Here is a 66911-nt window from a genome sequence, read left to right as displayed (position 1 = left end):
GCATTCTTAATCTAGTACTAGCAATCCCATGCTAGCTTTCTAAGACAACATTTGTTCGTCATTTCAACATTTGTTCGTCATTTCAACAAGGGCATCAATTGATTGATTTGGCCTTTATTTGAACCTTTATGGTATGTTGTTATTGTTGAACCATTGCTTGCATAAGTGCTGCTGAACATGTTTTGGGTGCAATAGAAAATGGCCTTTTCCAGATCCACCCCTTCTCATGGGGATGTTGCTGTGACTACGCACTGCAGTCATATATTGTCAAATTCATGTGGCTAGGGAAACATTCTGTGTAACATCAGTGGTAGGAGATCACAAGGAACCATAAAACTTTTGTCAAATATTTCTGGCATGTAAGGTGGGTTGTTGTGATCTTAGTGGAAGTTAACTTCTTATCTTAGAAAGTTTGGTTGATGGACACTACAAAAACGGAACCTTTTGGAAGAGGCAGATTCATGGAATTAAAAAATTCATTCTAGTCTTCGGAATTATGCATACCATATTCTCATCAGATTTGGATCAGCAATATATATATAATTGAAACATTGTTTTTTTACCCGTGATGGAAGATAACAATCACTAACTACATGTGTTATATATCCTCAATAAAATTTGCTGCGTTTTCATAAAATAGGAGCTGCAAAAGGTTATGTAATTCCCAAATATGCAGTGAGAAACAACAATCCCAGCGGGAGTGGATCCTCCTTCCCCAGGAAAAGAAGGTGCACTCTCTCTCTCTCTCTCTCTCTCTCTCTCTCTCTGAACAACTGTGTTTTTTCATTTTTCATAAAAGAACCACTGTATTCATGATGAACTTTGCTCTTGTTCGGATATCGTCAGCTAGAGCCTTACATATGGAGAAATTAAACCAGAGCGGCAGCAGGAATGAATGGATATGGTTCAATTTATGGCTCTTGGGACGAGCCAAACCTGATGAGCTCTAACTAGCTAGCTGTTCCTGCTCCTGCGCCACCTCCATAGGCCATGTTTGGAAGAACTTGGGACAGCTACGGTTTTTTCTAAAATCTCCGGCTCTCCTACTCCCTAAACATTATATTTCCTCTATCCCAAAACAAGTTAACCTGGTATAGGTCCTATAGGATATGACATTTTCTATTACTACGAATTTAGATAGGGTTAACTTATTTTGGGACGGTAGAGTATATTCTTAAATTCTCTAAGAATATGTATAGTTATAGAATGTAGGAAATAAATTATTAGAAGCTAAAAGCTAAAAAAACCTACCTTTCCTAGAATTTTATTAACTCCGTTTCTTAGAATCTTAAGCGCTCTCAACTCTCAAGCAAGATATACCTAACAAGACAATTTCTCTCTCGTTTCTCGATGCCAACAAACTCGTTTTGATCGGCAGATTTCGGTGCAAAGTGAAGGACCAGGTGAGATGTATTTTTCAGTGGAGGAGAGAGGGGTTGCTAGCTTCCAAAAGGGTTCTTGGCATTCAGCTCGATCGTGTATATCCTTCATTGCTAGCTGCCTGCCTCTCGTCAACACCTGATGAGCACCATTGGTTTCAGACTTTCAGTAGCTACCTCGCTCGCACAGAAATTGTCTGCAGATAGCTGTAGTACTTACGCTGGAATCTTCTGGTCCAGTTTCAAGTGGCCGGAGAAAATCCTGCCGAATTTCTCCTTTGGAACGTAAGAATTTTACAGGATTTTTATAGGGAACAGTTCATTTCCTCCAGAACTCCCGTGAAAATCCTCCTGTTCCAAATGAGGCCTAAAAATGGGTGTTGCATAGCATAAAACGGTAGTCTTAATTACTGAATTTCACAAGATCACCACCTCAGTGTTAGTGGTAATAGAAATTAGAAAAGAACAAGCTTTGCAGAAAAACAATAAGAGTGTATTTAGCAGTGTTCTTTTAGCATGACAGAGACATTGATATATATTTCTTCTGGATTGAGTGCAAATTCGACCATCACAAAGACAGCAACCGTAATGCCTAGACTGGAGTAGTAGTTAGCAACCGTGCCATATCACCAAAAAGATGAATTACTTCTTCTGATCGATCAACCAAACTTGTATACCGCTTAGCCTAAAATCATGACATCATTAATTAATCAACTATCTAATTTTAGAGTACTTCCATCTCTGAGGTAGAAAACTGACAATTAATAACGATCAAAAGTTAGTGGCATATGCCTATCTCTTCAGGATCGAAGTGCAAATTTCGTCATCACCAACCATATTCCTGTACTTATTAGCAACCGTGTTTTAACTAATCACCAAAAATCTTGACATGTCCGAAATCATCTTCAGACAGAGAGTGTTAACTATTGCCAATTTGCCAAAACACGCCATGCATTCTGTTTATATAAAAAAGGCTTCAAGAATCGTCATGCTCCAAACCACTCACTGTATTCGTAGCTACTGCACTACTACTACTACCCTACACTGCAAAACCATCATCCACACGACCACACGAATGTTTAACTTTCCTGCATTTCGCCGTAAATGGAATTGATGACGATGTTCGCTTGTACTTATCATAAGAGAAACGTCTTGTTAACGATTTGGAAGTAATTTATAAAAAGAACTTTTATACATGTCTTCTTAACTATTTAGAAACAAATACTGAAAAATAAAATATGATAAATAAAGTCAACTTCTAAAATTAATTTTCACTAAAATTGAAAATTTTCGCTTATACTTGCTAAATGATAGGATTATAAAGCTGTGTTCATTACCCTATTTTCCCAACTCATATCCTTGTTTTCTGCGCGCATACTTTGCAAATTATTAAACTGTGTGTTTTTTAGAAAAAAAATTATATATAAAAGTTGTTTTAAAAATTATATTAATCTATTTATAAAAAAAATCATCAGCTAATACTTAATTATACGTTAATGAATCGCTCCATTTTACGTACAAAAGGTATCAACAATCGAATACAACCTAAAAAGGTGGATAATGGCGAGAGGAGCAGGGTTGAAAATTTTGGATATTTTGAACCCTCTCCGATACGACATTATTTCAGCCAATTTGTTTAATTTTTCGTGAATTTTGGTAATATTTATTTAAATTTAACTAAATTTTGTTAAAAAATTCGGGACCTTCGATCAAATCAGCTAAAGCTTTGTTTAGATTTTAACTTTTTTCTTCGAACTTCCAACTTTTCTGTCACATCGAATTTTCCTACACACACAAACTTTCAATTTTTCCGTCACATCGTTTTAATTTATTTCAAACTTTTAATTTTGGCGTGGAACTGAAAAGGTAAACCATGGAGAGGAGCGTGGCCGGGCGGCCCGGGGCGCTGCAAGTCAAACATGAAACCGATCGAAGGAGGACGAATTGAAGACGATCGAACTTCATCGAAGACGATGATGCAAGCACAGGTAGCTAGCTAGCTACTCCCTCTGTCCAAAAAAAAGGCAAACTATAGGTCTCCGTGTCCAACTTTGACTGTCCGTCTTATATGGAATTTTTTTATAATTCGTATTTTCATTATTGTTAGATGATAAAACATGATTAATATTTTATGCGTGACTTGTCTTTTAAATTTTTTTTATAATTTTTTTAAATAAGACGAACGGTTAAATGTTGGGCACGGAAACCAGGGTTTGTCTTCTTTTTTTTGGACGGAGGGAGTAGAGGCTAGAGCTAACTCTGTACGTATCTTGAACTTGAATTAAAGTTAGCGAGATATACTACTGTAGAAGTAGACGAGTACCTCCTCCCCTCCTCCTCCCCTCCCAAATGAGGTTAGCTTTGCATGACGCAAAAAAAGCAGGCAGCTTAATTAGCTCTCATATCTCTCTCTCTCTCTCTCTCTCCACGAGGATTTAAGGGCGTCAGTGACCTCTTCTCGTGGGCGCGAGGAGATCAAGAGGAGAGGAGGATGGGTGGCGGCGCGCCATGCGACGTCGACGTCGACGTCGGCGAGCAGCGTCGCGGCGGCGGTGGGCACAGGCTGGTGTGGCGCGGGCGCGGGCGGCGCCGGAAGCTCCCGGTCGTCAGGCTAGGCGGCGGTGGTGGCGGTGGCGGTGGTGGTGGGCGACGGCGGCGCGGGTTCCTGCGGCGGCTGCGGCTGAGGTGGCTGGCGGCGAGGTGGCTCCGGCGCGCCGTGCGCAGGCTGGCGGCGATCTACGTGGCGGCGCTCGCGGGCCCGCCGCCGCCGTCGTCGCCGTCGCCGTCGTGCCGGCCGTGGATCGGCGCCGAGCCCCTCTTCGCCGTGCCGTTCATGCCCAACGTCCGGCCCTTCCTGTGATCACCAAGCTCCGGCCGGCGACGCGGCGAGCACATGTCGTCGTCGTCATCGTCGCAACTCCATGAGGCCATCATGTCCATCCAGCAAGTGATCATCTCCTGATTCCATGCAACTTACTATTAATTAATCAGGTGCCACTAAGAACAAAAATATTAATTAAGCATATATATATATATATATATATATATATATATATATATATATATATGTGAGCCTCATCAGGCATAATTTGCATGCGTAAGAAATCTCTTCTTAATTTGTTCAGTCTGTTTTTTTTTGTTCTTCTTTTTGAATCAAGGAAATGGAGAAGTACTTTCATCAGTTTCAATATTCTTCTCCATTTCTTTTTAATTGCCGAATTGGATCCACATGCATCCATCCATCATTGGTTTGATTTCTAATTTCCGTCGTGTACGTACTACTAGCTTCCTAGTACAATTACATCACACCATCGAATTTCTCAAAAAGTGTTCGTGCAAATGGCAGAGAAATTCAACGGAGTACATCTTGCCTTTTGGCGTGCCTGCGCTCCGTGACGTATGCCATATAGTGATAAAGGCGCCCACAAATTTAACGGAGAAGTGGCATATATAGGGCTGTTTGGTGGGGGAGGTTTGTTTTTAAGGGATTAGGAGTTTAAAGGGATGTGACTATTAACGGTTCTGTTTGGTTGAGAAACATAGGAGTTTTGTTGGGGTGGGATAGGGAATTGAGGGAGTAACTCCCTACTTTTCAATACCTAGGTGGTGTGGTGGTAATTAGGATGGAATTTCTCCTTTACTTTACCTAAACAAATCTTAACCATTCATTTTCGTTCAAGTTCGGTCTCTAACTAAACTCTCTATCAATTTATCTCTACCAAACAAGAGATTGGAACTGCACATCGAATTCTCATTCCCCTGTCTAAACTCTTAATCATCTTCCCTCAAGTTGTAAGTTGTCAAACAAGCCGTATATGTCAATTAGTTAAAAAAATAAGGGCGAAAATATAATCCAATTTATTCAACTAGATTGCATACCATGGATTTTTCTTTTATTTTATTTTTCTTTTTTTTTGTGTGTGTTGGGGGGGGGGGGGGGGGGGTTGTGTTGCTGTTGTTGTTTGGTTTCAGCATGGAGCTTGTACTGATTGGTATTCCCCGTTCTACATGTAGGTAGTTCAGTTTTATCATAATAAAGTTAATCTTTATAACTTTGACTAAGTATGTAAGTGTATAATGTGTTAAACTTTTATAATTTTGAGAATATAGAGTATAGTACACTAATATCTACAACACCAAATTAGTTTCATTAAAATCAAACATCAAATATGCCTTAGATATTTGCAGTCTTTGGGTGTGTTTAGTACCGCGCCAAAATTGAAAGTTTGAAGAAAAAAGTTGAAAGTTTATGCGTGTAGGAAAATTTTGATGTGATGAAAAAGTTGAAAGTTTGAAGAAAAAGCTGGGAACTAAACTCGGCCTTTGTGGCTTCACTGGTAAACCCCAAAGTGTACAGATGTTACCGTTATCAATTTGTGGCATGTATTTTTCAATATAATTCTAGTGTGTGGTAATTGTATGGACAATTTCTAAGGTCCATTGTTTAGCTTTTTCCCTAATAAGCCAAGGAATAAAAATAAATTTGTAGGTAAAACTTTTATATATGTATTCTTGGTGATTTAAAAGTCAATATTGAAAAAGAAACTACGTCGAAAATATCTCAAAATTAAGTATAAAAAATTAAAATTTAGCTTTTTCTTTGGCTTATTAGGCCATCCAATGGGAGCCCTAGTTTTTTTCGTTTTTTGTGCATAAATCTGAACGACTTTAGTCAGATGCAGGGCTAGGGATATTATTAAATTTCTTTGCCATATTGAATTGCTAGTGACGATCATATTTGTATGCTAAAATCATCTGGAGGGCGGCAAATGTTGCTTGTTCAAATCTTCAGACATGCAGCAACCAAAGTTGCAAGGCTAGTGTCAAGTGCTTACCTAGTTATTTCAGCAAAGTGAAGCTATTAGCATGAGAAGCGCAGAGCAACGAATATATCTGTCAACTTTCATTTTTCATTCAGGATTCAAGATTCAACAAAGGAGTGTAATTGCAAAGCAGAGAGAAGAAACTCAATTCTGCTGTTAGTTTTGTCCATGATTTACAAGAAACAAAACTCACGTGAAATCTCCCCGGTTCAGAACTTCAGATAGGTCATAGCCTCATAGGGGCTCTCTGGATTCTGAAATTACTGTTCAGAATTTTATTTTAGGGTCAATGATCAGCAAAATTTTAGATCACTATCATTGCTAACGATCAGAAACAGGGGTAGTTCGTGATGGCTAACGATTTCTTTGAAATGAACAGCACAGGCTAGGCTAAATATACGAGGCTTACAGAAGATTGGATGCACAAGTTTGCACCAGTACAAAAACGATTACATTTGGATGAGTGCTTCAGTGGTGTTTCTGGCATGCACCGTCCTGGTCTTTACCATACACAATCTAAAGTTAATTTCCTTGAACTCCATCTCATCTGATGTTCAGATATTTCCATTGGATCCAAATCCCATCGTCCAACCAGGTGTTAGGCACTGTATGGAACAAATAAACTGCAAAATTATCTGCCTTACGACATGTCGCATATACACCTGTCTATCCTCTACAGGACTACAGCTCATCATGTTCCACAGTATCTGCATTATCACAGAACAGGGTTAGAAAATTTGGTGGCTCTTCAAAATTTATGGAACAAGATGAAGAAACCAACCAGATCTAACATCTCCAAAGAAAAATGAAATTTCTCTGGCTGCAGATTGTGGTGAATCTGAACCATGCACACAGTTTTTCTCTGAGTCCACTCCACACATTGCTCTAATGCTGAAATGGAAGGAAGCATAACTCTTGTGACTAGAGTGAAAATACAGTAGCAAAACCAAGAAAACATAATCAGGCCCAAACAGAGTATTGTCACGGAGATTGTCACAAGTATGTGGGTGTTGACAAAGTGCAGTAAGTTTCTTGGGGAACAAGCTCATAGCTGTTTCCCATGTGGTATCGGAGTAACCAATGATCATACAGAAATGATATTGTTCTTTACCTATTAGGATTAGAAATTTTAGCCTTTCTTGCATCAGTTGGCCCAATCAAAACTCGCCAGTGTGAGATGGCATCGGGCCTTTCCAGAATCATAACGAGAACTGGACCACTAAAGAACAACATAAACAAGCATGTCAAAACTGTTCAGTATCATTGAGGCAGATCAGGATAAAGGAGTCCAATCCATATTAAAAAAAAAAGAAGAATGAAGATTGATATATTCAGCAAACAAAAAAAAAAATGTTCAGCCATGTTTGCCAATCCTTTAGAGAACTTGTTAAATTAGCATTCTAAATTGTTCAGTAAAACTAAATTTGTTGGGGCTTTCTGCAGCAAAAAATTGCCACCTGAAAGAAAAAACTGCATTGCATTCGCAAATAGGAAAACCAGCTTACTGTGTTTGTATTCCCAGAAGTTGCTAACATTTTGAAGATTCCCAATGAACTGATTTAGCTCAAGAACATGCATTGGGAGGAGTACATCTTAGTACCATGACCTAAGAGGTACCATAAACTGATTTTAGGATAAATTATACAATATTCAGTGGGGTTCTTGATTACGGAGGAATAAATTTCTACATCTGCACTTGCGTTCTCACTGTCTACAACGTATGTGTCTAGTACTAGCTTTCTACCTGTCAAGCAGCTTAGAATTTCTGAATGTCCGGATATAGATTCATGTATCGAATAGTTGTCTAAACATGATATCTAGCTGCCCTAACAGCCAAATTTCAAAAATGATAAACTCCTAATAATTTGAAAATATGGTACCACACATGCTCCTTCCTCTGCCCACAAATTCAAATCTCATACTTAGCGAGCTAAATAGTTTCTTAAAAAAAAGTATCACATGTCATGCATTCCATACTTTTCATGTTGATATGGCCTCACTGTCGAAACGATTCACTATAGCCTGTGACTGTGAGGACTTAAGCAAGGAACAAAATACACAAGTCTTTCGACAAAGGTACCTTGTCATATACTTCACCAGACTGTCAAAGAAGCTTCTCCCAGAATGCTCCGCATAGAAGAGTGATGCCCTCTCCGCATCCAGCTGAACCACTGCCTCTTTGACGATATCAAATCCAGACTCCAAGATGACCTCCTTGATTCTCTCCGTGTAATTACCAGATAGACCGTCCGGTTTGATCATCGCCAGCGTCCTCTCCCTCTCGATAGCTACGCAGCTCCAGCATCTGCCCAAAATCAAACGCCAAAACAACATTGTACATCAAAATGTCACATGAGAAGACCTTAACATTGTACAGCCACTTCTTCAGCTGAATGCACCACCAAAAAACAAAGCATCCCTGAACAAAGACGTTTCATTTCATCTCAATCACGCTTAGTTAAAATTACCCATGTTTACAAACTACAGTCGCTGTATGTATCCAAGGGATCCTAATTAAGCGAGAGAGCGATCCAGAGTGGGTTGATGATGTGAGCAGGGGGGATTAGGACGAAATCTTGCTCAGATCTGTCGAAGCAGGCGTCAATAACACACCAAATCTAGCATTTCTACGGCCAACGCATGCTAAGACGCTATAAACCCAAGACACCTAGGCACCGAGGTTCAGTACGGTACAGTACAGCACAGCAGCTATAAACCAAGAGCGGTGAGAGCTTGGGGCTTACCCGTGGAGGAAGAGGAAGAGGAGGGGCAGCAAGCAGACGGAGAGACAGGGCGCCGCCGGCGAGGTGGCGCCGCCCATCTCCGGCGAGGCGGAAGCGCCGGAGAGAGGAGGGAGGGAGCTTAGCGGTGGGTCTCCCGTGTTCCTTGTGCTGATGCACGAGTGTTAATTCGCTTTTGGTTTTATCGCGGTTATCACGGAGCAGGTTTCACTTACCGCGGTACCTGGGAAATTTGGACAAAATTGGCATTCTATTTTCATCGAAACTTTGCCAAAAATACCACTTCGTATTTATAACATTAACATTTAGGAGTTAATTTCACTTTGGGCCATGTTTTATGGTTAAAGGTTCACTTTAGACTACTTTTTATCTAATCTTTTCACTTTGGATCGGATTAGGTAACTTTATCTTTATTGTACAATAAACCACCCCAAACCACATTTTCAATTCTTCGATGACTTTGATGAAGTTGTTAACGACGTGCCAGCAAACTTTTGTACCTATATGCATGCCATACATTTGTCAAAAGAAACGCTAGACATCACTAGCGAAAAGAATTAGGGTGGTCCATTATACAACAAAGGTAAAGTTACCTAGTCCAAAGTGAAAGGATTGTGTACAGGGTGGTCCAAAGTGAAACTTTGGTAATAAAATATGGCACAAAGTGCAATTCACTCATTTAGAGTTAATTAGAATGCCACTCTCAACTACGGACTTCGTCCAAATGCCACTATCTTCTATTTTTGAAAAATAAATAGGAATTGTTTTTGTCCCTTTGCTTCTATTTTTGCTTGTATTGGTGCCGTTCATCGTCGACGCGCTCACGGCTGAGGGCTCCAAGGTCCCCTACCGTTGCGTGCTCCTAACGGGAGCCTCCATTGATATTGTTGTCGCAGCAATGTACTGGATGGAGTCGCTACGCGTACCTCACGAAGTGTGTGCTCGCCGTCACCTAGGCCGTCGCGGCATCTGTGGTCATGCGGTCATGCCACACGTGTCTTCCCTTTCCCGTCACTGGCTGCTACCCCCGTCCGTCGCCAGATGCCCTAGAGAGAAGAGAAAATTGGACAACTGACATTGTTGGATATAGCAGTGAAACAATGACAAGCCGCCCAACAACGATGACGATGCCTCTGTCTGGCGGCGAGCGCGCGCGAAGAGGAAGGAGGTGAGGAGGTTGATAGCGAGCACGCGGAGAAAGGGAGATGTGGTGCGGGAGCAAGCCAGGGCTCCGAGTCCAGCTCCATGGTGCCGGGCCTCGCCTCCACCTCCGCGGCTACCGCCACGGCTCCTAGCCCCCACCTCTGCCTCTGCCTCCGAGCCCAACGCTGTGGCGCCCACTTCGCCGGCGGCGGCGACACAGCGCTCGCCCTCACCTTCTGTCGCATCGCAGCCGCTGCCGCTTCATCGCCCGCCGCCTCCTCCTCTCCTGCCTCGCCGACTGGCTTGCCAGAGAAGAGAAGAGAAGAGAGAGAGAGGAGGATGAAGGGAGTGGAGGGGGAAGAGTGAGGGTGCTGATGTGGCATGCTAACATGTGGGTTCTACACTGACTCAGCAGCCACGTAGAATGAAATTAGGGTCAAAACCATTGAAGGATCTAGAGTAAACGGTTTTTATAAGTTGAGGGATGTCATATATCTGGTTTGTGGCTGAGGGACGATTCTGTGACTCGGTGACAAGTAGAGGGACCTTGGGTGTACTTTTTCCCCAAAAAAATATCACCGGTCCATCCCTGCAAAAAAAAACTCGGCGCACCCACGCAAGCGGGCCGGAGATTAACGGGCCTCCCGGACAGGCCCCTCCCCCATTAATTCCGTCCGGCCCAACACAGCCCGCCGTCTCCGTTGCAGTCCCGTCCCCTCGCCGCCGGACGCGACGGCGGCCACCACAGCATTTTTGATTTCCGGATTCCTCCCCTTCTCCGTTCCGTCCATCCATCCATCCCGGAAATATCCCCAAACCCTCGCCTCCCCCTCCCCCCCGCCGCCGCCGGCGCGGCCGCCAGATCTGCGGCCATGGACGACGACGGCGGCGCGTCCCCGTCGTCCTCGCTCTCCCCGTCCCGCTCCCCGTCCCCACTCCCCGTTGCCGACCCCGTCACCGTCGCCGCGGCGCCCCCGGGCCACCTCGCCCTCGCCATCCCCATCCCCAAGCCCGGCTCCTCCTCTGGAGGTGGGGGAGGGGGAGGGGGAAGGGAGGACGCCTGGAGCGACGGCGCCACCTCCACGCTGATCGACGCCTGGGGGGAGCGGTTCGTCGCGCTGGGGCGCGGCAGCCTCCGCCACCCGCAGTGGCAGGAGGTCGCCGAGGTCGTCTCCTCCCGCGACGGCTACTCCAAGCAGCCCAAGTCCGACGTCCAGTGCAAGAACCGCATCGACACGCTCAAGAAGAAGTACAAGGTCGAGAAGGCCAAGCCGGACTCCTCCTGGCCCTACTTCCACCGCCTCGACACCCTCCTCGCCCCCGTGCACAAGCCCGCGGGCGCCTACCCCGCCGCCGCCGCCGCCGGGGCCGCGGGCGCGGGCAATTCCGGCTCCAACTCCGCCGCCGCCGCTACCGCCGCCCGGAGCACCGCGCCCATGGCGCCGCGCGTCAACTTCCCGCAGCGCACGCGCACGCAGTTCCTCCCCTCTTCCGGGGTGAAGCGGAGGATGCCGTCGCCTCCCCAGGTATCAGCGTCGTCGGAGTCGTCCGACGGGTTCCCGCCGGAGCCACCTATGGCGGCCGCGAATGGCAAGAGGCGGCGCGAGGTGGAGGAGGAGGTGAACGGTGCGGACAGCGGCCACCGCACGCAGGGCCTGCGCGAGCTGGCGCAGGCGATCCGCCGGTTCGGCGAGGTGTATGAGCGCGTGGAGTTGGCGAAGCGGGAGCAGGAGCTCCGGATGGAGCGCGACCGCCTAGAGGCCGCCCGCGAGCTGGAGGACCAGCGCGTCCAGTTCTTTCTCAAGATGCAGATGGAGCTCTCCAAGGCCAACAATGCTGGCGCCTCTGCTGCCGCTGCCGCAGTGGGTGCCGTTGCCACCGCCATTGCTGCTGCCGATGGCAATGGCACGAGGAGAACCGCTATGGCCACTGATGTCGGTACCAGCAGCAATCACCATGTTCGGTACCGCTTCCAGGACAGCAGGCACTGCCATGCTGCCCCGCAGCAGCCACAACACCAGTACAACGAGAACAATGCCGCCGAAGCCGCCAGAGGTACCGGGAATGGTAGCGATACCGACAACAAAGAAGACGAGGATGAGGCAGAGGACGAGGAGGACGAGAGCCAGTAATGGCACCCGGTTTACATCTTGAAAGATTCAAGAATTCGATTTGTATGATTGTATCAGTTAATTGGCATTGCCCTGGTGGTTAGAATTACCTCCCATTTAGGCTGTTCTGGGAGCAACAAATGACATCTGAGTACTAGTTAGCGTCGGTATTAGCAACAAGGGGTAGCATAGTTATATGGTTATGTGCCTGTGCCTGTGGGTGTTGTGTAACTTGTAGCTGCTTGTTCATGCTTGTGATGCTGTGGTCTGAGCTATGATGCAACTGCCATGTCCTGGCGAATACTGCATCGATTGTAACCTGATTGTTATGTGACAAAATGTTAGCCTTATTCTGTGTCTGTTCTTGGAAATCAGGAGCATTGTCCTGAACCTTGATAGTGTGGAGACGTGCCCCATCAGTGTTCGATTTTTCGCTTGCTGAGTAATTCAGAGTAGCTTCTGTTATGACTTATGGTTCCTGAATTGTACCTTGCCGTTAACTTGGCATGGTGAATTGGTGGAATTTTGTTACGACTTATATGAATCCCGAATTGTACCTTACTGTTAACTTGTCATGGTGGAATTTGAGCTGGTTATGTTGCCTGTGCTCTCTTCACAGGGTAAGCTTTCTGCAGAAATGTGCAAGATTCCTTCAGACTTCGAGCAGCTGAGCCTGACAGAACAATTGTGGGCACCCAAGTATGCTTTACAGGCGTCATGGAATGGATGTAGTGTAAAGCATGTAACACTTGAGATGCTTATGCTGGGATAAACCAGTAGATCCAGATGCTAATCTAATCCTCGCGCACTTGATGCAGATCGTGCTGGTGACCTGGTTACGACAACAGACGAGATCAGAAGGGCAAGTGATGCTTTTGTTGTCGCCATGGCGAATGGCGAGCCTGTGGTAGGAGCAGCATATGCGATCTAGCAGCAGACTCAGAAAGGTGTATGCAACCGTTTGTGCTATGAACGAAGAGAGAGAGAGAGAGAATGCAGATTTGCAGTCAAATGGTAGTTTAGATTAATGCAAGTAACAGCCAAAGTTGGTATCATTGTATGCAAGTTTGATTGAAAAAGCAAATAACAGAGAATACCACATCACCTTTCTTTGTCCATTCTATTCCGATATATGAAAAAGAGTGACCTAAACATAATAAGGAATATGAGCATCATTTAAGTATAACTAGCATGATGGCCCGCGCAGATTGCGCGGCTAGCATCATTATATTTTCTCTCATATAATAGCATATATATTTTCTCATTATATTATTAAAATATATTACAATGACAACATAATTTTAAATTTTACAATAACTTTACAAAACTACTAATGTGTAATATTCATATTGTATTTTATATACGTGTTAGTTATTAATTATTTTTAATATCAAATTTTAGTTATTTGTAAATTATATATATTTCTATATGGACTCTAGACTTGTCTTTTAATATTTCTTTTTTTAATTCTGATTTTTTATTATTTCTAATTGTATTTCTATGTGGACTCTAAACTCATCTTTCAATATTCTTTAATTTTTAATTTCAAATTTCAGTTACTTCTAAATTGTATTCCTATATTGACTTTAAACTCTTCTTCCCATGTTTTTTTAATTTCAAATTTTAGTTATTTGTAAATTGTATTTTTATACGGACTCTAAACACTACCTTTTATTTTATTATGTTTATTCTGAATTTTACTTAGTTTTAAATTCCTATATGGACTCTATACTCTACTTCTAATATTTCTTATTTTTTAATTACGAATTTTTATTTTCTTTTCTTAATTGTATTTCTATATGGACTCTATACTCTACTTCTAATATTCCTTATTTTTTAATTCCGAATTTCAACTATTTCTAAATTGTATTTATATATGGACTCTAGTCTCCTCTTCTAATATTCCTTATTTTTAAATTCTGAATTTCAGCTATTTCTAAATTGTATTTATATATGGACTCTAGTCTCCTCTTCTAATATTCCTTATTTTTAAATTCTGAATTTCAGCTATTTCTAAATTGTATTTCTATATAGACTCTAGTCTCCTCTTCTAATATTCCTTATTTTTTAATTTCGAATTTCAGCTATTTCTAAATTGTATTTCTATATGGACTCTGTTTTTTCTTTTTCTCCGATTAATGTGAGAATTTCTCGGCCATGAGAGCGAACGTAGATGCTCCTTTTTCTATTCCTATTAATGATATAATAGATAGATTTGACCTAGCTTGCATGCATGTATTTCTAATAACCTTTTATATTGGCATAGTACAAAAACATTATGAGTGTAACTTTAATAATGACGTAGTACCAAAACATTATGAATGTGTGCATCATGTAAGTGTAAAAAACAGCTAGTAAATATGATTAAAAGTCGGAATGAAAGTGGGGAAAAAAATGGAGACGCGGGGAATCGAACCCCGTGCCTCTCGCATGCGAAGCGAGCGCTCTACCATATGAGCTACGTCCCCATCGATTGAAATCATCTATGAGAAACTATAAAGTGCTTCATCCGTTTCGTATTATGTTAGTTTGATCAAATTCATAAAAAAAATTAGCAATATAAAAATACCAAATTAGTTTTATCAAATCTAACATTGCATATATTTTGATAATATGTTTGTTTTGTGTTGAAAATCCTAATATATACTTCCTCTATTTTTTAATAGATGACGTCGTTGACTTTTTCTTTCATGCTTGACCATTCGTCTTATTCAAAAATTTTATACAAATGTATAAGATATAAATCACATTTAAAGTACTATGAATGATAAAACAACTCATAAAATAAATTATAATTACGTAAATTTTTTGAATAAGACGAATAGTCAAACATGTGAGAAAAAGTCAACGGTGTCATTTATAAAAAACGGAGGTAGCATATTTTTTATAAATTTGATCAAATCTAAAGAAGTTGGACTGAGAAAAGGTCCAACGACTTACAATATGAAATAGAGGGAGTTCATATGCCATTTGATCCGGAGGGGTATGATCCTAGTAATGGTACTGATCCTGGTAATTGTTGAGTTGTGATCCAAATTCATTTGCACTTAATAAAGGCCAGCTTCTGCCATAGTGGAGCAGAGGCCCGTCGCCGGTAGGCTTGGGCGAGAGCACGTGGATGATCAGGAAACTGAAATTGTTGATAATGATGTTCATGATACAGTTCAACACTCACCTCCTGTTTTGCAGCCACAAGATGAACCTATTGCACATCACATAACAAAGAGGAGTCGTGGAGCTCCTGTCCGTCTTATTGAGGAATATGATATGGTTTATTATGCTTTTAGTTGTGCCGAACAAGTGGAGAATACTCTTGAGCCGGCTACATACACTGAAGCTGGTGTTTCTGGTGATCGTGAGAAGTGGATCTCAGCTATGCAGGAGGAGATGCAGTCTCTTGAGAAGAATGGCACATGGGAGCTTGTGCACTTGCCAAAATAGAAGAAGCATGTCCGTTGTAAATGGATCTTCAAAAGAAATGAGGGTTTATCTCTAAGCGAGCATCCAAGGTTTAAGGCAAGGTTAGTAGCAAAAGGTTTCAGCCAAATTGCTGGTGTTGATTATAATGATGTGTTCTCTCCAGTTGTAAAGCATAGTTCAATTCGCACATTTTTCAGTATTGTTGCTATGCATGATCTTGAGCTAGAGCCGTTAGATGTTAAGATAATATTTTTACATGGAGAGCTTGAAGAGGAGATATACATGGACCAGTCAGAAGGGTTCATAGTACCTGGTAAGGAGGATTATGTTTGCAAGTTGAAAGGATCCTTATATGGTTTGAAACAGTCTCCTCGTCAATGGTATAAAAAGTTTGATTCATTTATATTGTCACATGGCTTTAAGAGGTCTGAATTTGATAGCTGTGTGTATATATTAAATTTGTTAATGGATCACCTATATACTTGCTGTTATATGTTGATGATATGCTGATTGTTGCCAAGAGCTAGGAAGAAATCACTACATTGAAGAAACAGTTGAGCAGTGAGTTTGATATGAAGGATCTTGGTGCTGCTAAGAAAATTCTAGGAATGGAAATTACTAGAGACAAAAATTCAGGTTTGTTATTTCTTAGTCAACAAAGTTACATTAAAAAGGTTTTTCAGCATTTTAACATGCATGATGCAAAGCCTGTTAGTACTCCTATTGCACCTTATTTTAAATTATCAGCTTTGCAATGTGCTAGTACTGATGAGGATGTAGAATACATATCTAGAGTTCTATATTCTAGTGTTGTTGGTTCTTTGATGTATGCCATGGTTTGCTCCCGTCGGATTTATCTCATGCTATGAGTTTGGTTAGTAGATACATGGCTAATCCTGGTAAAGAAGACTGGAAAGCTGTTCAGTGGATTTTCAGGTACCTCAGAGGCACAGCTGATGCTTGCTTGAAGTTTGACAGGACTAATAAGGGGCTTGTTGGATATGTGGATTCAGATTTTGCTGCTGATTTGGATAAGAGAAGGTCACTCACAGGTTATGTGTTTACTATTGGTAGTTGTGCTGTAAGTTGGAAGGCAACATTGCAGCATATTGTTGCCCAGTCTACCACTGAAATAAAATACATGGCTATTGCTGAAGCATATAAAGAATCCATTTAGCTGAAAGGATTGTTTACTGAGCTTTGTGGAGTTGATTCTTGCATTAACTTGTTTTGTAACAGTTAAAGTGCCATATACCTCACTAAAGATCATATGTTTCATGAGAGGATAAAGCACATTGATATCAAGTACCATTATGTTCGTGATGTAGTCGCGCAAGGTAAGCTAAAGGTATGAAGATAAGCACTCATGATAATCCTGCTGATATGATGACAAAGTCTGTTCCTGTTGCTAAGTTTGAACTTTGCTCAAGCTAGTTGGTATAGTGGTTTTACCCAAGAGGCTGTTTGGCGCCGAAAATGTTTTTTTTTTGTCTTTGTTGTGTTCAGGGTGAAGGATTGATTCATGCTACAAGAAGGAATTTGTCTCAAGGTGGAGTTTGTTGAGTTGTGATCCAAATTCATTTGCACTTAATAAAGGCCAGCTTCTGTCGTAGTGGAGCGGAGGCTGAAGCTGACCCATTGGGTTGTGTACCTGGGGACGCCCGGGGGTGTACCTTTTAGGGTTCCACTATACACACACCTTTTGTAAGCCGTCGTGCGGCGTTGTAACCTCATCCCGATATAGTGAAGATATTTTACTGGCTGGCACCAGTGGTATTTTCTCTCCTGCTTTGAGAGGGTTTTCCACATTAAATCTCGTGTCTTCTGTGATTGATCTATTGTTTTTTATCGTTTGTTTGCCTATTATTTCTTAACAGTAATACACTGCTAGAGTAATAAAAGTCTTGTCTAGGTGCATCTTTCTGCCAATCCTAACCGAGATTAGTCAGATTTTTGTGATCTGAAAATGGTCACACATCCAAGTCAAGCTTTCGCAGAAATAACTACTGTTTCAATATAACTACTTGCTCTGTTCTTTTTTTACATGAGCGGTCCGCGGACCACAGGAGTTTCGAGGTCAGTTCTTCTTTTCGATTCTATAGAACAACAGTACAAAACTACTAATGGTGCTAAACTCTACATTTAACCACCTGTTAATTCAGATACCAATAATCTTCTCTATCATATTTCCCTTTCTTCCACATGTTTCTACGTAATACTAACATCACACTATTATCCATCGTCTAAGGAGACCATCTTCACATATCTTCTAGCTCCTTTCTGTCCAAGAGTTCATATCAGAGATTGTTTGACTTATCAGCGGAATAAGCAAAACGGTATATTTACAAATAAAAAGCAATTTGTGAATAAAACTTTTATGTATTTGTTCTTAGCGATGTAAAAACAAAGGCTGAAAAATAAACTTCGATAAAAAAAACCTTAAAATTTACTTCAAATTTAAGGTTAAAAATTTAAATTTTGACTGATAAATATAAGCATAAGCGAAAAGATAAATCCATTACTCTAGAGTTTAAATATGGACATACATGCAGATTCAAACCTAAAAGTGAGTTTTTTTTATACGGAGGGAATGGTTCGCAGTTGAGGGTGTGTAAATGGTATATGCATGATGTCAAAGCTAATATGCACTCTTAAAAACTCAGGTAAAATTCATCACGAGAAATATAAGGTAATATCAACCTGAGAAGTGAATTTGTTAATAAAAAAGCCAAAAACGAAGTATTAGACTCAAATATATATATATACACGTGTAATATATCAATCTTTTTCATTTCTTTTTCCTAATCACATCACATGACTTGAACACCAAAGAATTAACCCCCGTGTCCGGCCGGCCATGGAGGAAGACTGCAAGTGCATTGACCGGGCAAAGGTGGCCCAGCCACACGCCATCATTACCAACGGTTACCATGCAGGGGCAGTTTGGTCATTCGCCGCGCACGCCGCGCCTTCTCCGGACTCCGGAGCACACAAGAAAAAAGAATCTACCCTTCAGAATAAAATCGTTTTCGGGATCGGCAGCCGCGCTCTAGTTATCGTTATCTTTTCCTTCGTTAAACTATTAAAACATGTACAATAGTAGATTATTAGCTGGTTATAAATATATTTTAATATAATAAAAGATAAGAGAGAAGAGCAGCGGACTATAGATTTATAGCCAGCTGTAACACAGACTTCAAGACACAATATGTGTATGACAGATATGACCATATACTAATAGTATAGTAAGCAAATATTGTATAAATTGACTATTAAATTGGCTATAGATGAATTAAAGCTAGTAATTGCCTACACTATTAAACTTGCTCTTAACCCGACGAATCTGCCCTACTGCCGTACTAGCTAATTGCAATCGGATTTACGTTAATCCAACTTTCGGCTAAACCTAATTAAAACCGCATGCGCGGATAGAGTTAGGCGACGCTGATGCTGCTAATCTCAGAACTGGAAAAAAGGTTAAAGTGGTTATGTCTTATGTGTGACGTCGCTGTCTGGAGTTCTTGTGAACCTTTTCTTTGTGAATCCCTGCTGTCCAGATGTGAGAGAATCAAACGATCACCAGCTTATCGAATCGCCCGTATAGAATCGGTATACATCTCTCCTTTTTAGCGGTAGCTATGCGTGTAATAAAAAAAAAGATCTCCCAGAAATGGACCTATTGGGAACGAAAACAAAATGTTACAGTAGTTCAGTGTAATTGGCTAAAGTAATACTCCATCTGTCCCGGGTTATAGGACATACTTGTTATTTAACTAGATAGTTTTTAACTAATAATACCTTTTAAGACTAATCTATACATGTAGTCACCATATTTAAAAGATAAAAACTTTTAAAATAATTCATAATAAAAAATTCTAAAGTTTGACCTCACCCTTATCTAAAACGACAAGTAGTATCAGCTCGAAGGGAGTAGTACGGTTTAGCGTTTATTGTGGCTAAGTTAATCGATAGGATTAGGGGTGGATAGCGAACCGGCTCGGCTCGGCTCGATCTAGCTCGTTAGGATAACGAGCTGGCTCGGCTTGACTCATTATCCTAATGAGCTAGAAACCCAGCTCGGCTCGGCTCGTTTGAAAGCTCGAGCTAGCTCGTTAGGCTCGCGAGCCAAACCAACAAGATAGCAAGGGTGACAGTGGTCTCGAGCCTGTGACGCCTTCTTGCAGCTGGCGCTGGTTGGGGAAGTGCGGCGGCGGCCCTAGCGGCTGGCGGCACCGAGCCACGGCACATCGGGGAAGTGCGGCGGCAGTGACGGCAATGGCCCTAGCGGCTGGCGACGCCGAGCCACTGCACGTGGCTGGGGAAGTGCGGCGGCGACGGCGGCGGCCCTAGCGACTGGCGGCGGCGCACTGCGGATGCGGAACAACGGAAGGGCATGGTGAAGGGGATCGAGGATTGGACGATTCGCTAGAGACAGAGAGAAATGCGGTGCGCCTAGGGTTTTGTTGTTCAGCTGTTGTTTTGGGCTGGGCCCTTGCTGTTGTCTATTGCAGTCCTGACTCGTTAAGACTCGCTCGTGAGTCATCTCGAGCTGGCTCGTTATCTCTAACGAGATAAAATGCTAGCTTGGCTCGTTAGGAAATCAAACGAGCCGAGCCGAGCTCGTCACGAGGCGAGCGAGCTAATGAGCCACGAGCTTACTGTCCACCATCCACTCCTAGATAGGATAAATATGTGACGCATAAAAAGGCAAAGAAAAGGAAAAAAGAGAAGCAGATCGGGTGGTATCACCTGATCGCTTGGTTGCTTCCTCTTGGTCCGGATGAGTATATAATCACCACCAACTCACCAAGGCCGCCCAGCGGGACACTTAACTACTTGTTATCTCTGTTTCTCAATGACGTATGGGTCCAGATGATAAATTATTACTAATTGTTATATTAACTCTGTTTTTTAATAGATGACACCGTTAACATTTTGCCACACGTTTGACCATTTGTCTTATTGAAAAAACTACGTAATTATAATTTATTTTGTTGTGAGTTGTTTTATCACTCAAATTACTTTAAGCATGATTTACTCAATCAGTCCCAGAATATAAGGATTTTTAAGGTTTAACTAGGGTATTAAGAAAGTATATAAAAATAAATGGGAGAATGTTGTGATAGGTTGAGAAGAAAATGTTGGTGAATAAGTTTTATATTTTGGGATAAACCTTATGAGCTAGAAGTTGTTATATTTTAGGATGGAGGGAGTATATTTTATACATTTACATAAAATTTTTAAATAAGATGAATAACCAAACATATGTTTAGAAGGGTACGACAGTCATTTATTAAAAAAAGACAAGTAAAGGGATAAATAGTTAAAGAGTGAAGTGCATGGGCGGTCATTAAATTTATAGGGATGTGTCATCTAAATCCCTAAACTCTTAAAATACATATACAAATCCTAGAACTTGTCATAGTGTGTTATCTAGGTCCCAAATCACCACAGTCCTTTCAGAATCCTACGTGGTGCTGATGTGGCATGCCACACGGACATTTAAAAAATTTCCTTTTCTTTTTTCCCCTCCTTTTCTTCTCCTTCTTCTCCAAGCAGAAGAAAGGAAGAAAAAAAAAAGGACACGCCACGTTCACGTGGCATGCCACATCAGCATCACGTAAGATACTAAAGGAGCTATATCAATTTGAGACCTAAATGATACACTTAGATGAGTTCTGAGTTCTGAATCTGTATTTTAATTGTTTAGAAATCTAGGTGACATAACTCTACGAGTTTAAAAGACCGCCATCAATAGTTAAATTTTCGCCGGCTGGGGAGCTTTGCCCCTGCGCACACTTGTCACGCTCACGCACTGAACAAGCGAAGCAGCCACACCCACCCACGCACGCACAAACAGACGCAGACAGACACACACGGTCATCACACACGCGCGCAGCTACAAAAACGCACCAACCGCAACCGGCGAGCGCGCGACGCGAGTCGAGAGACGGGAGAGCAGTGCAGTGCAGTGCAGTGCCGCCTCGTCTTCCTTCCCTCCCTCCTCATACTCTCTCTCCTCCCGGTCTTCTCCTCCCCCGCCCAAAGCGGAGCGCGGCGGTTATATATATATATATATATACAGCACTTCCTCCTCCTTCCTCGCCGCACGTCGCCCTCCGACTTCGCCTCGTCAGCCGTCGTCACCGCCCCCACCCGGTGAGCTCCATCGCCAATCTCATCCTCTCTCTCTCTCTCTCTGCTTCCAGTTCCTTCATTCTGTGTGCCTAATTGGGTGGCCGGATCCATGCGGAATTCCGAGCTCACTCGGTGTGCTGCTGTTCTTGCATGTATCGGTGTTTGGGGATTGATCTGGGTGCGGGAGCTGTAGGGGAGTGAATTGCGTTTTTCGGCAGTTTCTTTTCTTCTTTTTGGGGGAGTCCTTACTGGTAGGATTGATTAGCTCGTGTTATTTCGGTGAAAATGTTTTTTTTCCCTTTTTCAAGGATATTCAGAATTAGTCCGTTCTTGTTCCTGATGAACATACGGCCGTTTTAGTTACAATGCTGTTGATCCCAATTGGAACGGGGAGATTAGTCAAATCTATCTGGCCTCGCTTGGATTAGAGGTGTAGATTTCATAATCAGTTTTGGCCTGGTCTCTTTTATTGCTCTGAATTTTTTTCAGGTTCAGACCAACAAAAAAAAAAGGCATTGCATTATGGTTGCAGTGTTGTGTACTGCCTCTTTGACTTGTTTTGGATTGATGCATTTCTTTATATCAGATGCAAATTAACGGTCGAGTTAGACAATTTTTTTATAGTAAGGAGTTCTTGGAGATTCTTCTCCTTCCAGGGCCATGATACTAATACAGTAGTAGTATCTTCCATATGACTGCAATTTGTCAGACCAGATTACCCGGAGAAAGAAAAAAAAACAAAGATGTAGTTCTGTCTGAGTAGAACAACTTGCTCAACACTCTCTTAAACTTGATCACCTGTCTGACCATGAATGAGGCCATGCATAATGATCTATACTTAGGAGTACCACATGGATAAATTATTTATTGCTTCTAGCAATCATTTTCTTTTTTAAAAAAACGTTGTTCTATGGATCTCAAATTCAATTGTAGTCAACCATGATCCATCCATTTTTAGGCATCTTGAAATGACCTTCTTCTTTGTGTTCTTCCTCTAGTCACTGAAAGGAGTTTTTTTTTAATATATATATATATATATATATATATATATATATATATATATATATATATATATATATATATATATATATATATATATATATATATATATATATATATATATATATATATAATTTTTTCGTTCTTGTTTTGTTCAGTGGATTGCACCGGAGATCGGAATGGGCGGCTTCGCCTACCCCTTCACGCCGTCGCCGGCGTGGTCGCGGGACGCCGTGTTCGCTGGCTCGCCGTGGGCCGCAGGCGGCGTCTCCTCCCTCGCCGACGCTTTGGTGAGCTACGGTGCCGTCGACGACGAGGAGGCCGCGTTCCTCGGCAAGACCGCCGCGTCGTCTCCCAGTACGGCGAGGCTGCACGAGCAGCAGCAGCTGCTGCTGGAGGCTGAGCTGCTGCGCCACGGCGACGGCCTCGGCTTCGCCGCGATGGACGACGACGGCGGCGCCGCGATGCTCGGCGCGCTGGAGCCGTGCGCCATGCCGCTCACCGACAGCGGCGGCCCCCCGGTCATCTGCAGCAGCAGCTCCAACGACAGCAGCGGGAGCGAGCACTCCGCCGCCATGCCTGCAGGAGGCGGCTTCCTCGTCGGAGAGCAGCAGCAGCACGTGCCGCCGGCGGCCTACGCCGCGGGAGGTGTACTCCCGTCCATGGCCGCGGGAGAAGAAACGCCGCAGAGCTTCGGCTTTGGCAGCCTCTTCAATGGCGATCTCCTGCAGGAGGCGACCGTGAGCAAGTATCATCATCATCAGCAGCAGCAGCAGCTGGGCGTTGTGCCTTCGTCGCAGCCGCATCATCTGAATGTGAGTAACAAGAACCCTGAATTGAATCTGACATTTACCATGTAAAAGCATCATTCATCGCCAGTGGTAACATTTTAGGGCTTGTTTAGTTGGCAAAAATTTTTGCCCATGCATATCACATCGGATATACGGATACACATTTGAAGTATTAAACGTAGTCTAATAACGAAACAAATTACAAATTCCGCGAGGAAACTTTTCCCGTAAGACGAATTTATTAAGCCTAATTAATCCGTCATTAGCAAATGTTTACTGTAGCACCACATTGTCAAATCATGGTGCAATTAGGCTTAAAAGATTAGTCTAGCAATTTCTGTAATTGGTTTTGTTTTTTTAGTCTACATTTAATACTTCATGTATGTGTCCAAACATTCGATGTGACAGCGTGAAAAATTTTGTTTGAGAACTAAACATGCCCTTAATGTCTTGGAATTGCAGGATGACATCGATTTCAACACTGGAAAATTGATGTCTTTTGCTTCTGGACAGCAGCACGTTACCCCCAGCATTGACAGCCTGCAGATCGACCAGAAGGTGAGGATGAGCTCAATAAAATGTTTTGTCTTTTTTGTTTTATGCGACATGCTTGACCTCAATTCTTCTAAGTAGATCTGCATGTTAAGTCAATATATAGTGCCGATTTATCGCTATCTAAATAAAGCAGCACAGCACGGTACAGTATTAGTTAGCTAAAGGCTGAGATAGAATCGGACCCTGATACTTCAGTTTACCTAACAACCTGAGCTGCAATTTTTTTCAGGAATTCAGCAGTGGCCTGCACCACCTCAATCTCTCCTCGCTGATTTCTGGACCACTCGCATCATTCAATGCAACACAGAGCCATAGACAGGTTCTTGTCCTTCCTTGTCCATCTTGATTTGCCAATCTTTTAGTAAATCAGTCGAATTCCTCTGCAATATCTGATGTCCTGAAAACCTGAGCAAGAACTGTTGTGCATACAGCCTGCTGAAGCTTGCGGTGGCAAAAATGGCGGCGCCGCTCCATTTGTGAACCTATCTGAGGTGCTACCAAAGGGCAATGGGAGTGGTAGTGCTGGGAATGGAGCACCCAAGCCTCGTGTCAGGGCTCGCCGAGGCCAGGCCACCGATCCCCACAGCATCGCAGAGAGGGTGAGTGGGTTCATGTGATTCTTGTTCTGCTTGAATTCCAGTGGTTAGTTCAGCTAGAAGAACTGTAGAACAACGGATTACAGCAGACTGTTTGACTCTGTGGTGATCTCCTGTTTGTAGCTCCGGAGGGAGAAGATCTCTGACAGGATGAAGGATTTACAGGAGCTTGTCCCAAACTCAAACAAGGTAGTCTACTTACTGCCATGCTTCTTTATTACCAGATAATGCTAGATTAGTAGTACCTCGTTGAGATGCTTGTGATCTGAGATGACAATTTGTTTTTCTGTTGTGCAGACTAACAAGGCATCCATGCTCGATGAGATCATCGACTATGTGAAATTTCTCCAATTACAAGTCAAGGTTTGCGTGCCACCACAACCGCTCGTTTTCACAGCTATGTTTGTTTCAATTGACAAGCTATTTTCTGCTTCTGTACTAATGCCATTGCTGTCCTTTGAAGGTCCTTAGCATGAGCAGGCTTGGAGCGGCCGAAGCCGTTGTCCCTCTTCTGACAGAAACACAAACCGAGGTAAACCAACAAAATCAATTCACAATAACATTCTAACTTGTTTACCACTGCTGATGCAATCAGGTCAAAGAACAGGAAGCGGTTAATCCTGTTAATCACAATGCACTCACTGAAACTGTTGATGCAGAGCCCCGGGTTTCTCCTGTCCCCAAGATCATCATCAGGAGAAAGGCAGGCAGGAGCAGGAGCAGTAACAGGAGGGCTCCCCGGCGATCAGCCGGAGCTCCTGGACGGCGGCGCCATGTTCGAGCAGGAGGTGGTGAAGCTGATGGAGGACAACATGACGACGGCGATGCAGTACCTGCAGAGCAAGGGGCTCTGCCTCATGCCGGTGGCGCTGGCGTCGGCGATATCGGCACAGAAGGGGACGTCCTCGGCCGCCGTCCGACCGGAGAAGAAGAAGAACGGTGATGGCGATGGCGGCGGCGACGAGGAGGACGTGAAGGGAGAGTTTGACGCACCGAGGAGGCCTCCTGTCGGCCGGCCGAAGGAGATGAGGTCCAGAGTCTAAGCTAGAACCTCTGCTTTGTTCAGGAGAGATGGAGCTTAATTTAGATCCTAACACTTTGCTACTTATATGTTTATTATTATGAAATTTTAATTGCAAGTTGCAACTGGTGATCTCGAACTACATTTTGCCGGTGATTAGAAAATTGTTATATGGAGGTTAGTTATTAAATCATATATAATTATATTTTGTATTGTTGCGGTCCTTGCGGACAATGCCATTCAGTACCTTGATATTTGATCTATATAGTTCACAAATTTTTGTAAATTATGTCTTTACTCATGCTGGTTATGATTTGTTCCGAGTTTGGTGAGACATATTGGATGAAGTGCCAAAATTATATATATTTATGAAATCTTCGTGACCAACCATCATGATTCTTTTGTGCAGTACTCCATTTGTTCCTATTATAAGATGTTTCGGCCTTTCCATCTTTTGTCTAACATTCATATGAATTTGGGTATGTATATATGAAACATAAATACATGGACGGTCAAATGTTTAACGCTACGTTTCACAATTTTCACGCAGTTGAACTCAATTTCAGGAAGACGGCATGGTTGTAGCTAGTAAACTGAACTCGAACTCAATTTCATATCAACTTTGAGGCACAACACAAGGCATAATCGTATCAACTATCAAAAGAATAGTGTGATCCGTTTCAAACGATGTTCAGATCGCTCGAATTTTGGCAGGATTGGTTCCTTCATGGATCGAGAAATTACTCGAATTACGATCAGAGATTGGTTGCCTAGTTCTTCCTCGACAGCAGCCGCGCCCGGAGCTCGGCGGCGTCGACGTCGCCGAAGCGATTCTCGGGGACCCAGCAGCCGGTCTTGGGATCCCTCATCCAGAAGATCTCCTTCGACGCCGCCGCCGCCGCCGCACCGCCGGCGCCACCCTCCGCCGCCGAGATCCTCGCCGCCATCGAGGAGCCGCGCTGCTGCAACTCTGCCGCCGCCGCCGCCGCGTAGCCCCGGCGGCTGCAACACACAATAACAGATCACGTCATCAGTGACCTCGCAGAATGCCTTCCAGAATCCAAGAAACCAAGCAAGAACGAACGATCCAAGAACCCATCCAAGATCATATACCCAGTTACCCACCCGAGCGAGAGCAGTTGTCCGGCGGCGACGGCGGAACGCGGCATTGCGCTGCTCCTCTTCTGTGTCGGAGAGAGAGCGAGAGAGAGACGCGGCGGCGAGAGGTGTCAGGAGAAGAGTGGTTGTCTCTGCCTCCGGCGCGGCGCGGCGCGAGGTGCAGGTCCAATATATAGGAGGCGGATGCGGCGCTAGGGTTTCCTCGGCGCCGCCAGTGCGCGCCGCGCGCGATGAGAGGCGAGCCGAGCGCGCGCCGCCGCCGCCGCCGCGGGGGCGCGCCACGCGCCTCCCAATTTTTTCGCGTTGCCAGCAACGAACAGCTGACGGCCCCGTTCGGTTGAATCCCAGCCCAGCCCAGCCCAGTACGAGAAGGACACGCGAGAAGTTTGGGCTCACAAAATTGGGCCGGGCCCACTAAGCTTTGCGGCTTGAATAAGTCTACTTCTCCTCCCCAACTGTCCACTTCAGTGACTCTACTAGTCGAGTCGTCTTCATCTTCGAGAAGGGAGAAATTTCAGAGAGATTTTTTATTTATTTATTTTTGGATTTTGGGATCGGCGGCCGACGCTGTCGAGTACCGGAGTAGGGGAGCTCGCCGGAGTAAGCTCTTCTCAGGCTGTGCGGGGGTGGCGGAGGGCGGCGCGGCGCGGCGAGGGGGCATGGACACGATGAGGGGGGCGCTGGAGCGGGCGAGGATGCTGGTGGGGATGGAGGTGGACGAGGAGTCGGCGCCGGAGGAGCAGTCCTTCTTCGACGACGTCACCCGCAACTGCGCCCTCACCACCACCCAGGCAAGCTCCATCCCCACCCCACCCACCCAGCCCGGATCGATCCGGGTTCCTCGCTCAGATCTGGTCGACGCGAGTAGTGATTGTTCTAGCAAATGCGGTTGACTGATCGTGCTGAAATCCTGGTGCTTGTTTTTTGGAATCTCGGTGCAGAGGCTGTACGGCTTCGCGATATGCTTGGCTGCCGGATTGACGTGCACCTTCTTGGTAAGTTTCACAGTTTGATGCTGTACATATCTGTTTGTTTCCACTTCAGGGTGATTTTTTTTTTGGTACAAAGTAATGTAGGGAGCAATGAGATTCCATGCTTTCTGACGATTGACGATACTTCATCCTTGCAGTATGTTAATGCAGCCGTAGTTTGATTCATGTTGTTCGAATTGTCGTAATGCCGCGTTTTTGGTCTTGGACTCTCAGTTCAATATATCTGATTGCCGTAGACATGCTTCACACAGTTAGCAGTAACCATCCTTTTTCAATAGTAGGACAGGGTGCATAATTGTTCCCCATGCTTTTTTTAACATAAAGTTCTCAAACCATTTTCTATGGTACTGTTTTTGCCTTTGGGAGCGCAAATAAATACCTCAAATGTTGGAAGCTGTGTAATTTCCGTGCAGCGTACAACAGTTAGTAGTACTAATACTTGTATCACATGATATTTCTGATGATCTAGCTGTGGCAGAACAAGAAAAACACACAATAATATATTTTTAGATAATGGGAAACACACAATAATATATACATGATTGTACTTCACATTTTACTTGGGTTTCATCTCTAGTCTAGTTCCTGCAGCCTACTCTAGCTTGTTTGGGACTAAAGGGTATCCTTTTTTTTGGGCAACTTTACTAAGGGCTGTTCTTATTATATTGTTGGTTATTCTTCAGATTTTCTCTGTCTACCAATTTTTGTTGTGTTTGATTTTCATTTCCCTCCAGCCACTGTGGGTTATTTGATATTTTTGATCTCCATTGCAGTCAATGCTTGTTTTCTTCAATCCTGTGAAATTCGGGGTAACATTCACCCTTGGCAATTTGATGGCACTTGGAAGGTCTGTTTCAAAGTTCCATTTAATATACCATCTTACTCTATTTTCAAGTTATTTTATTACTTGCCTTTGGACACCAGTAAAATCAGAATGATGTAAACTTCAAGAAATATGGGTGTTGTTCACATTCGCATATCAATGCAAACATACAAACTCTATTGCTCTTCATATAATCATATTCTCATCTTGGATGCTCTTTTTTTTCTTTTCTTATAGATGGGGTTTCAACTTGTTGAATTATGTCTACATAAATGTTAACCTGTACTTTAACTTTGCCATGGTATGATATTTTCCGTTACAAAAATACTATGTGTACATGCTTACAAGACTGTAATATTCTGCCATTTCTCCGCTAGGTATTTATCTTTGAAGCCACCAAGTCTTTTTTTACTCATGTCAACTAATGATGGGATCATTTGTTTGGCAGTACAGCGTTTCTTATAGGTCCCAAAAGGCAATTTGACATGATGCTTGATTCTGTGCGGATATATGCAACTGCTGTATACATTGCAAGCATCATAATTGCTCTGTTCTGTGCTCTCTTTGTAAGACAATTTTAAATTTAACAGGTGTAAATTAGTTTTGTATCATGCTTCAATTTAATTGTATAATATGCTAAATGGCTCTATTTTTTATTTACAGGTGCACAGCAAGCTGCTGACTCTACTTGCCATTATCTTGGAATTTGGTGCTCTTGTTTGGTAAGTTGAATAGCTTCCACTGGATGGTTTTTAGTCATCTGTTTAACTAGGATAATGGCATAACTTTTGACTCCAGCTAGCCAGCCGCTCAAACATGTTTCGTACTGTATTTCTAATTTTCTGTACATGAATAGGTGATGCTGTAAATCGCCAAAGTAATATTGCCTCATTCTTTAACATGGGCTGAAACACTTTACGGGCTATAAATGGGATAGCAGCATATAAACCCAATATAGGGTTAATTATAAGTGTCGCACGATCACAGGGATAGAACTATTCTCAAGCTATAAATGTTGGTATTTGCAGGTACAGTCTAAGCTATATACCCTTTGCACGCTCGGTTGTTTCGAAGGTGATGACGTCTTGCTTCGACACTGAATTCTAGAATGACCATCCTGATCTACATGTTGTTGCTGGACGCATAGATGATATATCTGTAATATACTGTGTATTTTGATGGAGAAGTGGAGTGGGGGTCATCTTCTCCGATTAGCCTGTGTAGTCATTCTGATGTTGTGAAGACACACGGATTTGTGCGTCTTATGCTCAGAGATCATGTCATCTTTTCCTCACTTCCCCCCCTTCTTCCCCACATTTGTACATGGTAACCACTTACACTCCGCATTCGAACGTTTACTGTGCAGTTTGTTTGGATTGTCCTAGGTTGCTCCTGGATTTTCCTGCTTCTCAAGTTCTTCCAGAGTGCAACTTTGGAATTTATCTCGTTTGGCTTAGCTCTACCAGGCAGACCTTAAGCGTTGGTGATAACTGATAACTCTTCAATTTCTTGTGTTACGATCTTAATGATAACTTGTTAGCTACGGAGTATATATGTATGACCATATGCGTCATATTGTTTAGAGCAGGTACAATAGCAGACTATTAGCCAGCTATAAACATATTTTAATGAGATAAAAGATGAGAGAGAAGAGCAGCGAACTACAGATCTGTAGTCAGCTGCAGCACGGACTCCAAGACGCAGTGTGTATATGGTAAGTGGGACCATGTATTAATTGTATAGTAAGCAACCATTGTATGAATTAGCTATTAAATTAGCTATAGATAAATTGGAGCTAGTAGTGAGCTGTACTGTTAAACTTGCTCATAGACTAGTCTGTCTGGATCGAGAAATTGCAGTATAAAGAACTCAGTAACATGGATCGAGAAACATGCAAAATATAAAAGTCATTTCCACAAGATTTGTATTTCAGTCCTGTAAAATTCCAGATTTTCCTCTGCCTTTCCAAAATGGGCTCCACTATCACGTAAACACTGAACAACACCAACATTTTGACAACAGCATTATTGGCATTTCCTTCCCCCTTTCAATGCGTTTCATTGTTTCTAAGTTTTTTTTTTACATCCATCAGCAGTCATCACAATTCTTGGACATTACATTTTCATGACAACCAGGGTTGTCTGTACGACACCCATAAATATCCCCTGAGCTATATACTCTTTCCAAACCCTGCTGCAAATTAAGTAAAGAGCGTGGGGGTGCTGAACATTGCGCTGGAGCCTTTTTAACTAGCAATAGACACTACACACAATATTCCTTTACAAGGCTAATACTTACATTATTACATCTGGGATTAGATTTTACAGGGTTATACAGGAGATGTGAGAACCAATAAATCACATCCCCATGGCTCTTGAAGAGGAAAGCTCGGCTTCTCCATCCGCTTCGCTTCCCGCTGCATCCCCTGCTACCTGCAGTATTTTCCCCAAGGAATATTATAGTTGCAGATTATATGCATATGCATCCATCAGTTTGTAGAATTAAGAATCCTTACCTTTATCTGGGAGAGATAACGTTCAAAAGCACCATCGCCATAAAGGATCTTAGCTCCGCAGCCAGGTTGGTCCACTGCTCCGACTGCGTCTTCATCTACAACCACCGCATCGATTCGCTTCTCACCAGATTTTGCATCTGGAATCTGCAAGGCACAGCAAAACATAAAAAGAACGGTGTCAGCCTCATTGAGTTTATGTCTACACTGTAAAGTCAATATAAAGGAAGAAAATTTGTCACATAACAAACCTCGTACATAGCATCCATGAGAATATTCTCAAGGATAGTCCTTAAACCACGTGCACCCGTATTTTTGGACATTGCCTTCTTGGCAATTATTCTAAGTGCAGCATCTGTAAAATGAAGCTTGACCTGAAAGCCACAGTTGGGGTTGAGATGAGATACCAAGGGGACATTAATTTGCATGGTTCTATTACAGATATACTCACATTATTCATGCTGAATAATTTCTTGAATTGTTTACCCAGAGCATTTTTTGGCTCCATGAGAACCTAACAGAACATGATTGTATCAGTGCTCCATGGTAAAATCTATAAATATCTTACAGCATTCTATAAGCTTTATCATGGTAAGATATCATAAATAAATCACAAGATGATGCTAGGTAGAAAAACAGTACATGATTGGATTACCTGAACAAGCTGGTCCTCGTTTAGAGCTGCCAAGCTAACAAGGATAGGAAACCGTCCAATAAATTCCGGAATAAGTCCATATGCTATTAGGTCGCCACTCTCAACCTAAGAAATGAACAGTTTAAACACCTAGATTTAAGGTTTTACACAGTAATTTCACTGAATTCACACATGCATTCTCCTTAAACAAAGGAGATTTCCAAAAAATGTTAAACTCGGAATTTTGGTGCTTACTGATTCCAACAAGGATGATGTCACTTGAGCACTTGAGATGCCACCTGCCCTCATGTTAGCACGGACAGGTGCCCCAAAGCCAATAGAAGAATCTTGCCGCCTGATTTTTAAAAATTAAAGCAGGTGCAAATACATTAGATGACGATTTGAGAAAACATTGGAGACAATTGTTCCAATAGGTAAGTCTCAAAGATCAATATGCAATACCTCTCTGATATAGTTTTCTCCAAGTCAATAAAAGCACCACCACAAATAAAAAGAATGTCCTTTGTATCTATCTGTATGGCATGAAGACCATTATACAATTGAAGTTAATCCATGTGTGCATACCACAAGCACTGAACGAGTAGAAAAACAAACTCAAGGTTTTACTGGGCAGTTGGTAATCTGAAATTGCACTAGTTTAGACCAGGCATTTATGGTATAAAGGAACAATAGTATGTTCATATAAAGCAGCATTTGGGATGAGACCTATCCAGGGGATGGATATTTCAGACAAAGGAATTGTTCTCTATTACTATTGTCAGTCATGGAACACCCAAAACTCTTATCTTGCCGTATTTTTCTTGGGGCTATCATTCAGCAGAAGATAAAAATGATATGGTGTAATTATTCCGGCACAAAAAGGCTAAATATTTTATTTTTGAAGATTGTAATATATAAACTGTGACAGTACCTGTATATTATCACCGCGAGGATGCTTCCTTGCTCCTTTCTCAGGGACATTGACAATCTAAATATATCAACATTTCACAAAAGTATCAAAAGACGTCCATGTAAGTTCTGATTTGCTTAGAAGTAAAATATCCCAGAAAGATCATATGATATATATTTCAGCCAAATAAGCAAAATGATTTCCCTTTAAATAGGTCACTAGATGGATTACCATAATTTTTTTTTAACTTGATGACTTGTACCATATGTGTTCAATATCACAAGAAAAAGCTCAAACTGAAATATTTCCAGCATAAAGCAAAGGATCATGCATCAGTACTACTGAACAGGCGCGCACACTACTAATACTATGTTGTTTCATTTGCCGGGGGATGCTACCTATGATGTACTAATCTGTATCCAAAGCACAGAGATCCTAGAGGAGTAGAGGGTAAGCAATATCTGCTTATTAAGGTTTCACTTTATATATTGTGATTCAGTATGCCAAAAGACACATAAGCTAACCAGGCCATAAGGAGATCAATGCAAATCACTTACTGTGCCTTCCAGCATTTTCAACAAAGCCTGCTGGACACCTTCACCGGAGACATCTCTACTAATGTTAAGGCTCTCAGCCTGCATGTTGAACACGTCAGCTGATTAATGTCACCAAGGAAGACATACTGATTCAGCTAACAAAGACAAACCTTCTTTGTGATCTTATCAACTTCATCGATGTACACCATCCCTTGTTGTGCTGCTTGCACGTTAAAATCTGCCACCTGATTGAAAATAGAGTATCCAAAATCACTTTCAAAGGCATGGTGTAAAGAGAATAAGCAGGTCCAATTTGTAAGCTAAGAACCATACCGCCAGTAACTTGTATAGTATAGATTCTACATCTTCTCCTACATACCCTGCCTGCAGGAAAGCGCAGGAGTTAAGCTTTACTTTTGGAACTAAGATGATATTAAAAAAAGGGGAAAACAAACTGATGAAGATTGCAAATGCTAGCAAATAGAAATGAATGATCATTCACAATATCACTCTGAACTTAATCCAAATGGGCTGGTGGCTGTATATGATACTTCTTGTTGCTGTTTAATGTAAGGGAAATTCCATTAGTTTTCACTGAATAACTGAATTTAATGAACTGCCATTGAATAATTGTGTGTTCCTTCCATGGCATCAGGATTCAATTTCTTCCTTCTATGAAATCTCTGTCCTCTCAGTCTGATTGCTCTCTGTTAAGGTTGCAAGGCCATTTAGCACCTATGAGCATGAGACTAACAGACATGCCCTGCATGCTGTTCTCTCATTTTCTCTATTGCTGCCAAGCCAGACCTACATTAGTCTGGTCCAACTCCCATCATCATGTTTCAAAGCGGCAGCTCATACTTATAAAAGTGATGTACCCAATGCAAAGGTAATGGAGGTGGTTTTATTGCAGCTGTATGCAACTAAATGAAGTTTGGGTATAAACTTTGAGCCAATAGTTGGTCGGCTGTGGAATTTGTTCACTCATGTTCTTCACCCCAGTCAAGAGGTGTTCATGGAAGGAATATGCAGTCATCCAGTGGGCAAATGTTGAACTCACAGTTACGTGGTGGCATATAATGGATCTTTCCATAGTTTAATGGCTTCACCATTTTAACTTTTGCAAGTAATGAGCTCAAATCATAAAGATGTGTGCTTGGACATTATGCATTTAAAAGTTAGTAAAGACTTGCCTGTGTCAATGTTGTTGCATCAGCAATTACAAATGGCACATTCACAAAGCGAGCTAATGTCTTAGCAAGTAGAGTTTTACCTGTGAAACAAACAAAGTATCCAAAAAAACAGTGCTGAGTGCCCTCTCTGTTATAGTTGATCTAGTGTTGTAGAAGAAATAATTGACAGTTCCCATTACATCAACATTCAACTTTGAATTTGGGGGCAAATGCTTACCTGAGCCAGTAGGCCCCATTAATAGAACATTGCTTTTCTCTAGTTCAACACCATCGTCATCATCAGCTTCTCCATCAAAACCACCCAAATCTGCTCCAGACCTAATTGTTTTAGCTTATATACCACATAATTAGTCACTGAAAGATATTCATCGATCCTAATTGTTCTTGTGCAAGAATAGACGAGCTTCATCATTCCAAGAACAAGAAGAACAACTAAGGTGGTAGAAAGAAACTGACCCTTTTTGTAATGATTTATGGTATATTCGTTTATAATGATTGTACACTGCAACAGATAGCACCTGTAGATTTAACAGGCTGTGAGAGATCAGCATATCAAAAGTATAGAGGCGTTACTGTTGATTAATGCAACACTAAGCAAAAGACTTGAAGTTGACTTATCATCTGAGTTTGATGAACAAGAACATATATCGAGGTGAAGCTTTTCGCAACTCATGACAAATATATATTAAATTGAGAAAGAAAGTGATATTTAGAAAATACCAACACTTGATTTATCACTCTCATTAACACTATATGTACTAAAATTATGTACGGAATCTGAAGTGTATTAGGTTGGACAATGAAGACCAAGGATAAGTGTGTGGAAATAAGGGTTTATTTGAATGCGAACACCATCAGCAGTCCAAATCAATGTTCTATATACATTTTGTACAAAACTACGTGTTTGTTATCAGCTATCAAGTAGACATGTAGAAGTGATTCATCCATTGCAAATTAGAACAAATTTGACTAAAGAAATAAATCAAGTTCTGAATCATTCCTTGATAGTGTCAAAACAGTAGAAGCTCACTTGAGCCCCTGATTTAAAAACCAGTTTGCAAAGATATCAATTTTATGAGATAGCTTAACAGGCCAATAAGTAAATATTGTTCCTTACTGAAAGCAAAGCCCCAAAGCATCATCACAATCAACACAGCTAGCTCAATAACTTTGTTGCTAAATCTCGCCGCCATCGCGACTCGTAAACAACCAAATGCGGCGTAGGAGTGTCTCAAGCGAAGAACTAGATACGATGTAATTCAACAAAGACCTCACGTTTTTAATTACACGAACTAACCGATTTTAATCAGGATGTGTAATAATAACCGAGATAAGTGCACTGGAACAAATTCAACAAAATTGGAAGAAAATTTCCTCACCTTCTTGGCTCTGTCCTGCCCAATCACATACTTATCGAGCCCCTGACATATCTCCTTGGGCGTAGGCAAATCCTTCCCGAGGTTCGACCCGCCCCACCCGTCCTTCCCCGCACCCTCCTCACCACCACCGCCACCACCTGCTCCTCCTCCTCCTCCGCCGCCGCCACCGCCACCGCCTCCGGCGACGCGGACGACGTTGAGGTTGGGGTGGAACGGCGGGCCGGGCGGCACGTGCACGGCCACGCCGCCGCCGTCCCCGTCGTCCCGCGACGACGAGCTCCCACGGATGGCCTCCCAGAAGGAAGCGCCCCTGGCCCTGACGGCGTCGTGGGGGAGCAGGTCGGCGCGGACGCGGCCGATCTCGACGAAGGTGCCCTGGAGCGGCGCGAGGAGGTGGGGGCGGAAGAAGTAGGCGCTGCGGCAGTTGGGGCAGAGGTTGAGCGCCTGGTACCCACCGCCGCCCGCGCCCGCGCCCGCGGCGGCGGAGGAGGACGGCGGCGCGCGGTGGGAGAAGAGGATGTCCATGTGCTTGGAGCAGCGCGGGCAGTGCGCCTCCGCGCGGATGCGCCGCGGCTCGTGCTCGTCGGACGACGACGACGAGGAGGAGGTGGGGCCCTCCCACTTGCGCCGTTCCTGCACGCGCCGGTGCGGCGGCGCCACCACCGCCGGGGAGCAGCACTCCGGCGCGGTCAGGGTGGACGCCGCCCGCGTGGCCACGGCGGCGAGGCGCCTCCACCGGAGGAGGCCGGACATGGCGGAGGAGGAGGTTGAGCTCGCGCGGATTGGGGGAAGTGGAGTCTAGAGAGAGAGAGAGAGAGGAGAGAGAGAGTGTGTGTGTGAGAGAGTTTTTCGTGGGGATCTTTGTGGGGTGTGGATAGTGATTTTTTCGAGCTGATTTTTTCTTTTTCTTTTTATTTTTTTGCTCTGTTTGGTTGGTTTTTTTGGGTGGGATTTTTTTTTTCCGTGGTGGGAAGGGATACGTGGGATTCCAGGACGGCGGGGGCAGAGGAATCTCGGGATCAGATAAGGAGGGGTTCCGCGCGGTTGGATCATGGCTCCGTGCTGCATCGGGATTCGTGACCTTGTCTTCTCCCACAGGATTTTTCGTTTTCAGAATCTTGTAAATTCCATCCGGATTCCACAAGGTATTCAGAAATGAAGATCTCAGCATCACCTCACAACTATTCGTCGTCTGACTAATAATCATGTCTGATTAAACATTTTTTAATACTATGATTATCTCTGATTAACCAATGCTTGACCAGCAATTCCGCCAACGTTTCAGCACTTAATAGAAAACTGACTCAAACATGCAGAATTGCAGATTAACCAGAGTATGTACTGACAACAACTCCAACAGACATAATAAGACAACTAGGCACTAGGCACTAGAAATAATTGACATAATAGACATAATTGACTTAATAGAGTAGGCACTAGGCAGCGACAACTGACATAGTAAGACTGTAATCTGCACATGGAGACTGTAAATCATGCAAGCAATATTCCATTCACAACAGCAAAACATAATTCAGGAGTTCACAGAATGCGTCCTGTTAGAAGAAGAGCCACTCAACTCAAGACGTCAAGAAACTCAGATTCTTTCTGGTATTTCAGAAAAGTGAGAGCTTGAGAATACAGTTTCGACTTCTGTGATTGTACCCTCAGGCCCGTTCTTTCTCCAACAAAAGTTAGATGAAAATTTGGATATTTATGTCACATTTTTCAAACTGCTAAACAATATGCTTCATGCAAAAAATTTCTTTATAAAAGCAGTTGAATATCATAAATATATTTTTCAAGTTTATAATAATTACAACTTAATTAATCATACGTTAATATCATCTCGTTTTGCGTAAAACACTTAACTTAATCTTCATCTTCATCTACGGCATAAAAGAAAGCCTCTCCAATCTCGGCATCATGTTCATTTGACTCGTCCAATTCAACCTGCAAACGGAGAAGAAAATGGTTGCAAATTTCGAATTTCACTAGTAGCAGCTTGTATTTCACATTCACTAGTACCAGAGTTGCTTTCAGATCTGAAAGTGGAGTTCCAAGTCGATTATATGGCAGTCCGGGATCATCATCCTTGACTCTGCTAAAAAACATTCTCCTGCAGATGCAAAACCGCGTTAAGAGACAGTTCTGTGATTACCTATGGTTATGTTTAGTTCAGCGTAAAGTTTAGATTTTGGTTGAAATTAAAGATGATGTGACTGAAAAGTTATGTGTGTATGACAGGTTGATGTGATGAAAAAAGACCAAAGTTTAGATCCAAAATCCAAACTTTGGATCTAAACATAGCCATAGTAAAACTAGTATCTATGAAGAATTCAAACTCCAAATTCCTATTCTGTCTGTGATTCTGCATATAACTATGTCCATTGAGATGCTTTATTGCCTAGATTACATAAGCTATACATACGAGAAATGCAAAATTGTTTCCAAAGGGGAAATTTTTTCTGGGTGAGTAGAAATAGCTTGTGTCACATTAAGGCTGTGTTTGATACTTGGGGTTGGGAACCCAACTCCACCGCACGGAAAACGGAGCGGTCCATTAGCGTGTGATTAATTAAGTATTAGTTAATTTTTTTTGTCAAAAATGGATTAATTTGTTTTTTTAAAGCAACTTTCGTATAGAAACTTTTTACAAAAAAACATACCATTTAGCAGTTTGAAAAGCGTGCACGTGAAAAACGAGGGAAAGGGGTTGGGAAACTTGTGGAAAGAACAGAGGCCTAAGTCACTCACATTGATAGAACTAAAAGATGGGTACTACAGCCAACCACCACCGCACCGCGTTCAGCGAGTCATGATAGATGCTGGAAACTCTGAAGCCAATCCTTCAGAGTTCAGAATAGGCTGGGTTTAGATCCTAAGTTTGGATCCAAACTTCATTCCTTTTCCATCACATCAACATATCATACACACACAACTTTTCAGTCACATCATCTCCAATTTCAACCAAAATCTAAATTTTACGCTGAACTAAACACAGCCATAATTATCAGAATTTGGATGGAACACCAGCAGAGCCTAACCTGGCTTCAAACTGTAAACAACCATACAGTTTGGTGGCATATAATGATTCCAACAGTAAACAAATGCACAGATTTATCACACCCCAGTTGTGGATCACGTATGCAATACGAACAAACGCCAAAAACATTACTGGCACTACTCAAGCCAACTAACCTGCAGCTAATCATCACAGCTTCAAAATGATTAGGTTAACTTGTACTATGCTTTACTCATTCCAATGGTACACTCGTACACTATCATAACTAAACATAAATAGGCAATTCTACAAGCAACCATTCTTGAGGAGAGAAACAAACAAGCACCCTAATTTTACAAAATTTAAGATATGCCACCCGTATCTTAATGACATGTAGCACTCACATGAGTCAATGACATATGGGTCAGGGTGGCATATCATAAATTTTGCAAAATTTGTATGGCATGGTTCAAATTTTCCCAACAAAGACAAAGCCGAGGTCCACAAGTATCGAATTATACAGATACGATCCATTACCACCAAAGTTCTGCACTTGCTATCACGAGAGTACTAGGCAGCCAAGATCAACCATGACGGCCCGTTTAGTTCGCGAAAAGAAAATTTTTGGACATCGGACGTTTGACCGGATGTCGGAAGGAGTTTTCGGACACAAATGAAAAAATTAATTTTATAACTCGCATGGAAACCGCGAGACGAATCTTTTGAGCCTAATTAATCCGTCATTAGCAAATGTGGGTTACTGTAGCACTTATGGCTAATTATGGACTAATTAGACTCGAAAGATTCGTCTCGCGATTTCCCCTCTAATTGTGCAATTAGTTTTTTAATTTATCTATATTTAATACTCTATGCATACGTTCAAAGATTCAATGTGATGTTTTTGGGAAAACGTTCAAAGATTCAATGTGATGTTTTTGGGAAAAAGTTTTTGGAAACTAAACAGGGCAAAAAAAAAATGGAGGGGAAAAGAGGCTGGTTTTTTTTTTTTTGGTGAGCGGAAGGCTTTCACCTGCTGCTTGAGGTCGTGACGCGCGCGCGTCAGATAGCAAGCAAAAAAAAAATAAAAAAAAATCCTCCCATTTCTCTCCCTCCTCCTCAGCCTCAGGTGGTCGAGAGGACTCCACCTCTCCGCTGCCGCTATCCCCGCCTCGCGCCGCGCCACCATGCCGCTCCTCGCCGCCGCCGCGGCGGTGGCGCCGCCGTTGTCTTCCTTCCACTCGCTCTCCCTCTCCTCACGCGGACTCCGGGTCCCCTCCCCCTGCGAGGCCCGCCCGCGCGCGCCGCTCCGGCGCGGGGACCTCGCCATCCGCATGGGCGGCGGCCCGCGCACGTTCCCCGGCGGCGTCTCCAAGTGGCAGTGGAAGCGGATGCAGGCGAGGAAGGCCAAGCAGCTGCTCAAGGCGCGCCTCGCCCGGGAGCGCCAGCTCTACGAGATGCGCAAGCGCGCCGAGCTCCGCGACGCCGCCGCGCACCTCGAGCGCCCCTGGGACCCCGACGCCTCCGACTCCGCCGCCGCCGCGGCGGCGGCGCCCAACCTGCTCTCCGTCGCGGCGGACGACCAGATGAAGGCGCTCGCCGACCGCTTCCACCGCCCCGGCGGCGTCGACCTCTGGAACGACCGCGACGGGCCGCGGGTCTTCGCGGCCCCGGACACCGGCAGGGCCTCCGCGCGCTTCTTCCCCAAGGGATCCGTCCATAGCGTTCAGCCCTACGGTCTTGTCAATGGTGGCCTTGAGAGCACACTGGCTGCTCGCGGTAACCCTTCCGATGCGACGGACCGGAGTCACCGCCACCGCCTGCAAGGTGTTCGTGAGAATGCGGCCAAGAAGGAAATGCGTGGTGTTGGTGGTGATCGTGAGCCTGCGGTTGAGTACATCGAAAGGGGTGGAGTGTGGGAGCCAGTGAGTAACTTGGATGGTGGCGACGACGACGATTCTAGCGACGGTGGATGGAACGATGACATTGTTACCTCGGACTTGGAGGACATGGGGGATGTCGATTTGCGACCCGAGCAAAGAGCAATGGTTGGGAGAGATAGAAGGAAAGATAATGTGGCAAGGTGGGAAGCTACAACATCTGTAGCCATCGGTAGCGATGGTGTTAGGGATCAGCGTGGCAATGGCTTCTCTTTGGAACCAGAAGGCACAAGTGAATATCATCTTGGTCAAAGCTGGCAAGAGAGAAATAGTGGGAGTAGAGGGAAACGTCCCGCAGGGAGAAGGAAGGCCTTGAACACCGATGGCGGTAGCGCCATTGGGAAGGATCGAGTGGTGGGTGGCAGTTCATTCTCCGACTCTGAGGTAACACGCAATGGTTTTGAACCAAAATGGAGATCCACGACTAGAGGGCGCACAACGAATGATGTTAGGAGGTGGAATCCCCCCAACGAAGGCGGTAGGAATGTTCCTAGAAAGGGTTGGACGGATGATGAGTTTGGTTCAAATTCAGACAGTGGAATGGATCACAAGTTGATGCCAAAATGGAAAACTCAGAACAGGTTGAACCGAAGCGAAAATGGCAGAGATAGACCGGAGCTGAAATATATGGCTAATACCAACAATGGGGAGAGGACTAGGAGGTACATGAGGGGCAGCGATGGTGAGGGAAGAAGAGATCGGTTTGTTAATCGCTTCGCCTCAGATTTGGAGGAGCCAGAATGGAAGCCAAGAAGAAAGAGTGGAGCAGGCAACGATGGTGATGGAAGAAGAGATCGGTTTGTTAATCGCTTCGCCTCAGACTTGGAGGAGCCAAAATGGAAGCCAGGAAGAAAGAGTGGAGCTAGGATGAACATTGGCAACAGAGAGTACATCGATGACATGAATGGGAGATTCAGGAGGGGTAGCGATGGAGATGGCATGAATGGGAGATTCAGGAGGGGTAGCAATGGAGCCGCGAGATTGTTGGATGCTATGGACAGCAACAGAGAAATCGGCAGTGAGGATGATAGCTACAGGATGAGCAGAAATGGAGGACAGCGCAGGGGAGACGGGTACTCGCTACGCCCAACGTCAGAATTGCACAACTCTCGGAGGCTGAGGGAATCAAATGAAATGTAGTTCTTTTTTTCTTCTTCTGATAGAAAGATGAAATGTAGTACTAGTATTTTACAATGATGATAAACAAATAACACACGCCCTGTGCAGACTAACTTCTAGGAGTACAACCCATTCATCTGTTCAATAGCAGTGTACAGCACACGCCACTTGCTTTTGTTCAGATTATGCGACGCAACGCAGAAATCATCGCCTTGCTGACTTCCATATAAAAAAGGCCAAACCAACAAGGCTGATCAATCAAGCGCATCGCGGATTTGGTAGTTTTTATCTGAAAGTTATCTTGGTTGCACTGATCAGGTAGTGCAGGTCATAATTCAAACAAGGGCATGGAAGAATTCACATAACTTCAGAATTATAAGTGTCACTTCCAATTTCCAAATGCTGGATTATAAGCACAGAACATTGATATAAAAGTACATGATTCATGTCTCCCTGGTTGCAAATTACATGATGGTCATGGGCCTCATGGCAGACCTTATGAACTCAAACTGGAAAAGATCAACAACATTGGTGCTTGGTAAAGATTGCTCCAACCACTTCACCTGCAGCACATAATACACCTGTTAGGCAATTAATCACGGAAATACCAGGGAGTGCAATAGACATAGGACAACAAACAGCGCAGAACTTTGCTTTAGCTCCTCCGCCGATGTGCTTGAGCAATGTTGGAGGGAACTAATCATGCATGCAAAACATATAAAAAAAAATACATAAAAAGCTTAATCACAAAAGAATACATCTTCAGAAAACCAGATTTTGAAGTGACTTCCTTAATTGATATAAACTATAGATTCCACGATTTCCATTAAGGAGAGGTATAAAAAACTGCTCTAAACAAACCCAAAACCCAACTCTTTGTGAAAAACGGGTATAGAGAGACTGAATCATATTTCTATCTTTCGATCCCGTTGCAACATGGGCATCTAACTACTTATCATAAAATGTAACTATGCCTTTGTTAGAAGTTGCCCCTTTCAAATTAAAACACTAATCCGTATGAAATGATCAAATGAATCTGCCAGAGGATAATCGACTTATGGAAGTCTGGGAAGACAGTGGCGTGTGACAGCAAACAATGCTAAAGTTAGAGTAACTTCGGCAAGGATGTTGGCTCTCATTTCACCACAATGCACAGAAAAAGGACACCTCCTAACTATGTAACTCAAGTATCTAACACAATGCAACAAAAATAGTGGTGCACTGACAAGTTCTTAAGTTCACATTAGAAGGTGAAAAACATAAGATTCTGACAATGATCATGCAGAAAAGGGAAGAAAAAAAAGGTGATACTAAATTATGTGAAACAAGCTTATTTGCATCTTAAAGTGAATTCAACCAGGACTGAGAAAAGAATAATGTTTGCTCCAACATAGATGGCAACATGTCATATAGTACAGAAACATGCTTCACATGATAGTCTAGTTAGGGTTATAGTAAAACATATCTACCTAGATTAAAGATGCAATTTTCAAGTATCACAGCTTAAGATGCAGCTAAAGGGGAAAGGCATCCAGCCATCCAGTCAGTTATCTTACCAAGTGCTATCCACATGTGTTGACTTGATGACCAAATCAATATACATTTCGTTGGCACAACATGCCTCTTCTTAGGGCAGGTATATACTTATACGGCAGAACGAATGCTAAGACTAGAACCAATGATGTTCAGACTTCATTGGCACCTAGTATATACATTTCTCAAGAATTTTGTTCTCCACCGATCGTACGTGCTAAATACATTCTTAGTATTCCTATGGATGAAATATTTCACCATGTAATTAGACACCTAATCTTTTGAAAAAAAAAAAAGCAAACATGAATTGTCATGGGAAGCAAACGAACAACTAGCCAGTCCAACCCCGCGCCACAGTTTCAATATGCAAATTACTAATCTGTTTCACATGAAAAAGCTCTACATAATCTCCAATAGATAGATCAAGGTGAGCACTTCCGAACAACCCTAACGCCTCCAAATCGATCCCAAATCTAACGAAACGAACCCATTTCAGCCGGAGGAAGAGAACAAGGGGAGCTTTTACACCGGGGGGGCGCTCACCTCGGGGAGGCGGCGCGGGTCTCCGCGCGTGGCCGCCGACGCGATCTAGTGGTGGTGGTGGTCGCCGGAGGGGCGGTAGAGGCGGTTGTAGGCGGCCTCGCCGACGAGGTAGATCCCGAAGGCGACGATGGCGATGCCGAGCCCCGGCGTGGCGTGGCGCAGCTGGTTCCCCACCATCGGGTGCCTCCTCCAGTCGTCCCGCCGCCGGAAGAACTCCCCCGTCGCGTTCAACCCCTTCCCCGCCATCGCCGCCGCCGCTCTCCTCCTCCTCCTCCTCTCTCTCTCTCTCTCCTCGACGCGCACAGCCACACACACACACCAACACGAAAGCCCAAGTGGTAGTAGTATGCGATGCGTGGTTCCAGCCCGTTTTGAATCGGGCCTTACAAAGCCCAAGGAAATAACACACGCAGAGTCAGAGAGGAACAGAGAGGGGGAATTTTTAGTATTTTTTGAACCTTTTTTTATTTTTAAATTTTACAAACATAAATATTTTCAAAACTTATTTTCAAAATATGAATCTTTTGGCCACACGTGACAAAATAAAATTGTCATGCCACCCACAGCGGGTGCGATAGTTTTGTCGTCACGTCATTCAGATGAGTGTGACTATTGTTTTACCACAGTTCGGCTGGTGTGATCAACAGGTTCAATTTTCTAAAAAGAATAGGGTTGAAAATGTTTGTTTTAAAAATTAGAAATATAAAAGTTCATAAAATAAAAAAAATCAAGAGATAGATAGAGAGAGAGAGCTCAAGCCGCAATGGAGCCAATTACATCGCATGTATCGATCAAAACACCGTGCCAATTACACCCTAGTATGCAGGATCAAATGCATGAATGGTATAGAATTTCAATTCCTTCAATTCAAAGGGGGCCTAAAGCACTGATAGAAAGTAATGGTTTGTATTGTATAGTGTATTTCTTTGTTGTTCTGCTCACACATATAATCTATCTACAAATATACAATGTTTCTGCCTCTCTGTTTTTTCTTTTCCTTTCGAACCTGCTTGAAGAAAGACATGCACTTGACGATGGGTTCCTGAACTTGTCCAAGAAGCTGGTGTTGTCAAGTCTTGAACTGTCGAACATCAGCAACCAAAAGTCCCACAAAAAAAAAAAACAAATAAAGGAGCCAAGACAGGGTAGAAACCTCATGAAAGGGGAGGCAGTTATCATAGAATCATACACACTAACCCATAACTTAATCACTACTGAACACCGAGAGTATCCAACTCTCTCATAGAGGTTCACATCACACTACGACCACAGCAGTTAGCCTGCCTGCCTGCTAAATACAATAGCTACTTACCATGTCGGGTACAACACAATGACTGAAACTAATACAACAACCGGCCTGCACGCCGGGTCTGCTGCTGCACGGCAGCAGGTTGCGGGTGAAGCGGTTCTCCGCCTCTTCACCAATTCCTAACGATTCTAAAACATGTCAACCGGGAGCCTCCCGTGGTCATTCTCGGCTCCTCTTGCTGCTGCAGCCAGGGCACTTGTACTGCTTGATGTGCTCTGCCTTCGCAGGGGTGATCCGAACGCACTTGCCATGGAACCACTTCTCGCAGACGTCGCAGCAGATCCAGAACTCACCGTTCGCGTAAGTCTCTCCGCAAGCGCCACACATGTAAGCCTGGTCCTCATCCTCTGTGCCTTCCGGGCCGCTGTCTTCCTCATCTTTTGGCTGAGGTGGCTTTGCAGGCTTGCTGTTAGAATTGGATTGCTTCGATGGCTGGAAAAGAAGGGAAACGAAAAGGTTAAACGTTGTGTTGATATGGGCGCTAGATAATGCATGTTAGACATGCATATGATCACATGTACATACTTTAGGGTTGGACTTGTTGCTTTTGCTGCTGCCGTTGGAGACTTTTGTTTGCTTCTTGGCAATTCCCGTCACAACTTCATATACAGTGGGAAGACCATTAATCATGGTGAAGAGCCGTCTCCTGAAATTCAAATGCCAGTTATGGACTATTGTCATTTTCTACCAAACAATATAATGTTGATTGTTGAGTGACAATGCACTGGATAATATTACTCAGATAATTACACAAAAGATGAAAAATCCTCTTGTAAACTTTGACAAATGGAATCAGAATGCCTCATCACAGTTGATTTCTGTAAATAAGAAATGCATCGACAGCTGCAACGAAAACTATGCAAACCTGGCTTCCTTATCAAATCCAAAGCGAGCCCCAAAGTAAAATGCTACAGACAGTAGCCATGCATCGCTATGAACTGCAACCAGCGACAACCAATCTTTTTCGATCATTCCATCACGAGCAAAGTTTATGCCCAGTGCTGGTTCTGGAAGTTCAGGAGGTACTTCCTCAGCTGGAAGGGTCACGTCCCAGGTCTCATTGGGCAATCCATAAAGGCACAGGTTCTCTTTCTCTGAAAAAATAGGAGATCACTATGTCATTACTATGACATAAACAAGGGAAGATAACTTCATTCAACAGACTACTTGTGATGTAATGTACCATTCATCATTATTTCAATGGACAGTACAGCACAAAATGGCTACATACAGTTGAAGATTAACCCACACACGCTTGAAGCACATACTGGGGCTATGCCTAGGGAGTCGACAAACCAATTTACTCAAAACAAATTATTCTCACGTAACCCCTAAAACATTAAACCCGTCTTCAAACATCAACAGGACAGTAAGTTTTGGAGCTACTGTTGTTTTTCACCTTTAATTGTAGTAATGATGCAATTACAGTATACTAGCATATTGACTTACATTTTGGGAATAATTAATTATTTGCCACTCTTACGGATGGTGATAAATGATTTGCCACTGGACCCATATGTCATAGACACATGAGGGCTCACATGTCATAGACAGCGAGCGGCAAATAATTAATTACCACATCTTAAAAGTGGCCAAAAGTTAAATGTCCCAGGATCATATGATTACAGTATACAATTACAATTAACTTATATTTTGGATCATGCTAGCAGAAGCTGCTTCAATGGTTCCCTAGCAATGTAAGTATGCTGTTGGGCCTGTAGAATAGGGTGCTTTAGTGTTTTAATGGGCCTTGAAAATTGTAATGATTAATCAGTCCTGTATGATGTGGGCCAAGCCCATGAATACATGCCTCTACATGCTAACATAAGTTACAGATAGGACCAGGCGACCAGCAGTAACTGAATTTGGATATACCTTTTTGTCCACTTCTGTCTTCAATTCATGAAATTTCTTTACTAAAAATATTTACTTCGAGGAAATTTCAGAAAACCCTGAGTTTTGGGTCATGGGTCTCACAAAACACAGTTTTTACCATGGAAAACAACTTTTGTTTGCTAATAAAATGCAGTGAGGATTACACAAGGCTGGAGAAAGAGTATGGCCAACTAGAATAACTCCCATGAAGCCTTTTCCTAAAAATGTGTTAAAATTTTTCAACCAGATTCCCAATCCTACGGTCCAATAACCAGATCATAGATTTACATGATGATCGATCTGGAAAAGAGAATAGTTATTAGCACGATGTGATCAGGATTTGATTTGCAGCCTCTACACTGAGCTGATACACTAGCTTCAATCAAATGAAAATTTAATTATTTAAAGACCACATCTGATTGATTGTGGTTCATATAGAGTATTTTGAATGCAATCATCATTTAAGCATGCTCTCTGAGGTCCCAGATGCTGATAGTGCAAACCGCAACAACAATTGTACTTTAATTTGCTGAAACCTGAAACTACCCCCTAACAAACTGACTTAAATGGACCCAATTACACCGGCAAGCGACTGCAAGATACCAGCTAAGAAGAAAAAGCTTTCACCGATAAACACTAAAACCGCCATAACTAAGACAGATTAGTTAGGGCTACAACTAACCAATTATTCGAGCTTTTATTCTTTTCCCCGAGGAATCAATTATTCCAGCTTTAAGGAACTTTAAGAAACACTGGAGCAAACCCTAAAATCGCAACCATACTAAGCTCCGTCCATCCAGAAAAAGCAAAAGCGACTCCAGAGCAGCCGCAAAAAAGACCAAAGCCTCACATCCCCAAACACAAAAAATTTAGCTCAAACACATGAACATCGGGGAGCTAGCCTCACCGGGGTCGCACTGCCGGTAGAACTTCTCCACATCTGCACAACCACACAAAAAAAAGAACAGCAAATCCATCAAATCAATCAATCAATCAATCAGCAAAGAGCATCCCAAACAACACCGAAGAGAGCTACCCACCGGTGGTGAGCGCCTTGACGATGCCCGCGCGGCGCGCGCGGAAGTCGCGGAAGACGTCCTCCGCGGACCGCGCGTTGTGGTGCACCGCCGCCCCCGCCGCGTTCCCGGCGGCGGCAGCCGCAGCACCAGCGCCGCCTCCCTCGTCCATCCGCCGGGAGCTCCTTGCTAGGGTTTCAGGCGAGTGGGAGTGGGGGGAGCGAGCGAGAGTGGTGGTGGTGGTGGCCTCGTAGTGGAGAGCGAGAGAGGATTAGAGAGGAGGGGCAAAATCGCAGCCAGGTCCAGACGAGGACCTAAACGCAAATAAACAAAATTACAGGGGGCTAGCACGAAAACGAAATCCCAGTTTCCACCCTGGGTGGGGTGGGGCCCACCTGTCGGGGCGGTTGATGGGCTCTTCTAGAGTTTTGTCTCGTGGCCCACGGAGAAGAGTCAGAGACCACTCGTCTTCTTCCTTCCGCTCGCTCGCTCGCTCGCTGACGTGTACGCTTCGCGGCGGAGGCGGCGGCGGCGGCTTCCGATGGCGGAGGCGGCGGGGGCGGCGGTGGCGCCGGCGAAGCTGGGTCTGTACTCGTACTGGCGGAGCTCGTGCTCGCACCGCGTCCGCATCGCCCTCAACCTCAAAGGTACGTTGTGCCCGCGCCGCGCGATTGCCTTCCTCTCGTCGTCATCTTCTATGCGTGGTTGGCTCATGGCCGGGCAGAGTGAGTGAACCTGGTGCGTGCGTGCGTGCGGGTGATTTTGATGTCTGTCTCCTGCAGGATTGGAGTACGAGTACAAGGCGGTGAACCTGCTCAAGGGGGAGCACTCTGATCCAGGTTAGGTGCTACGCCACCTGTCTGTCAAACTGCTTTCCTCCCCCTATCTATACTTGTGTACGGTTTTGTGCTGCGTCTAGAGACTGTTCGTGCAATTACCGCCGCAAATTTGTGCTTGGATGTTGAGAGGTAAGATTCTAGCAGGCGATCGGCCCGAAATCCACAAGGCTAGGCTCTGTGGGGGAAGATGAATAGGAAGGTGTTCGATGAAATGCACAACTGAGAAAATTGAGATGAACATGAGAGGTTTCGGTGCAGCATGTGGAAGCGCCTCTTTTCGGGATTTTCTTGATGCAATATAAAGCAAAGTGATATATGCAGATCATGGCCTTAGTACCCTTGTAACTGGACGCATGATACGCACACGATGCGCCATGATGTCCACCCATTCGTGGCACGCACCCATGCACAACTAGCTCAGAATCGTAGGGGAGGAACCAAAAAACAGGAAACTCAAACCGAAAGATAGAACACATGTGTGGTAGCCTCAACTATTTTCTTTTTTGTTTGTGGGTGGAAGAATTCATGAAGGTTAATCCTATGAAGTTCGTCCCGGCATTGGTCGATGGAGATGCTGTAATTGGTGATTCTTACGCGATAGCATTAGTAAGCATTCAGAATTTTGAGATGCAGTAGTTTATAGCATCAAAATTGGCCGCTTCTTGACTTGTTTCTATGTGATTGCAGTATTTGGAGGACAAGTACCCTGAGCACCCTCTTTTACCTCAAGACCTTAAAATGAAGGCCTTGAATCTCCAGGTAATGATAGATTCTGCACTGCTATGCGCAGGATGATGACCTCAATTAAACATTCCATTTGATATACAAGTGCTATTTGTAATTTGTTGAGGTTGAGCAGCGTTGATGTTCAGTTAGTGCCTATTTGAGAAGGTAAGATCACATCAGAACAATAACAAAAAGAGGAAAGGATCAGCCCACACATGTTTCAGGATAATAGGAATACTGAGCACAAGGATATAAGATAGGCTTAGGCATAATCCAGAAAATATAGCTTACTGTATGCACTAGATTTTTTTTCCTCTTACCGATTGATCATGCCTAGTGTGACCTTTCATGACATAATCTAATTTTATGGCAGATAGCAAGCATTGTATGCTCTGGAATTCAACCTCTTCACAATCTTACCGTACTGGTAAGAACTGATTTGCATTCAATTTCTTACTGCCATGTAAGGTTCTCTGCCTGGTATTTGATTACTCAGTGCACCTGTGTTCCATGTCTATCTGGCTGCATTGTGCAAAGATGCATTTTTGTGCCTCAGATTAACTCTATATTAAACAGTTTGTGCTTCTGTAGTAAAATTAATATAGTACAGCTCAATTAGGGAAAAAAATATTGTATAACAGAATAATTTGCGGGCCACTTGTTTCTTTGCAGAGGTTCATTGAGAAGAAGGTTGGTACAGGGGAGAGCATCCCATGGACTCAACAACAGATCGACAGAGGTTTCGCAGGTTCTCCTCACTGACGTATCCTTTATTTTATTAATCAAATGACTATATTTTGCAGCTTTACTTCCACCATCAAATCTGCTTCAAAAAAAATGTGTTATGCATAACTCAGTTGTTTTGCATGTTGTGAGAAGCTCACTCATATTCCTCCCCTTTTCACATTCCTGCCTATTTAGATTTGCTTTTATGTCACACCATGCTCACTTCGTTCCCCAATGGTGTAGCTGCTGAGAACCTAGTAAAAGGCTGTGCTGGGAAGTATGCAACAGGAGATGAAGTCCGATTGGTGTGTATGCTGCCCTAACAATTTTATCCTTTCTTGTATGGAGATCTTCTCTAAGGTTTTTTTTTTTTTCGTGTATCTTGCTTGCAAATTGTGTCACTTTTTCCCTAAAACAGAGTGAAGTTCTCCCATGTGAAAAAAGAAAAAACTGAAGTGATAAAATAAAAATGCATCCTCATATTCACTGTACTCCTCATGAGAACCATAGATTGCCATTTACTAACTTTCCCTTTGTTTATGTAATCATGTTTGTGAACACTCCAAATATTAACAAGCACTGTTTTGGCTTCAGTAACTGTTGCATTTCCGTTACACATGCAGGCAGACGTATTCCTCGCACCTCAGATTTATGCAGCAGTGACTCGTTTTCAAATTAACATGGTACTGTTCTTGTGCTTCTTACTCTATCCATGCATATGCCTTTATCTATTTTGTTAAATCTAATGAAATATGTTTTCTTGGCAGTTAAATTATCCCACTCTCGCGAGGCTCCATGAGGAGTATATGAAACATCCAGCATTTCAAGCAGCACTCCCAGACAGACAACCAGATGCCCCTTCCTCTACCTAGAAAATACAGTGTATGTTCATCTGAAAAATAGATTAAAAGTTGTACCCAACTTATCATTGGAAGCTGTAACAATAAGCACAGAACTTGTTGCGAAAATTGAAAATAGGTGTATATGTTTTTCAAAGCTTCTGTCCAAATAAATGACCCTTAAAATTGCTAGCCTATGGACAACTTCATGTTGGCATCAATGGTGCCAACAACATGATACAACTTGAGAGTGGGAATACAAGATGCACTTGAAACGCATTGGTTTGATAATCTTACAGATTATGTGTGATGCAGCACGAAGAGAAAGAATCTCAATAAGGGCTCAACCTGATGATTATCCTTAAAAACAAGTGTATTTGATTTTTTGCATACCTGAGTTAAATTATCACAAGACACTGCCCATTTTAGTTTCTGTTGTACAAGTTAAAATTTTGAATAGTTTTATTGTGATCATAGCCTTTTCTGACTTTTGCAACAAATTTGAGCAATGTCCGATGGGCAAATGGCATAAACAACAATGTCCAAGGTTTGAGAACTAAGAACCAATTAGGAAAGACAGGAGGGCTTCCTCTCATGAAACCGCCAAACTTAATAGAGCTACCCAACGATAAATAGAAAAACAAGAGTCATCAAGAATGTTACTTTTCGAGCAATTGATAGCTTGACCACCTATTTATCTTTTTGAGCACCCCATCCTCGATGACATCCAAACAAGATGCCTAACATATCTAAAACCTAAACCTTTTATATCTCGGCTCGAAACATAATCGAGCCAAAATAAATATGAAACTATTGAGTTAAGATTGATAGATGGAGTCTCGAGGTGTGTATTTGGCTATGCTTCATGGATTTTCGGGCAATGTGTGACGACATTCAAGAACTTAAGGCTGGTATTAGCAATTGATGAAACTTTCTTAGTAGAGCAAGGATGCTCACTTCCTACTATTAGCCAATCTTAATAGAGCAAAGATAATAATAGAGCTCACTTCCTACTATTAGCCCATCTTAAAGCTAACACATATAATAGATTAGCTACAAGGTTGGCTACAATTTTCTTCTCCTCTCTCTATCTCTCACTTATACATTAATTGTATTTGTATTGGAGCTTGTGTTAAGCTAGCTCTTGCATGAGAGCCAACACCCTTAACTTTTTATTACATCTCTCCTCCATATAAGCTTATAGTAGGCTTATAGCACTATTATACTTGCTCATAGGCAAATTCAAAGGGTACCTTGCTCACAACAATAGGGAATAGGGATTGATGCCGGATTACAACTTACTCCCTTGGCATTTGTTCTGGTAGAGAAGGACAATACATCCAAGTAGGAGTAGTTCATCAATATGATTACGTTATGTTTGATTGGCCCTAATAGAGAAATATGCATAATATCTGTTTACACCCAAATTTGGCACCTAGGAATAAAATAGGAAAATTGCCAAAGTTTGGAAATCTGCCGATTTTCCGCTGAGAAGGCTGGTCTGACCGTCGTATGTTGGCCGGTCAGACCGCCGACAGTGGGCCGGTCAAACCGGCGGTGTGTGGCCGGTCTGACCGCCAAAGTCTGAAGCCGAGTCTGTTTCGTCGGGTCTCGAGGTTTCCTTGCTCGGGAAGGCATGTTTCGGGTTTCCTTTGGATTCTATCCCGAGTCGAACGTGGAGGAGGGCCTGTAGAGGGCAAGACCAACCCCTATATAAGGGACAAGGCCGGTTTAATTGTAATCTATCAATCAACTATCAATCAATCGAATCGTTCTTTTACTTTTGCTTCTAGTTTTAGTTTAGTTTGTCCATCTTTGTCGATTTGCGTTGTAAATCGTCCGCCGCCGTTGCGAGAATGCGACACCTCTTTGTAGGTTTGTTCTGAAAACCTTCCGTTTTGCCCACAAGACGGGTAGTTATCTATCGTTCTATCTATATCTGCTCCGCTAGCCGGTTTAGTTTATTAAAACCCATCTTGGTTTAGCTTTTGCTTGATTGAGGTGGTTGGCGACTCTAGAATCACCGCAAAGCTTTAGGTGCTGCGATCGTGCTTGTCAACTTGTCACAAAAAGTTGCCAACACGATTTTTGGCGGCTCCGCTGGGGAAATCAGCTCAACGTCGTCTCAACTTCGACGCCGCCATGACGAAAATGACCAAGCCAGAGGTGGAACCATCCAATATCATGCCAATCTCATTGGAGGATCTTGATGGGGAAGCACACAAGATCATGGAGGAGCACATCAAGGCGGTCACGCAGGAGATGCTGATGAGATCGTGCACCAAGACCTGTGGTTCTCAAGCCTAGACCGTTGCCTAAATCTACTTTTGATTCGGTAGGTGCTGAAGAGGTACCAATTCCTATCCAAAATCTCGTGGCAATACAATAGATTCATCCATTGTTGCTTCAAATAATAAATTAGATGCATCTTTTGAATCTCGTTTTGATGCGCGAATTGAAGATTTTATGAGGAATAAATTCGGTTCTTTTTTAGCCGATTTTCAGACTAAAGCCTCTACCAGTACTAGCAAAGCCCTTGTTGATCAAATATACAACAAAACCGATGGGGGCGAATATGCAAACAACCGGTGAGGGATAAGCTGTGCATTCAGCCGGTCCGACCGGGCCAGATGGCCGGTCCGACCGCGCGTTTACCGCCGGTCAGACCGGCCAGATGGCCGGTTAGACCGGGTTCTTTCCCGGTCTGACCGCGCCTCTGGATGCTGGTCAGACCGGGCCTTGGACCGGTCAGACCGGCGCAATTATCCCGATACAGGGGATTGATCCAATGACAAATAATGGGCTTTTATACCATATTCCAGCACATGATTCCCCTATATCTACTGTTAGTCCTCAAGTTCCCCCACATATCCCTAATATTTATAATGATCTTACTAGAAGATATCCTCCCAATACTAGGTATGGCCAATATAATTATATTGTGCCGCAACCACAACCTCTTATGCCACCAAACCCACCACCAAATCAGCATAGGCCTGAGAATATAGAGGAATTGATTAGTGGTATTATTAGGGATAAATTCGGGATTGAAGCTAGGAATCATGCTAAGGTTTACCAAAAGCCGTAACCTGATTACTATGATAACATCCCATATCCTCATGGCTATAGAGTTCCCGAATTTACCAAATTTAGTGGTGATGATAGTAGGACCACATAAGAGCATGTAGGTCAATTCTTAGCGCAATGGGATGAGGCTAGTGATTCTAATGATAATGGTAATCATGATATGTATGTTGCTGAGTGGTTATGGACTAACAAAAATAAGCCTTTTGTTTGTTCTAATTTAATGCCGACTCCTCGTAAAGATCGGCAAGGTGAGGTTAAGTATAGTTTTAATGTAGCCAAATGTGATAAGATTTTTGATTATCTTTTGCAAGAAAAGCAAATAAGGTTACCTAAAGGCCATGTCATACAATCTCAATAGGAATTAAAACGTTGAGCTTATTGTAAATGTCATGATTCTCATTCTCATTCTACTAATGATTGCAATGTGTTTCGACGACAAGTTTAATCGGCCATAGATGAAGGACGATTGAAATTTACGATGGTTTTAAGATGAAGCTTGATCATGATCCTTTTCCGGTGAATACAATTAATTTTAATGATAAGAATGTGTTGATTCGGCTGGAGCAAGCTGAATCTACTAAGGGGAAAGAAGTGGTCATTGGAGAGCCTAGGCCAAAGATGATGGTGCCAAAGAATCCGGAGGTTGGTGTTTGGAAGGAGAATAGGAGTGAAGTTTCAAGTTCTAAAGCTCCAAAGAAGACTAAGGTGACCTTCGATATGCTTTTGAATAAGTATGAGAAGCAAGGAGGTGAGGAAGTTCACAATGAAGGGAAAAGACCAAAATCACCTCCTAGGGAGCGATTTGGTCATTCACCAAGAGACGGTCAGAATCACCTACATATCATCGTTCACAAATCATGTCATGGGGGCCTTATATTATGGGACAGAAGGAGTAATAAGTAGTCAGGGCGTTAACAATTGTCCTTCTGATTAGAGGAGTCCTATAATGCCACATAGGCTAAATTAAGTGACTCTAGCGCCGTGTTTAGTTCCAAAATTTTTCTTCAAACTTCTAACTTTTTCATCACATCAAAACTTTCCTACATACACAAACTTTCAACTTTTTCGTCACATTATTCCAATTTCAACTAAACTTCCAATTTTGGTGTGAACTAAACACAACCCTAGGGAGGTGACTACGGATCGGACGTCCGATGTTTTAGCTAAAAATCGGACGCTCACCTCCACCTCCGCCAACACATGCAGACACACCAGCACCAGGTGCAGCCCACTGCAAGCGTAGGAAGCCATGCATCTATACTAGAAAACAAAAGTTAGGTTGGTTTAAGTTTTTTTTAGCAAACTTTAAACTATTTTTTCTCTTAAATTACTTCTCCAATTCATGATTCGATTGCACCACTAAATTCGTTGCAATTAAATCTTTAAAATAAGACCAAACATGACTATAATCCGATGAAAAAAATATTTAGCTTTATTCATGAATTTTTCAAATGTTGCACCTATTATATTTAAATGTTTCAGTCAGTATTCATATGGTGTTTCACTATTTAATTTGCAAATGTTGCACGTGGTGTTCCTAGAATGTTTTAGCAAGTATTTTATAATGTTTCAATAATTATAGTTTAGTGTTCATATGTGATATAAAAATATTTCAACAATATCGGGTTTTTACAAATATATTGTATCTGTGATATGTTTTATTTGTTTCACTCATTAGGACTCAGTGTTTCATATAAGTGGTTGCTAGTGTTGCAGCCTGTATTTTTAAATGTTGCATTTCTCTAAAACATTTTATAGAGTGAACTGAAACAAACTTTTATTATGGGTGAAACATCGTTTGATTTTTTATCAAAATATAATCGTGTGATATCTTGTTGTTAAGATTTAATTGTAAGGAATACAATGATGTAATCATATTATAGATTGGATAATTATTTTAGGAGAAAAAACATTTAAAGGCGGAGAAAAGGGTGGAGATGAGTAAAAAAAATTACGTGTGGACATGTATGAATAGACATGACATGACATGTGCAGCATAACTGTGAATGAGAAAAGAAAAGATGTATAGAGAAGCTATTGACTGGTACACTCTGTAGTTCGTATAGGCTGAAATATACAAGCAGGTGTCCGACGCGTCCGATTGTTTATCCGTTGATCGGACGTCTGACTTTAAGTATTTTCTCAACCCTAGGTGTAGCTTTAATTTTATATTTCAGTCCCTGACACTTTTTATTTCAGTTCTTTTTTTTTTCAATTTAGGTGGAGGTCCAAAGTTTCCACTTAACACCCTGTAATCCAAAACAAAAAATAAAAATCACTTTTCCGGCCTTCCTCCCCCCGAGTTCACATCGTCTGCCTTTGGAGCAAACGGCAAACATTGCCGTTGCACTCATCCATGCCACACATTTTTGTATCAACGGCTGTATGGAGTGACCCCACCACAGTGATTAATTAATTAGGGGCATCTAATCAATAGAATTAGTTGTTTCTCTCCTGGAAAAAATCAACGATAGAATTAGTTATTTCTCTCCTGGAAAAATTCAACGAATACGCCGTGGCTTTGGAAATAACTAATTAGGCATTTTTTGCATGGTCAAGTACATTGTTCATTGAGTTATTCACTTTCATGCAATTTCGCAGGCTAATTCATGAGTTTAACCATACCATTAAGCATTCTCTCTCTATCCAATCTGTTCCATTTATGTTAACCATAGGAAATCCATTTCATTATTTGACATTTTGACTAAATGTTTTATAAAATATAACATGTAACAAGATGCTACACACACCAACAGTAAAAATTAACCCTTATTGGGTGGCAGGACCAGCAGCTACCTTGAATAACTCTATTGATACATGCAAGAATGTACGGTATATTTAATTAAAAGCATGTCATGTCCATGACTTTTGACAAACTAGAGAATGTTGTAGGAAGAATGTATTTGTTGTGCAGTGTTACATGAAGTTAATTTGACCTTTGCTATTCATCTGGCATAAGCTGAAAGTTCTCTTCCGCAAGAAATAAAGCATCTAAATTGCCAATATACTCCAACGTTCCATATTATGCTTCCTTTGGCTACCATTTAGATGACCTATCAATTTTCTATTGACTTATAAGCGCGTAGGTTGTTCTGATGGCATTGTGCGAGTTTGCTCTGGTCATGTCTGAATACTTTTATATGATTCTTTATTTTTTTTTTCAATTCTCACGGGGAAAACCATTTGTTATAAGAGAATTTATAGAAATTGTGTTGTTTGCTGCTTGGAACAACTCCCCCTTAGACTTTGCTGCAAAGCAAAGTGCTTTTTTCCACTGAGATTATGTCACACCCTAAAAATTCAAAATTTATAAATTGTTGTTTAAATGGAATTTTTAGAATTTATTTTACAAGTCTTGAAAAGAAGATCTAATTTTAATAAATAAATTCCAATATAAAAAGGGGCCAGATAAAATTTCATTAAATACTTTGCTTAATTCTATAATTCCTAGATTTTTCTGGGATTTATTTGAGCTAAGGAAGTATTTTTAATAAATGGAATTGCATTTAAGAAATAATTTAAATTGAAAAAGGTTTTAAAAGTTTCTTTTGGCTTTGGGCTGAAAGTCGGCCCAAAACCGCTCTCTCTCTCTCCTCGGCCCAAGTCGGCCCAGTCCGCAGCCGCAGCCGCCCGCGCGCGAGCGCGTTGTCGCTGACAGGTGGGTCTCGCCTGTCAGGCCCGTCGTCTTCCTCGGGCCGAAACCCTAGCGCGCCGCCGCCGCCGTTCCCTTCCAAATCCGGCCGTTCCTTTCCTTCTCCGGCCGAATCAATAGAGGGGAAACGATCTCCGGGATCTCCTCCACCTTTTCTCCTTTGGAATCTTCGGCTAAATCGGTTTGGAAACCGATGGGTTCGAGGTCGACTCGGATCGGCTTTGAGCCCGATCTTTCCTTCTCGTCGCCGGTCGCCGTGGGCCTTCGCCGCCGCCTCCGAGCCCCTTTAAAAGGACCCCCGAGCTCTCCTCTACCCGTCGCTCCCTTCGCCTTCGCCTCTCGTCGTCGGAAGAGTCCTAGCGCCGTGCGCCCTAGCTCAGCCGTCGCCGCCGTCGCTCCAGCCGTGCGCCGCCGTCGTTCCAGCCGTCGCCGTCGCTCGGGAAGGCCACCGTCGGGATCGCCAAGTCGCCGCCGTCCTTGTCCGCTGCTTCGCCGTCGTCGGAGACTACTGGAGCATCGTCGCCGCCGTCAACCCGAAGAGCTCCGCCGCTTCTTCTTCGTCGCCGTCACCGTCCGTTGGGTTTCCGCCGTCGTTTTGGTCGCCGGTGAGTTCGCCGTGTCGTCCGCTTCGTCCTGGTGCCCTCCGTTTGCGTCCTCGTGCCGCCGTTCGCTGGTGAGCTTGCGCCGCCCGAGCCGTCCGAGCCGCCGAGCCGCCGCCGCCATAGATGACGTCATCGCTGACGTTATTGGGGCCGTCCGCCGTGAGCCGCCGTGGACCCGATTGATCTCGGCCGTCCGTTTTAGATGGATCGATCTCGGCCGTCCGTTCGCGTGAACCGCCGCCCGTGCGCCCGGTCCACCGCAAACCCTAGCCGCTGACGCAATAAATCCTCTTTTCCTTTTCAAAAACAATTCATTATTGCGTCATAATTCAATTAAAATCAGTTTAAGTGTTTTAATCCGATATAATCTTTAAAAATTCATAACTAATTCATCTTAGCTCCGATTTAGTTGGTTCAAGTCTCTAATTTTTTTCTAAAATTGAGATCTACATGTTAAAAATATCCACATGTACTGTTCATGCTTGTTTATGTGCTGTTTTGGTGATTTTGCTCTTTTCTGCTTAGATTCCGTCGTTTCCGGAGAGTCCGTTTTCGCCGGAGAAGAGTTTGAAGAGTTCCAAGGCCAGCAAGGCAAGTCACACAGATCCCAAACAACCCTTTGAGCATGTTGATCCTATTTAAAGCTATTGTTTCTATTCAACTATTGCATTTATTTTCGAATGTCATTGGGTGGAATCAACCTATTCTTTGTTATGGCCCTATTGTTCTTGTTTACCTTATTCCTTGATACCTTGGGTTAATATAATTTGACTGGTTGAACCTTATATATTGGATTGGTTCAACTAGATGTTAGATGTAATTGCTTAGCCCTGCTTAGAAACACTAGTTCACTTTTGGGATAACTTATGAATCATTATAATTTAATAATGGCTTAATGATAGTTCACGATGGTTAATCGTGATTGGTTAATTAATTACTTGCCAACTAAAATTTGATAATGGTGGGTTGTGAGCACATGGTTTTGAGAGTCGTGCTCATGACAATTAAGGACCGGTTCACGAGTTTCGGTTGTGAAACATTAATCGTGCCAACCACAAGCCAGCGTGGGCAACGGCTTTACCTTTTGTATAGCATGGTTCATTGCGGAGCACCAGACTGAGAAGTGGCGGAGATAAGCCCACGGGGGTCGCTGGGGAGTCCATTACCTCTGGTTTTGAGGGGGAGATTATGATCCAGGAACGGTGCACTGTAGTGGATTGTGTTGTGCGAGAGGTAATGTCACAGCTCCTTTCCGAGGTACCGTGGTGGTACTAAGGCACATGGTGACATGATGTGGGGCTGTGTCTTGTGGGTACAGTGGTACACCTCTGATCAGAGTAAAACTATTCGAATAGCCGTACCCGCGGTTATGGGCGGGTCGAGCAATGTCTTTCGTGATTAGTCCCACACTTCTCACCATAGTAAATGATGCTTTAATTGGTAATAATTTGTTTAATTCCTGGTTTGGAGAATAGATCTGTTCAGCCGGGTGTGGTTGTCAGAATGGTTGGGCCTATACAACAGGGTATGTTGTATAGTGTTGGTTTAATATTGTTTAATACTTAACTGTTTTATTAAATTCTCCAATGTTTGCTAAATGCTGCTTTTGCAAATGAGCCTATATTATGCCATCCTTTGGTATCCTTGTGCACTTGCATATTTGCTGCGTGACTTGCTGAGTATGTCATATACTCACCTTGCAATCATTCATCAGAGGAAGAGTTCTTCAATGAAGCTGATGGTGTGGAGGATTAGGTGTAGTCTTGGTCAAGCTGCCTGTGGAGTGGAGCCGTCTGCGCCGTTTATTTTACTTTCCGCTGCTTAGATCTTTATTGATTGAGAGGAACTATCTACCTCTGTAATAATATTTTATTCGCTATTAGAGTAATAATTGTACTCTATTATCAATTTGTTATTGTGTGCCTCGGTTGATTCCTGGACGAGGGTTCACACACATGTAAGCGTTTGGAATTTTGGATAGAAATTCCGGGCGTGACAAGTTGGTATCAGAGCCTCCTTGACCCTAGGTTATGCCAAATGGTTACCTATAGAAGCCCTCTAAAAATATTGGAAAAGTAGAACTGTTCTCCTCCCTTTCTCTTTTAATTAAACCAAACTAATGGCACATGCACTTCTTAATCTCTTTTAATGGTTCTCATTAAAAATTTATTCCAGTGTTATTAGTACTGTACATCTATTACTGTACTAATGGCTCATTTTACCAGCAAAAGTTTTACAATATTGTTTTATTTAATCTTGCTGCAATAAAATAAATTTAGCATGATGATTTTATAACTTTCTTTTATTTCTTTTAAAACCTGTTGTTCAAAAGTACAAAACTTGTGGCCTTGTTTCCAACTGTTTCAACTTATCTTGCAAGTTTGGTTTACTTTATTTAATTACCTTTTACCTTGATCTTCTAAACTTTATTCAAATTAATCCCAAAACTTGTGCTATTAATTGGATAAATGTCTTAACTCCCTCCTTTCACTTGTCTTTAGATGCCGCGCTACAAGCCTGAGTACTTGTTTGGTGTTGAGGGTTTTGTCCAGGAGTTGCGTACAATGTCCTTTGTCATTGGATTCGGGACTGCCCCTTTTTATGCCCAGATTCCTCATGATCGTCATGAAGAGAAGTGCCGAGTCAAAGTCACCTTGAACAGTAATAGTGAAGATATCCCCTCAGTGATGTTCGAAGCTGGAGGAAGAAACTACATCCATGCAAGTCAGGAGGTGGCAAGGATCGCCATAGGAGAGCTCCGCGATCGTTATAGTGATCAGTTGGCCGATACTGAGTATCGCTATCATCCTCGTCAACCCCAGGGAAGTGACCGTGGCAGTTACCTTGAGACTGAAGGAATTGAGAATGATGCTACCACAAGGCATTTGGTTGAGATGCTGTGGGCTATGGATGAAAGTCGTGCGGAGATTGTGTTGGCAGCTCAAGATCGTGAAGACCGGAATCGTGGTAAGATTTGCAAGCTAGAAGACAAAGTGGATCGTTTGGAGAAGGAACTAGCCGCATTGAAGGGAGAAGCGCCACCGCAGAAGGCCAGAATTCGTCTTACCGCAAGGAAGAGAGCTCTATTTGTCCCTCGCTATCAATTGGCGCCAAAGGTTCGTGTGGTGGAGAAAGAAGTTGCCCTAACTCAAGCAGATCCTCCGGTCATCATCATAAGTGATGATGAAGAAGAAGAATCCAAACGCAACCATTCCAAGATTGAGTGGGTAGCAACTCAAGATGATGAAGACGAGCCGAAAGAACCTTCAATCGACCTCCGATGCTCGGAAGAATTAGAGTGACTTGTTAAGTCGTTGTTTTAGATCGTTGTGTTAGTTTGCTTACTTTAAGTTGCTTGTGTGTGTCTCGCATGTGATTTACATCAGTGGTGGGATGTAAGTGCATGATTAGATGCTATAGATAGAGTTGAGCTTAGTGTATATCAAAGCTGTGACAACATTGTACATTTCATATCGTTCTCTGCTTTGCATTTTTTTTATATAAAAAGTGTCTACAAAAGAGTTATTAAGATATTGCAATTTACACTACAATATATGTAATTCTTGAACTTAGTTTGTTTGCATGTTCAGTGTAATATATAATGTGGAAAGATGCTATAATCTTTGGGTGATTGAACATGATTAGTGTGATATGATGTGGGAAACGTGCGTTGCACGTGCATGTTTACTAGTGATTTATTAAAGCTTTTGCTAATGTTTTCACATGCTTAACCACGGCGTATTCGTTGAATTTTTCCAGGAGAGAAATAACTAATTCTATCGGTGATTTTTTTCCAGGAGAGAAACAACTAATTCTATTGATTAGATGCCCCTAATTAATCACTGTGGTGGGGTCACTCCATACAGCCGTTGTTAAAAAATGTGTGGCATGGATGAGTGCAACGGCAGGAACCCCCTCCTCCCCCCCCCCCCCCCCCCCCCCCCCCCCCCCCCGGCTCTCTCTCCCTTCACTCGGCTCCCAGATTCCCACGGCGGCGAACCACACATCTCCGTCCTCTCCCACGGCTGCGACCACCCCTCCTTTGCTCCGACGACCAGCGGCGCGGATCTGGCTGTACAGCACGACCTCGGATCCCACGGCGGCGACTCCCCCTCCTCTCTGTCCTCTCCGACGACGGCGCAAGGCGGTGCACCATCCCTCCTCTCCTCCCACCCCCACCGGCACGGATCGGGAGGCGGCGTGGCCGGCGAGCGCCGTCCGACTCGGATCGAGGGGCGACTCCCTCCCCCTTCCGGCCGGTAGCGCCACCCCCCTCCATCTATCCTCCTCGTCGGGGCGGCGGCTCGACGACGGCGAGGGGAGCGTTGCTTCGCTTCGGGGCACGGCCTCCCCAAGGCGGTTTGGCCCCTCTCCCGCAGAAGCCGAGACGGAAATAGACGCAACAGTCCGATTCGGATCGGAGCCGGGGGGAACCCGGTGCTATATATGCCCCACCACCGTCGACCGCCGCAGACCCAGGGTCGTCAAGTTTGAAGGCAACATGATGCAGCAAGACAGCAAGAGGAAGAGGTCCGTGCTGCCGGAGACGGCTACGTTGGCCCCGGGAAGCAAGAGGAGGAGGAGGAAATCTGTACCATCCCGTCATGCGGCCGCGATGCTACCTGACGAGTTGCTGACGGAGGTGTGCCTGCGGTTGCCCGTCAAATCCATCCTTCGCTTCCGGGCTGCCTGCCGCTCCTGGGACGCAATGCTGTCTTCCGAGGAATTTGGTCAACTCTACGCAGCGAGAGCCGAGGAGATGTCGTCAGCTCCTAAGCTGCTATTCGTCTCACCTACGGCAAATTTCAACTCCACCGCGGTGTACAAGTGCTCACCATCGAAGCCCACCGATGACCTGCTGCTCACGCTTGATGATGTTCGCGGAAACTATGTGGAGGTGACACCCGCACCATGCCATGGTCTCTCCCTCCTGTATGATGGTATTGCCCCAGCTTACTATGTTATGAATGCAACCACACGGGCAGTCACACGGTTGCCGCCTTTCCGAGATGTGGCTTTTGCCACTGCTGGTCTTGGGTGCGATGCCCGGACGAAGAAGTACAAGGTAGTGAGGCTTTTTGAAGGGAACTTGCTTGAGAAGGAATTTTTGAAGTGTGAGATATACACACTTGGGGGCGATGAAGGGGATATTTGGAGGCCTGCCGCTGGTGGAGTACCTTTCCGGTTCTACAGTTTTGCTCGTTCTGCTATTTCCAATGCGGTGATGAACAAACTGCAGCCACTTTTCTTCAATGGATATCTGCACTGGTTGATCAACCCATTGCATCACGTTAAACTACCAAGAGCTTCTATTTTATCATTTTCTCTCACTGATGAAACCTTCAGATGGATCCGATCACCACCCTTTGTGGCATCTGGAGTGCATTTGGTGGAGCTTGATGGTAATCTGTGTATGGTCCGAGACCTTCGTGATAGGTCAACTGCTGTTTGCAAGTTGGAAATTTGGAAGCTTAAGGACTATAACTCTGGTGATTGGTCTTTGGATCATCGAATTGATTTAACAGGGCAGTTGCCTAGGGATTTACTTGAGCCACAGATAGTGAAAGTTATCGGTTCCGCTGGTAGTTGCAGATCAGGTACGAAGATAATCATCGCCACATCCAAGCACAAAGTTTGTTCCTATGATCCTGTTTCTAGAACTCTGGAAACCATTACCTCAATCTCGGAGACCTGCACATCCTATCAAAATGAGAAATCTGATATTAGATTCAGTTTATTTAAAGAATGCCTTACCCCAGTGCATAAAACAAGGGAAGAGATTGCCTTCGCAACTCCCTTGTCTAAGGCTACTAAGGAGATCCTACTCCGACTCCCGGCTGAATCAGTCTTGAAGTTCAAACCAGTCTGTAAGCAATGGCTTGGGCTGATAAAGAGTGAAAGATTTATCCGTGCATACTTTGCACACAAGAACATGGACAAGAGGCCAAAAATCATGCTTGTGGGTAAGGGCTCTGGAAAATCACTTTTCAACTTTGTTCCCTTAAGTAAATGGCTTCAAGAGGCATCCAATCAAGGCACACTGTTTCTTGACACAAAGGTGGTTTGCTCCAAGCCTTGCCGTGGATTGAATTTGATGAGCTTCGTGGAGGAGGACTATCTGTTCAACCCGTGTACAGGTTACCACAGGGTCTACTGGAACAGAGAGTGGCATCAGCACCAACCATGGAAAATGCCTACGGGTTGCCGTGAACAAGAAGACAATCCTTTTGCAGTTGGCAATAAGAATGTTGGTTTGGGGTTCAGCCAGGTGATTCAGGATCATGTTGTTGTGGGGATTTTCTATGACCGGAAAGACTACAACTCTCGTGAGTATTCTTTAACATGTTCTCTATGGAGCTGTGGTTCTGGATACTTCGAGCAACTCCCGCAGCCACCTCTGCCTGTGAATGACATGCCACCTGTCTCTGTGGATGGAGTGCTGTACTGGATGAGCGAACCAAGGTTGGGTCAGAGTTATGAACGAGCCATTGTGTCTTTTGACATTGCCGCTAAGATATTTGAAGTCATCCCTTGCCCTTCAAGCATTGCAATGTGGGACCCCAGAAGTCGCTGCCATGCATTTGTGGTGGAGCTTCTAGGAAAGTTGTGTGCTGTTCTTTCAAATTCAGTTGCAGATGAGTTAGATATATGGAAGTGGGATCATGGTCTATGGACTAGAGCATACACAATCAATTTAAAATTCTGGCCAGATTACTCACTTGCAACGAATGTTGTAGTGCCTATGGCAGTTGACCTTACAGATGGAAGGATTCTGCTGAATACTGGGAGGAAGCTTGGTTTATATAATCCATTTGATCAAACAATTGAAAACTTGCTTGCACTTGATCAGGTGTCACTTGCCACACCTAAAGTGCAGCAACAGCGCACTGGAGGTCATCTTAAGTGCCACATTACCAGATGCGAAGATGTTCCTAGGAAGTTTTCTCCGTGGAAACTATCTATGGCTCCATGTGAGAACTTTGCTACACCTCCAAGTGCCTCATCAGGGAAGAATCTGTTGTCCTCCAGACACCAATATGTGAAGGCACTAAATAGTGTGAGCCCAAAGGTTATGCCTGTGGTTCCTATGTTGTATGAGGAGAGCCTAACTTATTATCCCTTTGCTGCCCGAGCGAGAGTGTTGTTTAGTTGAAGTGGTACCTTTGTCAAATCTACCATTTCATGTGTCAGATAGGTCCTCCATGTTTGGCCATACCATGTCACCAAGTTTTTATAATGTAATATTTTGATGTTTATGTCACGTAGCTGTCAGAATTATAGTTGTGTTGCATAATTTATTTGACTTGTATTTCAAGCACAACTTCTTTTGTAGCTTTCAGATCTTAAGCAGAAGGGTGATGGGTTTGAAAGCGCAACTACGGACTCAAATGAATGTTCTTTCCTTTTCTTTTCCCAATTTCTCACTTATGTGGCAACTTTTTTCTACACTGATCTAGATCCTCTGACTTTGGGTTGTAAAGTCACAGACGTACAGTTCTGCTCTATCCGCCGTTCGTTATCATCCGACGATCCAAAATCGTCCTTCCAATTCCTTTCTTCTTCCTCTGTTTCCTTGGCCCTGTTTCTGTGTAGCTTCACGGCTGGCCGCCATGGCTGTCACTCTTGGCCAACAAAGCACGCAATTTCTGCCGCTCAAAAGGTGTAGGCATGTTGAAAATTTTCTTTTAAGGCTACAGCTTCTGTCTTAGGCAGATTGCTGTTGCAACAAGAAAAATTGTATCCCATTATTGTTGAAGCTTCTCCCTTTGCACGATCTTACCCAGGGTATAAGACCACCGAATTTGAACATCACTTTCTCCCGTATGGGCATTTATTCCATTTGATGGACTCTCATCGGTACTTCCTCCGTTTCACAATATAAGTTATTCTAGCATTTCTCATATTCATATTGATGTTAATGAATCTAAATAAATATATATGTCTAGATTCATTAACATCAATATAAATGTGGGAAATACTAGAATGACTTAGATTGTGAAACGGTGGGAATACTTAACAAGCTGACATTTTGACGACGCACCTGGTATCGTCTCCCCATGTCATCAGCAAACTCTACTCGCGTGGACGGCTATCGTTCCGTGGATATGAGATGGATGATCTCTGTTCACGCAGTCACACCGCTCGATTCGGAGGCCAATAAGGTGGAGGCCGGTGTAGGGACGTGGGTCACGAGGCCGAAAGATTGCCCTGCAGCGAGCCCCTTTCCGTTTTCTGCATCGGCCATGATGCGATTGAAGTTTGCTGCAAGCCGACAATGGCAGCCGGCCATGA

General features: G+C 43.3%; 11 protein-coding genes and 1 non-coding gene across 14 annotated transcripts; 6 read left to right on the top strand and 6 right to left on the bottom strand.

The window, feature by feature from the left end:
- Window positions 1–6492: 6492 nt before the first annotated feature.
- LOC4329701 (probable nucleoside diphosphate kinase 5) lies at window positions 6493–9098 on the bottom strand. The gene is made up of 5 exons (XM_015768252.3): window positions 8947–9098; window positions 8283–8507; window positions 7314–7421; window positions 6984–7093; window positions 6493–6909 (listed from the first exon to the last, which is right to left on the bottom strand). Exons 1-5 carry the CDS (start codon window positions 9021–9023, stop codon window positions 6884–6886), a joined length of 546 nt encoding a protein of 181 aa, XP_015623738.1. The 5' UTR covers window positions 9024–9098; the 3' UTR covers window positions 6493–6883.
- A 1722-nt stretch (window positions 9099–10820) lies between these two features.
- Window positions 10821–12556, top strand: LOC4329700 (trihelix transcription factor ENAP1). Its single transcript, XM_015767594.3, has one exon. It carries the CDS (start codon window positions 10959–10961, stop codon window positions 12216–12218), a length of 1260 nt encoding a protein of 419 aa, XP_015623080.1. The 5' UTR covers window positions 10821–10958; the 3' UTR covers window positions 12219–12556.
- Window positions 12557–14592: 2036 nt separating this feature from the next.
- Window positions 14593–14665, bottom strand: TRNAA-CGC (transfer RNA alanine (anticodon CGC)). The gene has a single exon. It is a non-coding gene; the product is annotated as a tRNA-Ala (tRNA).
- A 6870-nt stretch (window positions 14666–21535) lies between these two features.
- On the top strand, window positions 21536–25980 carry LOC4329698 (bHLH transcription factor RHL1). The gene is made up of 9 exons (XM_015768345.3): window positions 21536–21776; window positions 22913–23569; window positions 24008–24103; window positions 24330–24419; window positions 24532–24699; window positions 24820–24885; window positions 24994–25059; window positions 25160–25228; window positions 25356–25980. The coding sequence occupies exons 2-9, from the start codon at window positions 22934–22936 to the stop codon at window positions 25737–25739; spliced, it is 1575 nt and encodes a 524-aa protein (XP_015623831.1). The 5' UTR covers window positions 21536–21776; window positions 22913–22933; the 3' UTR covers window positions 25740–25980.
- Window positions 25981–26299: 319 nt separating this feature from the next.
- On the bottom strand, window positions 26300–26978 carry LOC9267147 (protein SENESCENCE-ASSOCIATED GENE 21, mitochondrial). The gene is made up of 2 exons (XM_015769582.3): window positions 26843–26978; window positions 26300–26719 (listed from the first exon to the last, which is right to left on the bottom strand). Exons 1-2 carry the CDS (start codon window positions 26884–26886, stop codon window positions 26488–26490), a joined length of 276 nt encoding a protein of 91 aa, XP_015625068.1. The 5' UTR covers window positions 26887–26978; the 3' UTR covers window positions 26300–26487.
- Window positions 26979–27302: 324 nt separating this feature from the next.
- On the top strand, window positions 27303–30016 carry LOC4329697 (uncharacterized). The gene is made up of 6 exons (XM_015767975.3): window positions 27303–27627; window positions 27778–27831; window positions 28602–28675; window positions 29100–29217; window positions 29315–29373; window positions 29680–30016. The coding sequence occupies exons 1-6, from the start codon at window positions 27496–27498 to the stop codon at window positions 29756–29758; spliced, it is 516 nt and encodes a 171-aa protein (XP_015623461.1). The 5' UTR covers window positions 27303–27495; the 3' UTR covers window positions 29759–30016.
- A 645-nt stretch (window positions 30017–30661) lies between these two features.
- Window positions 30662–36649, bottom strand: LOC4329696 (CLP protease regulatory subunit CLPX1, mitochondrial). 2 transcript variants are annotated; one of them, XM_066307597.1, is made up of 15 exons: window positions 35816–36649; window positions 34893–34954; window positions 34654–34754; window positions 34433–34516; window positions 33577–33623; window positions 33414–33488; window positions 33265–33342; window positions 32729–32785; window positions 32260–32330; window positions 32053–32152; window positions 31819–31923; window positions 31615–31677; window positions 31415–31537; window positions 31167–31310; window positions 30662–31083 (listed from the first exon to the last, which is right to left on the bottom strand). In XM_066307597.1, exons 1-15 carry the CDS (start codon window positions 36566–36568, stop codon window positions 31009–31011), a joined length of 1938 nt encoding a protein of 645 aa, XP_066163694.1. In that variant the 5' UTR covers window positions 36569–36649; the 3' UTR covers window positions 30662–31008. The 2 variants fall into 2 exon arrangements, with proteins under 2 accessions (XP_066163694.1, XP_015625157.1); XM_015769671.3 differs by having other exon boundaries at window positions 33577–33627; window positions 34437–34516.
- A 3285-nt stretch (window positions 36650–39934) lies between these two features.
- Window positions 39935–41966, top strand: LOC4329695 (uncharacterized). The gene has a single exon (XM_015769673.3). It carries the CDS (start codon window positions 40001–40003, stop codon window positions 41891–41893), a length of 1893 nt encoding a protein of 630 aa, XP_015625159.1. The 5' UTR covers window positions 39935–40000; the 3' UTR covers window positions 41894–41966.
- Window positions 41967–42174: 208 nt separating this feature from the next.
- Window positions 42175–44265, bottom strand: LOC9271539 (NADH dehydrogenase [ubiquinone] 1 beta subcomplex subunit 3-B). The gene is made up of 2 exons (NM_001424278.1): window positions 43949–44265; window positions 42175–42435 (listed from the first exon to the last, which is right to left on the bottom strand). Exon 1 carries the CDS (start codon window positions 44192–44194, stop codon window positions 43994–43996), a length of 201 nt encoding a protein of 66 aa, NP_001411207.1. The 5' UTR covers window positions 44195–44265; the 3' UTR covers window positions 42175–42435; window positions 43949–43993.
- An 826-nt stretch (window positions 44266–45091) lies between these two features.
- Window positions 45092–48403, bottom strand: LOC9269003 (PHD finger protein ALFIN-LIKE 7-like). Its single transcript, NM_001424277.1, has 5 exons — window positions 48173–48403; window positions 48040–48072; window positions 46123–46351; window positions 45783–45903; window positions 45092–45689 (listed from the first exon to the last, which is right to left on the bottom strand). Exons 1-5 carry the CDS (start codon window positions 48318–48320, stop codon window positions 45417–45419), a joined length of 804 nt encoding a protein of 267 aa, NP_001411206.1. The 5' UTR covers window positions 48321–48403; the 3' UTR covers window positions 45092–45416.
- Window positions 48404–48592: 189 nt separating this feature from the next.
- Window positions 48593–51473, top strand: LOC4329692 (glutathione S-transferase zeta class). Of its 2 annotated transcripts, none has more exons than XM_015769678.3 (9): window positions 48593–48795; window positions 48931–48987; window positions 49508–49593; window positions 49675–49746; window positions 50087–50140; window positions 50386–50461; window positions 50683–50744; window positions 51063–51122; window positions 51207–51435. In XM_015769678.3, the coding sequence occupies exons 1-9, from the start codon at window positions 48690–48692 to the stop codon at window positions 51309–51311; spliced, it is 678 nt and encodes a 225-aa protein (XP_015625164.1). In that variant the 5' UTR covers window positions 48593–48689; the 3' UTR covers window positions 51312–51435. The 2 variants fall into 2 exon arrangements, with proteins under 2 accessions (XP_015625164.1, NP_001411205.1); NM_001424276.1 differs by having other exon boundaries at window positions 48604–48795; window positions 50087–50176; window positions 51207–51473.
- Window positions 51474–62572: 11099 nt separating this feature from the next.
- LOC4329691 (uncharacterized) lies at window positions 62573–65995 on the top strand. Its single transcript, XM_015771955.3, has one exon. It carries the CDS (start codon window positions 63121–63123, stop codon window positions 65770–65772), a length of 2652 nt encoding a protein of 883 aa, XP_015627441.1. The 5' UTR covers window positions 62573–63120; the 3' UTR covers window positions 65773–65995.
- The last annotated feature ends 916 nt before the right edge of the window (window positions 65996–66911 follow it).

Source organism: Oryza sativa, chromosome 2 (genome assembly GCF_034140825.1).
Source record: "Oryza sativa Japonica Group chromosome 2, ASM3414082v1".
Lineage (NCBI taxonomy): Eukaryota > Viridiplantae > Streptophyta > Magnoliopsida > Poales > Poaceae > Oryza > Oryza sativa.
The sequence above is the reverse complement of the archived record's forward strand: the minus strand, read 5'-3'. Positions and strand labels throughout refer to the sequence as shown.

Excerpts from the sequence above, each read along its gene's own strand:
- LOC4329701 (XM_015768252.3), bottom strand. The coding sequence starts at position 9,023 with ATGGGCGGCGCCACCTCGCCGGCGGCGCCCTGTCTCTCCGTCTGCTTG. Across the intron at positions 8,508-8,946 it reads CTCTTCCTCTTCCTCCACGG|ATGCTGGAGCTGCGTAGCTA; the intron begins GTAAGCCCCAAG and ends GATTTTGGGCAG. Across the intron at positions 6,910-6,983 it reads CTTTGGAGATGTTAGATCTG|ATACTGTGGAACATGATGAG; the intron begins GTTGGTTTCTTC and ends GTGATAATGCAG.
- LOC4329700 (XM_015767594.3), top strand. The coding sequence starts at position 10,959 with ATGGACGACGACGGCGGCGCGTCCCCGTCGTCCTCGCTCTCCCCGTCC.
- LOC4329698 (XM_015768345.3), top strand. The coding sequence starts at position 22,934 with ATGGGCGGCTTCGCCTACCCCTTCACGCCGTCGCCGGCGTGGTCGCGG. Across the intron at positions 23,570-24,007 it reads CGCAGCCGCATCATCTGAAT|GATGACATCGATTTCAACAC; the intron begins GTGAGTAACAAG and ends TTGGAATTGCAG. Across the intron at positions 24,886-24,993 it reads TTGTCCCAAACTCAAACAAG|ACTAACAAGGCATCCATGCT; the intron begins GTAGTCTACTTA and ends TCTGTTGTGCAG.
- LOC9267147 (XM_015769582.3), bottom strand. The coding sequence starts at position 26,886 with ATGCCGCGTTCCGCCGTCGCCGCCGGACAACTGCTCTCGCTCGG. Across the intron at positions 26,720-26,842 it reads GGACAACTGCTCTCGCTCGG|CCGCCGGGGCTACGCGGCGG; the intron begins GTGGGTAACTGG and ends TGTGTGTTGCAG.
- LOC4329697 (XM_015767975.3), top strand. The coding sequence starts at position 27,496 with ATGGACACGATGAGGGGGGCGCTGGAGCGGGCGAGGATGCTGGTGGGG. Across the intron at positions 27,832-28,601 it reads GATTGACGTGCACCTTCTTG|TCAATGCTTGTTTTCTTCAA; the intron begins GTAAGTTTCACA and ends TCTCCATTGCAG. Across the intron at positions 29,218-29,314 it reads CTCTGTTCTGTGCTCTCTTT|GTGCACAGCAAGCTGCTGAC; the intron begins GTAAGACAATTT and ends TTTTATTTACAG.
- LOC4329696 (XM_066307597.1), bottom strand. The coding sequence starts at position 36,568 with ATGTCCGGCCTCCTCCGGTGGAGGCGCCTCGCCGCCGTGGCCACGCGG. Across the intron at positions 31,924-32,052 it reads CATCATCCTTGTTGGAATCA|GTTGAGAGTGGCGACCTAAT; the intron begins GTAAGCACCAAA and ends TTCATTTCTTAG. Across the intron at positions 31,538-31,614 it reads AATTATTCAGCATGAATAAT|GTCAAGCTTCATTTTACAGA; the intron begins GTGAGTATATCT and ends TGTGGCTTTCAG.
- LOC4329695 (XM_015769673.3), top strand. The coding sequence starts at position 40,001 with ATGCCGCTCCTCGCCGCCGCCGCGGCGGTGGCGCCGCCGTTGTCTTCC.
- LOC9271539 (NM_001424278.1), bottom strand. The coding sequence starts at position 44,194 with ATGGCGGGGAAGGGGTTGAACGCGACGGGGGAGTTCTTCCGGCGGCGG.
- LOC9269003 (NM_001424277.1), bottom strand. The coding sequence starts at position 48,320 with ATGGACGAGGGAGGCGGCGCTGGTGCTGCGGCTGCCGCCGCCGGGAAC. Across the intron at positions 45,904-46,122 it reads GGATTTGATAAGGAAGCCAG|GAGACGGCTCTTCACCATGA; the intron begins GTTTGCATAGTT and ends TTTGAATTTCAG. Across the intron at positions 45,690-45,782 it reads GCAACAAGTCCAACCCTAAA|CCATCGAAGCAATCCAATTC; the intron begins GTATGTACATGT and ends CTTCTTTTCCAG.
- LOC4329692 (NM_001424276.1), top strand. The coding sequence starts at position 48,690 with ATGGCGGAGGCGGCGGGGGCGGCGGTGGCGCCGGCGAAGCTGGGTCTG. Across the intron at positions 48,796-48,930 it reads CATCGCCCTCAACCTCAAAG|GATTGGAGTACGAGTACAAG; the intron begins GTACGTTGTGCC and ends TGTCTCCTGCAG. Across the intron at positions 50,177-50,385 it reads ATTCAATTTCTTACTGCCAT|AGGTTCATTGAGAAGAAGGT; the intron begins GTAAGGTTCTCT and ends GTTTCTTTGCAG.
- LOC4329691 (XM_015771955.3), top strand. The coding sequence starts at position 63,121 with ATGATGCAGCAAGACAGCAAGAGGAAGAGGTCCGTGCTGCCGGAGACG.